Genomic DNA, 72,089 nt, shown 5'->3' on the forward strand with positions numbered 1-72,089 from the left:
CCTAATGGAGGCCTCAGAAATTTAGCCAAATTTGAGTTATTGGGCTCAACTACAGTTTTGCGTTGAAACAACTCAGATTTGAGTAGATCCGCGTTGCCGTGTGTGCTTGATTTGACATTGACATTTTGTTGTGTCTACAAACACTCAACGCAGGGGTGAGATTGAAAGTTGTGGAAAAATCTCCACTTTGTTTACCCACAGGGTTAAAACAACTGTGCCGCACTACTAAAAATGTGGTGAATTCTCTAGTTTTCAAAAATTTATAATAAAATCAGGAGTGCATATAGGGTAACTCGGTGTAATACGCCCCAACGGTGCAATACGCCCCTCTGAATTTTCACGGAATTGAAGCTTCTTATACACGCAAATATGATTACATTTCTTAACTATTCGCGAAAAAATGACGTTGCGCATATATGTTCTTTGAGAAATATAAACAATCAATAGAAATTCTAAAAATCTCGAAAATCAGGTTTTTCGCGTAAAATTACGCGTCCGATAAGCAAGCCTTGCCGTAAATGAAGCCATTCCTTTACTATTGTACTTATTACAAAAAACTTTCACCGGAAGACGACTGCTAATGGACCCCTTTAAGCTTAGCAAGTGCTGGAATTCTCCTTGGAAACATTTCTACAACGCTGTGGACCTTTTTTCTATGGGAGGGGCATATTGCCCGGGTTGTTTTGAAATGTAAACATTGGGATGGATTACAAAAAAACATCTTGTACACTTTTTAGGAGCAATCTGAAAAGAGAAAGTTGCATGCAGAGCATGACCTACTTAATAAGCAACACCTTGACATATAAAACTTTAGGAGTAATGCATTTGCTACTGCGATAGAGCAGTTTTTCCTTAAGGGGGGGCGTATTACACCTTTTTACCTTAAATTAGATCTGAAAGCGTAAAAAATCATTAAAATCAATCGTCTTTCGAATAAAAATATAAAAACAGGGGGTAAGGTCTGACGGAAATGGTCTATTATCATTGCGCCTATTATTGTTTTTCATTGATTGACTTATGAAATTTAGTCATGAAATTCTTCACCAAAATCATAAGTAAAACTTAAAAATTTCAACAATAATCGTTGTGGCGCCAAATCATAATTATTCCTTAAGAAATTATTAAGTATTTTTGCCTCAGTGTAGGGCAAATGTACCATTAGGGGTGCACCTTAGGGACAACCGCTAAAACATGGTGATAAAATCATAAAATATATAATTTTAACGTATCAGCCGATAGATTTCAAATCCTTCTATTATTCAAAAGTATAAAAATCAAGGTTAATTTAAAATTTCACTACAAAAAGCTTTGTCCAATAATAGGAACACTGTTCCTTTAGTGGGGGTATGTTTTAAGAATGGTTCCTTTAGTGGCGCAATCCATTGATACCATCCCTTTCTTATGGGATCCTCCACTATGGGTGCTGATGCACCACTATAGGTACAAAGGAGCCAAAATTTCAAGCAAAATAACTGTTTTAAATAGTTTTATGATTAAATTTCATGAATATTATTCGACTACTTATATCATTTTCGCATCGTACATCACAGAAAAATATCACATAATCATTTATTACTGCGTAACATGTTAAAACACACTACCTCCACTAAACTTGCGACGATCGACGCGCCACCATATTTCATATAACGGAGGTTATTAGAACTAACTTGGAGGTGATGATTTGGAGGTTATTTGGCAATTTGGAGGTTAAAATCAAATGGTCAAAACTAGAAATCCTTTATAAGAGAGATTCGCGGAAGCTGACATTTCTGTCAAAGTGTGAGCCAATTGAGCAGCGAGAACTGTCAAAGTGTGAGCCAAACGAAGTTGCGTTATGTTTGTTTTGAACTTTTCTTGAGGAGTAATGTAATCCGCTTGAAATTTTTTCGATTAAAGTAATTTTGCATGAAGCAAAAAAATGAAATGTTTTACTTTTTTGAATTTTTGTCAATGCGATTTTTAGTTTTTGATTTTTTCGGCTGTTTATTAGTTTTGATATGTAGCTCAAAGATCTATAACGAAACAAAATACACTTTATAGCAATGAGGAAGTCATGTCCGTGTTACAATATTATTCTCGACGCCGAGCAAAATCAGCACTGCTGGTCTGTTGCCAAATCATTCCATTTTACTTCCGCTTATCTCTCTATAAAGGATTACTAGTCAAAACGTCCTATCTGATGATTAATTTCCGAATAAATTGTCCAAATGTCATTTCTTACGTTGAACTCTATCACACTGCTTCCCTCTGCAAGCAACACAGCGTGGAAAAAATGTTCCAGTTTGATACAGTTTCGAAATATATTCTCACAACCTTCAAGCTCAATTTACTCGAAATGTGTGAATTGTTAGATAGGTCGTTTTGAAAAGTTACGCGAGAATTAAAAAACGTTACACTTGAGCGTAAATAACGTACAACATCCTCAGACAGAATCTTTATGATCCAATGATTATCTATGCAAGCAGGGAGGCTATTCTAGGGTTGATATATTCATTTATGGGATACTATGTTCATAGCCGGATCGGCGCAAGTCAGTTAATGGCATCTAAGCCTACTTCCGCCCTGTTGGAACAACCAGGCGACGGATTTGGAACATACTCTAAGGCTTGCCACGGTTTTACGGGACAGGGGCACCCTGCGCCATCCAGCTTTTTAAAAACGCTAATGGCTGCCGCAAGCAGGCTCGCTTTCTGGTAGGGATCGGGCGATTTGACGTTTGGCTTGGGTCATTTCTATTGAATGGACCCAAGCCAAATGTCATATCGTTTCATCCCTACCAGAAAGCGAGGCTATTTGTGGCAGCCATTGGCGCTCGTAAAAAGCTGGATTAACCCACTCGCCGTTTCGGGTCAGTGTCACTTGACCCTACTAGGGAGTAGAATGTCGCCGCTGTCAGCCTTAAAGCATATTATCCAGTACATACAGGCGGGCCCAGCCGCGATTGATTCCGCCTATCAGTATGCACATCGTGTTTTACGCATTGGCAATCAATCTAACTTTTGTCGCTTCACGTTTCAGCAGACTGTACAGATCTGCCACCGTTTCAAATGTTCTGTTGACAATATAGGGTACCGGTGCCACTAATGGACTACCTAAGCTATAAAAATCATAACAAAATAACGAAAAGCCTTAACAGAGATCTTTTGGAGTTAACAGAAAGATTTCAACCTCTACTATATGGAAAAAATATAAGAAGAGTGATACTACTATTTTTTTGACATAAAATCGCTTGAGCCACTATTGGTACGCGTGTTCCAGTAGTAGCGCTAGTGCTCCAGTAGTAGACGTTCGGGAATGATACAAGGAATTTTAAACAAAATGGTAAATTTTTACATAGGTTTAACATTTTTCTCTCGGAACAGCAACTAATATCTTTCGAATGAAGCATAAAGATCATCTCTAGGGCTTTTCTTCATTTTTATACACCCATTTTAAAAACTGCTTCCATCCGTTGATCCACTACTGGAACACGACGGCAACTACTGGTGCAAGGGAGCAAATTTTTTGCATAAACTTAATTATTTATATGACTTTTTGATAAAATATAAAGCTGAAATTCGGCAAATCGACTAAATTAGAGACGATCTATCCACCAAAAATAGCACATGTCGTTTTTATCGAAAAATGTTCGTTTTATTTCACAGTCCAATCTACTGGTACATTACAACCATTGGTACCGGCACCCTACATATCATCCGCGAAGCAAACAAATTGGCTAGATCTTGTGATAATCGTACCTCGGTTGTTAAACCCAGCTCTCCGCATGTCACGTTCTTGCACGATGTTGAACAGCAGGCAAGAAAGTCCATCACCCTGTCGAATTCCACAGCGGAATTCGAACGAACCCGAAATCTTCAAGCTATTCTGCACACCGTCCATCGTTGCTCTTATTAGTTTTGTGAGCTTCTCGGGAAAGCTGTACTCGCCCATAATTTTCCATAGCTCTTTCCGGCCGATGCTGTCGTATGCCACTTTAATATCGACGAACAGGTGATGCGTTGGGACCTGGCATTCACGGCATTTCGGAAGCATCTGACGTACAGTGAGGATTTGGTCTGTCGTTGAGCGGCCGTTGTGTCGATCATCACTTATATCGATATCAAAACTTATCATTAACAAAACCACGGTAAAGATATGAGTTCTATGGCTACATAGATGGTTACTTCATCTGCATTTGCTCTAGTTTCGTGTTCTCGGTGTCTCCAACTCCGAATAAGGGAATTTCGGATAGATTCAAGCATGAAAACCTTGTCTGCGGCTGTCATGATCCACACGATTTCCATTTATTTCTGCACAATCTGAGCGAGACACAGGTTACGAGTGGGTGGGTGACCATTTTCATCGTCCGCCTTAATTATTCGTAATAATAATTTCAATCCTATCTGGGCTTTGATGTTGCGATTTCTTACCTAGAGTCTAGAATTAATAATAAAACTTGTTGCGATTCATTTGCTATGGGAAAAGAAACATAAAGAGAATGTTCTAGTTGAGAGTTTTAAACTGTCTAACTTAGTCCTATGAACGTAAAAGTAAGACGAGATTGTCGTTAAATATTAATAGTAAGTAGCTTTGCTGTTGTAAATCGTTAACGCTACCGGGAGTTGGGTAGTTACGTTAAATGCGCTGATGAAAAATTGGCTAACTGAAAAATCGAAACAGAATTCGGCTAAAATCATCTTTAAATTCCTCTTCATGTTACTGCTAGATTTAAAAAAATAAAAATAAAAATCTGTCGTCTGGTGACTATTGCTATCGAGCTGATATTTAGTTCTGATTTTCCGTTTATACTTAAGTATCTGTTTATATGTAAAAAAATTGAACACAAAAAATCCTTCTAAAAGCTTAAATCTGCCTGTGTTTGCATGTTCATTAGGGTGTCCCGAAATTTCACTTTGTCAGACAACTTAAGAGGCTCAGCCTTCAAATGGTAGCTAAGGATACACATTTTTGTATGGAGGGAACTCTGAGAAACGACATTTAGAGGAAACACCTTTAAGACCATGAGCCATCTGATTCGAGCTTGAATAGATTTTGACCTTAGGACCTCATAAAGGATGCTTCAACTAGTTCTGAACTCACTAGTTCTGGAATCACACCGTAAAAACCGTGTAAAAATCTGTTTTTATATTTCATATAATCACGAGACTATGTACATTTGTTTTTACTACGAAATTCTTATGGATCGACAATCTGTTGGATGTAAAAATTAGCTTATAGATAAGTGTGTATAAGCAATAGTCTTATATTCATTCAGCGAAAGGTTTTCCGACAAAGCGAAATTTTGGAACACCCCAAATTGTTCATTAGTTGCTTGCTCTACCTTACAGCACACCCTTGCTTAACTCACTCACTCGTTCAGGAGATCACCGTAATAGGCGGTCAGTGCGATCAGCTTCCGATCGAGGAAGTTCTGCTCGATTTCGACCGCGTTGTTCGGTCCGGCCAGCATGGTCAGCTGCTGGGTGTTGGAATTCCGCGGCAAGTACATGGCCACATTCCGACTTACCATGCGGGCTTTGCGCATCAGTTCCGTCGCCGGGACCGGAATCAACGACGTTTCCAGATCGTACACTTCGTCCTTTAGGTAGCTGGGACCGCCCCATGGCGGCGACAGAAAAATAACATCCGCTCGTAACTTGTCCGCCAGCTGCAGGAAGTTTCCGGTGATGAACTCGATCCGATCGGCCACCCCATAAACCGCCGCGTTATGTTTGGCCATCTCGATCTTCTTCGGGTCGATGTCGATCGCGATCACCTTCTGGCAGGTGAAGGCAAACTGAATGGAATTGCCGCCGCAGCCACAGAAGGCGTCCACGATCAGATCCGAGCGGCAACGTTCGGCCGTGTGCGAGGCCACCTTTTCCGGCGTCACGGAGAACCAACTTTCCCGGTCCAGCTTGATGCCGGCGTCGAACAGCGAGAAGAGCGAGAAGCGCTTGTACCAGTACTTGAGGAGCGACTTGTCGTTGGCGATTTCTGCTGGGAGGCTGGCCACGAACTTCGGCTTGCGCTTCTTCTTTTTCTCCTTCTTGGCGGGAGGCTGAAATCGTACCATGATTATTAAGTTATATTGCGAATCCCTAAGTAAAAGCGGCCACCGCACAGGTTTATTCCAAAAATAGGAAATCAACTTACCGGTACAACCACATTCTCATCCAGTGGTTCTTCCGAAGGTGCATTTTCGTCCTGCCCTCCCTTCGGACCCTCGTCCTCTTCCTGCGATTCCGATTCCTTGTTCTGTAGCTGACTGTACTCCAAAATAGTACTGGAACGGACACTGGACGATACGCTCCTGGACGGCACAGCCGCCCCACTCGGATCGTCATCGTCGGAGGAAGTGTGCATCAGCGCCTCCGGAGCGGCTTCTTCCTTCTCCGACCCCGCAGGCGGCGCAATTTCGTTTCCATCGTCATCGAAGTACGTATGCTTCGGCTTGTGGTGCTTCATCTTCAGCACCCGATTGTGCAGTCGTATGTGCTTCTTCCGGTAGACCACCTCGCCGGTGATGTTGATGATCGAATCGGCCGAGTCGCTTTTGTTAGCCGGATCGGAAAAGGCGTAACCCATCAGTTCGAAGGCGGCCTTCAGCCGGTCGTTTGGTGTTTCCTCGGTGTCACTTTCGTGGCTTCGCTTCAGATTGACCGGCCGATCTTCCGGTGGGTCATCTTCGTCATCGCCGCGGCCGGTGGTCTTTTTGGTGGATTTACCGAACGATGTCGGTAGGCCGTATGCTTCCAGGGCGCTGGAAATGTCCTCGACTGTGTGCTCCGGTGGGGTCGCGTCCTTCTGGTCTTTGTTGGTGTTATTGGAGCTTTTCTGTTGATCGGATTCCCCGTCCAGTTGGGCCTGGGATGGACCTTGTTTCTTGGGGGAAGCCACATCCAGCTTCAGTTGTGCGACCATTTCTGGAAGATGTTCGTTGACTGCCGATCTAAAAGAAGGGAATGTACATTAGAAGTGATTAGCCAAACCATACATGGAAAAGATTGAAATTTTATCTAAACCTTGCACCTTTGAATAATAATTGGATAGTTTTTTTACTCGCTGAAGTTTTCAAACTCATTGAGATCATGACAAACTGGAATGTGAAAACTATCGTGCGATCACTATCCTGAATGCCCCCTACACAGAGTGCTATCCCAGATTATCTTCCGTCATCTATCACCAATAGCAAATGAGTTTGTGGGAAGTTATCAAGCTGGTTTCATCAACGGCCGCTTGACGACGGACCAAATCTTCACTGTACGGCAATTCCTTTTTTTTTCTTTATTAGTATCATTCCAAACATTACATTCGTTTCTTATATCTAGGTGTTCTGTGTTATTAGACAACACTATCATCCTAATTTGGTAAAACAAAATTTAAGATTATATTAACATTTTATTAACAACATATTACATTTTATTTGCCGTAGCAGTTCAGATTTTTTACAGGTGAGTTGATTTCAATTTACTTAACCTAACTTAACCTAAACATATAACGCATTAATCGTGGCAATAGAAGATTGCAACGATTTTTGCCTGAAAAGATTGCGTCTTCGGCAAAGTTGCTCAGTATCACAAGGGCTAAGGGGTCATGCACAAATTACGTCACGCTCCGAGGTGGGGGAGGGGGTCAAGCCAAGTGTGACAAGCCTTACAAAAATTTCGGAGGACTCATACAAAAATCGTGACAAAGGGGGGGGAGGGGGCCAAAAAAGTTGAAATTTAGCGTGACATAATTTGTGTACCATCCCTAACATTATTGGAGCCGAAAGTTTCGAAATTTTGCCACCAGGCGGCGCTAGTGAGCAAAGAATTTTTGTTTTGCGCATAGCTCAGTAGCCTGACCACTTAGAAAGATGGCGTCTTCGGCAAAGTTGCTCAGTATCACAGGTATCAGGTATCAGAAGGCCGGTTCCAAAGGCACGTTCCCCACCAGTTGGGAGATTTGTGCCATCGCCATATTTGAGCCTATTTCATCATCTACCCGATGGGAGAGGAAAGGGAAGGGAAAGATGGGAGGAAATAGGAGTGGGGTCCCTTGAAGAGGGAAGATCGCATAATCGAAATGAGAGCATGTAGCTCCATACCACAATGGGTTCGAACAGCGCCCTAAAAAGGGCACTGCGAAACGCATGAGCGTAAAGAGAGCCTATAGCTCATTACCACAGCGGGTTAAGAATAACAGGATGTCCTGAAGATTCAGGCTTCTGTATTCAGTTTCACTTAATAAGTGTTTACCAAGTAATTGGAATCGCATTTGCGCAAAAACTGGACAGTTACATATCAGGTGATACGAAGTTCCATAATCGGAGTCACAACTATCACACACAAATGAGTCAGCACGCTGAATATTTGCCATGTGATAGTTGAGTCGGCAGTGGCCTGTCAACGCTCTGACCAAGAGACTGCAATTCTGCTTTGACAGATTTGTTAAATACTTCGCCACCTTTGGAGATCGTTCAGTAATATACAATTTTGTTTGACGACACGACTCCAAACTATTCCAATATTGCTTGTGCTGAGTTGCCGCCCAAGAGTTTATTTGAAGCTTCACCCAGCACTTCGAAATTGGAATAGCCGGCTCAGGGCCAATGAAGTCATGCGATGCTCCATCGCGAGCTAGCTCATCAGCCAATTTATTACCAGCGATGGAAGAATGGCCAGGTACCCATACAAGGTTTACAGAGTTGACTGAATTCAGTTCCTCAATTTGAGTTCGACATGCGATAACAAGCTTCGACCTTGAGTTGGCCGAAGCGAGAGCTTTTATAGCAGCCTGACTATCTGAACAGAAGTATATGACTTTACCCATTACGCGCTGTTGAAGTGCTGATTGCACTCCACACATAAGAGCAAATATTTCCGCCTGAAAAACGGTGCAGTTTCTACCAAGTGAGTAAAACTGATTCAGCCTTAGCTCACGAGAATATACTCCTGCACCAGCTCTACCTTCAAGAAGGGAGCCATCAGTGTAACATACTATATTGTTTGATATACTTCTTTCCAAATAGCCAGACGTCCACTCTTCCCGTGAAGGGAATTGTGTGGTAAATGTCCTGTAAGGAAAGTTACAAGCAATTGTGAGATCACTTGGAGCAAGGACAATTTTGTCCCAATTCACCAAAAGTGGAAACAACGAAGTGTGTGTAGATCTACGATTCACTGGATTTTTCTCCAGTAGATCCATAAACGGTAAGAGCAAGAAAGTGCTTCTTGTTAAAGATATATGTGTAGTGGTGCAACGTCGAAAAGGGCCTCGAGCGCTGCTGTGGGAGTTGTAGAGAACGCACCAGACATCGCCATCAAGCACATCCTTTGGAGATGGCCCAATTTTGATTGGATTGTTCTCACTTCGCCCTTTTGCCACCACACAAGACATCCATATGCCAATATTGGTCGAACAACTGTTGTGTAAATCCATTTGATATATTTGGGTTTGAGGCCCCAAGTTTTACCAAAGGTTCGCCGGCATTGACCGAAGGCCATACAAGCTTTTTTGACTCTGAAATCAATGTGAGCTGTCCATAAAAGTTTGGAATCTAGAATGACTCCGACATACTTTACTTGATCAGTCACATTAATCTCAGTGCCAAAAAGACGTAAAGGTCGAATTCCATCGCGGTTTCGTCTTTCCGTAAAAAGAACAATAGATGTTTTATTCGGGTTAACCGAAAGGCCATATTTGCGACACCAACTCTCGACTACCTGAAGAGCACTTTGCATCAGGTCGAATAGGGTGCTTATGCACATACCAACTATCAGAGCTAGATAGTCGTCGGCAAATCCATAAGTTGGAAAACCGCAATTATTGAGTTGCCTCAATAGCGTATCTGCTACGAGATTCCACAAAAATGGTGACAAGACTCCCCCTTGGGGGCATCCGCAAACACTCAATTTTCGAATCGCTGCTTGACGCAATGTCGAGAAGAGATGTCGGTTTTTGAGCATTTGATGAATCCAATTGGTAATCATTGTAGGTAGCCCATGGTTTCGTGCGGCTTCCAATATGGCATCGAAAGACACGTTATCAAAGGCACCCTCAATATCCAAGAAAACACCCAAGCACGATTGCTTCTGAGCGAATGCTTTCTCGATATCGTATACAACTTTGTGTAAAAGAGTCACAGTGGACTTTCCAGATTGGTAAGCATGTTGATTCACATGAAGAGGCATGCCTGCCAAATAAACATCACGGATGTGATGATCGATAATGCGTTCCAGACATTTCAGAAGAAAATAGGTCAGACTGATTGGTCTAAAACTCTTCGCTTCTTCATACGACGCACGTCCTCCTTTCGGGATAAACTTTACAGTAATCTCACGCCAGGATCTGGGAATGTACCCGGTAGCAAAACTGCTTACAAGTAGCTTTTTCAAAACATGTTTGATAGACTCAAATATCTTTTGGAGCAGAACAGGATAAATCCCATCCGCTCCTGGAGATTTGAAAGGAGCAAAACTATTAAGTGCCCATTGAATCGATTCAGTAGTTACGATACTGCGAGCCGAGGCCAGAGACTCGTAACTACATGAAAAGACATTTGGTTCATCTGTAGATGCTATGTCCACACATCCGGGGAAGTGTGTATTGAATAAACATTCTAAAACTTCTTCATCGGAAGAAGTAAAGTCACCATTAGGTAAGCGAATTTCGTTCACTTGGAAATCCTTAGATTTTGCAAGAATTTTGTTCAGCCGACTGACTTCACTCAAACTGGAAAAATTTGTACAAAGGTTTTTCCAGCCGGATCGTTCAGCAGAACGAAGAGCCTTCTTGTAAGCCTTGCGAGCTGACTTGAACGACTCTGATCCAGCTGAACGGCGTCTGTTCCAACTCCTTCTACATTGTTTCCTGAGTCTAGTCAGATCGGAATTCCACCATGGGGTCCCTCTTGTATTCTTTACAGACCGCAGAGGACATGCTTCTTCAAAAGCTTCCATAATGTAGGATGTTGTAGTATCAACGGCATCATCCAGATCACTTGGATTTTCAATGGACGGAGAATATCCATGAAATTTGGTCGCAACCAATTCAATGTAGAGTTCCCAGTTTGTTGACCGGGGATTCCTAAAACGCAAAGTCTGCGCAGTTACATTTGAATGTTCAAAGAAGATGTAGCGATGATCAGATAATGATTCCTCATCGGATACATGCCAATTCGTCAACTCGTGACTGATTTTATTCGAGCAGAGCGTTATGTCTAACACTTCTTCTCTGTTAAGTAATCCAAGGTCTGTACTACATAAGTATTCCATCAGACTGGAGCCTCTCAAATTGATATCCGAGCTGCCCCAGATGATGTGATGAGCATTGGCATCACTGCCCACAATCAGCGGAAGGCCTTTTGTTACGCAGTGTACGACAACTCGTTTGAAGTCATCCGTTGGGGATGGTTCATCATGTGGTAAATATACCGAACAATAGACGTATTTCCTGTTGAGGGCACCAACAGAAACATCGATTGTGACAGACATACATCTCTGGTAGTTAACTCAGAAATGAGTGTAGCAACGATTGCTTTATTAACGAGCACGCATGCGCGGGGCATGGAGCGCGAGTTTGCCATTTCAAGCTTGCTAAAAGTAGCAAAAACTGGGTCCACAAGGTTACCTAGATAGAAGTTCCCTCTACGAAAGTAGGGTTCTTGAACTAGCGCCACTTGGGCTGCACCATTTTGCATGAGTCTGCAAAGATTGATCGTTGCTGTTCTTTTATGCTGAAGATTGATCTGAGCTAACCTAACCGTAGCCACTACCCAAACTAGGCAGGATTAAGCTTTTTGCAATCTCAGCACGAAAAAGACCAGCAACGAAAAAACCAGATCGGTATCTATTTAAAGTTGCCAAAGGCGAAAGAGCACAGAATACACTGTGTAAAACGCATAATGCGAATCCATATAGGTGATAATTTAAATTAAATGTCAACATATTCATAATCCCACCCTTATTAAGCCTCAAGATAGAGACTGAAGAAGGGCAGCCGATTATCTCGGAGAAACACAAGGTCACCTGCACCATTGCTCCGGGTAGCACAGGAAGGACTCAATACTGTGGAGGGCGCCCTGGTACCCCACAGGCTCCGTTAGCGGTTAGGTTTTATTTAGACCCCCCTAACCATTCATTCCTAGGCACGGTACGCATCACACCATGAATTAGGGGTCACCTGTGAGGTGGACTTTTACCACCGGAACAGGCAGTCCGTAGTGTTAATTCTTAGCCAGTTGAAACAACCGCTACCGACACTACGCGGCTATCTAAGCTGCTCGGGAAAAGGAGGTTAATATTGATGATTAACTCCTGACGTGCCCAAGCAGCCACCAAAGTTGCTCAGTATCCCTTGTGATACTGAGCAACTTTGCCGAAGACGCCATCTCTCTAAGTAGTCAGGCTACTTAGCTATCCGCGAAACAAAAATTCTTTGCTCACTAGCGCCCCCTAGTGGCAAAATTTGGAAACTTTCGGCTCAAATAATGTTAGCCCTTGTGATACTGAGCAACTTTGCCGAAGACGCCATCTTTCTAAGTGGTCAGGCTACTGAGCTATGCGCAAAACAAAAATTTCATGCCCACTAGCGCCGCCTGGTGGCGTAATTCCGTATCAGAAAAAACCACCGCATGTCAGCCCTTGAGCTACTGAACAACTCTTCCGAAGACACCAACCTTCCAAAACATCAGGGTCTAGAGATATCATATGTTACACAATTTTGCATTCTTATTCGTCATGGTTCATATAGTGCAAATCAGAAAAAGCGCCCCTACCGGCCAAGTTCTCAACTAAAAGGATGATCCTCAACACCCATAAGCCCTGGGTCTCCTATAACGTAGATTCCTATCACGCCCCCCAACCATGTGTCTAATAGGAGACCTGACTGTATAACACTCTACACTGAAGGTTAAATAGTAAAATCTTTGGGAATAAGGTACCGTGGGGCAAGGGGGTAATGGATTTCGCATAGTTGGGATTCTTCAAATTCTAGAGACCTTAAATTAAAACAAATGAGGTCGTGTATATTTTTTAGCTTGACTCCTACCAAATATAAGCAGTATGCTGAATTTGATTTTTTGTAAAATTGAAGAAAAAAGTACAGAAAAAGTTTTTGAAAAATGTCTCTTTACTTTTCACATGCCCCACAGGTGGGGCAAGTGAAAAGTTTATCGTTTTGACCAATAAATTCAAAAACTAACAGTTACATTCACGACTTCTATTACCTTTAACATTTGTTAGGGCGTCCCAATGAACAATAACATAAGTAACGATCCTATAACACTTCCCCGAATACCATTACCCCGAAAACCATCACCCCGAAAGTCAATACCCCGAATGGTCAAGTACCCCGAAAACCAATACCCCGAAATCCATTACCCCGAATAGTCCGTTACCCCGAATACCATTTCCCCGAATTTTCTTGCCCCGAAAAATTCAAAATGAAGATTCGATAAATCAACACCATACATTTTTTTAATAATTAGTTTAGGTTAAGCACGTCTTCTCTTGTTCGTTGGAGGTCATTGTCTATCAAATTGTCGCTAATGTATATGACAAAAAGAATCTAAAGATTCGGAAGTAGAAAACTCCTCCTCTATATGACGAAGTGTTCCCTACTTCAAAATATACTTTACTCAATGATATTAGATAACGGTACTAGCCTGGAAGCCGCTAAGGAAATACAATTTGTTATCAAAGATTTATTAATTTAATTTTGTGAGGATGGCTGTGTTCACAGATTCATTGTTACATTTTTCGAACTGCTGATAATGCTGGTACTGAATTTGTTTTCACTTGTTAATGTCAGAGACCTCTACCGCCCTCTTTCAAATGCGTTATATCAATTGATGATCAACTTATTCTGGAATGGCACTAGACTATTATACTGACAACTATTTATAAATGCATCGCTAAAGAACAGCCGATGATAAAAGAAGAAAAAATCATTGATGAAAACGTTAAAAATTATGATGCCGATAGTCACTATACAAGCGCAACTTTTGAAAGAATAGTCGATAATTAAAAGAAGGACAATTCTCTTGTTGGAAGTTGTAATACCTACAAGATGTAATACTGACAAGTAATGCAGGAGCTTATTTTCAAGGTCGCCCGTCTGAAGTCACTGTCAACTTTGAATTTCGCTCAAGACAATTGTGCCAGTCGACTTTTTTGGCGGCTATCGCTCAAAATTTAACTAAAACAGTACAACTCGGCTGTTCTATAACTCAAAGAAGGGAAAATCATTACGTACACTCTGGCATTATACAACCTCGAAAGAACAGCCGATGATTGAAAGAATAAAAAATTACAGATAGAAATATTAGTAGTTATTACGCCGACAATTATTTTAACACTGCCAGAAAAACCTCGCTTGTCGTACATAGAACGAGAGAGATGGAATTTTAGGCTCAAATTCGCGAGCGTCTTTGAAGAATTTCTTGATGTGCATAACTGACTTTCGGGGAAGTGTCGCATTCGGGGAACTGGTTTTCGGGGTAATGGTTTTCGGGGTAATGGTTTTCGGGGTAATGGTTTTCGGGGTAATGTGTCATTCGGGGTAACGTTGCATTCGGGGTAATGGTTTTCGGGGTACTGGTTTTCGGGGTGATGGTTTTCGGGGTAATGGTATTCGGGGAAGTGTTATAGGACCATAAGTAACATGTAAACAAAGTAAATTTTATTCTTGTTACTTGAATTTTCTTCTGTTCAGTTATGATTTTTGAAATGATTCGGCAACATTATAACTGCAACATTTCCAATGTTAGTTCTTACATCATGGGACAGCAATTGCATTTCTGCTCTGTAGAATTTCCATCGCTCATTATTTGGTTTTAAGAAAATCGGATATGACGTCAGATAACTCTTCGAGAGAAATCAAACGGAATCCTTCAATAAAGTACTTAGAAACTTTTTTATGTGGATACATCTACACCCCATTTTTATGTTTTGAACTAGCTTTACACAGACATTCCACATAATTTCCGTGCGTTCTCTTATATTGGAACTTTTCAATCAACGTCTTCCTTTTAATCGGCTGTCCGAAGTAAACATATTAATATCGTAATATTTGGCAACCTTTTTTAGAGAAGTTGCCATGATAATAGCTTTTAACGCTTCGAGTATAGTGTTTCTTAAATTATAAGCACGTTCTGTTGTTCTATGATAATTGCGAACCTTTTATATTTATATCTCTATTGAGAAACTTTTCACTTGCCCCACGTGATTAGAAAATTTACAGTGTTTCAATTTAGTTATTTTTAGGTCTATGTCAAATTATTTCTAAAACTTTTTTATTGCAGTTTAAAACTGTCAGAGGGGACAACTTAGAAGTGGTACAAAAAATTATTTTTCGCAATTTTTTTCAACTGAAAATATTAAAATAAGATTGCTCGCCGCCAACTTGTTACGGAGTACTATTTGACAGGTTAACAATATTTCTTTCTATTATGCAATAATGACTGAAAAATCTCAGAAATCTCTTGCCTATCGTAATGTTCTCAATGGCCTTAAAGCTTTACGCATGAGTTTAAAACGTTAATTCAAATATTCAGTGAAATATACCAATTATTTTCACTTACCACATTTACCCACTTACCCCGCGGTACCTTACCTAAATGTCATAATGAAACTGTCAGCGGTTTTTTTTCACAACTTTTAGCATAGATACTTTGAAAAATAACTGATAGAATTCCTAAAACAATTGTGGAGCAATTTTTATTGAATTTTTAAAGAAATCTTTGGATGAATCATACAGGGAATTTATTGGTAGCTGAGTGAGTCCAGATAAGTAGAAAATGAACTTCTGATCCGTTTTCAGAAGATTGACACCTTGATTGATACTCATTAGGGTGCCAATGAAAATCGATTTTTCGAATTTCAAAAAATGGTAGTGCTCAAAAGTTTTGTCTCCTCGAAAAAAGTCCCCATGCGAAATTTGAGGTCAATCGGACTTCATTAAGTGGAGCCCAAAGCGGTCAAAGTTTGGCTTTTTTGACCCATGAAAAATCTCCCAAGGGGGGGGGGGGTCACATGAAATTTCCAAAATCGATTTTTTTTTTGATGCCAGATGTCTTAGAAATGCATGAAACGTCGAGATCTGGTGTTATTTGGAAATTTTTTTTTTTGAAAAAATCGACCTTTTTGAACTTAGTAAATTTTTGAGTTGGGGGAGTGAATTGAATTTGAAATGAACGATTTGAATTCAATTGCAGAGAAATTGAAGGCAATAGTATTGAAACATATCCTATATCATTGTTGGCCACTGAAAGCATATTATATGTGATATTTCATTAGGGTGGTTCATTTACTTTCCATTAGGGTGGTCCTTTTTGTTGAAAAAAAATAGAATTTTAATTGAATATTGAAGACAATAGTATTGGAACATCTCTCACATTATCGTAAGCCAATTTCTACATTTAATATGTGGTATTTTATTAGGGTGGTTCTCTTATTTTCCATTAGGGTGGGCCTTTCTGTCGAAAAATCATAATTTGAATGGGATATCAAAAACAATAGTATTTTATCACCTCTTTCATCATCGTAAGGCATTTCCTTCATTAGATTCGTGATATTTTATTAGGATGGCTCACTTTTTTTTTTGTATTGTTTGCCGAAAATTAAAAAAAAAATCAAGAAATTTTGAATTTGATTCGTTTAGTATTTTAACACCTCTTTTATAATCGTAGGCCATTGTCTTCATTTTTGTTTAGAGAGACTTTAAATTCCTCTGAATTCATGCGCCTCTAGTTCCATTTGATATGCGACATCATCGTAGGACACTTTTAACATATTTCATTAGGGAGTTTCTCTCATTTACCATTAGGGTGCATCATTTTTCGTACAGTTTGAAACCATGATTTCTCGCAACAGTCTCGTCCACTTTCCTTAATTATGGTGTCATTGTAAAAATTTCAACCTTAATATCTACAGACCGAAAGATTATGGTGTGGACTACTACATAATATTTGCGTAATGTTCGACGAAAAATGTGAAGGTAACTTAGTTAACAACAAAAGAGTTTTCTAGAAAGCCTCTCATTGTTAGCAAGGTCCTTTGGAAAAGTTTTGCGTGATTTTCATTCGAATGCAACACTTCACTAAGCTGAACCAGTTCGGAGTCCTCGTCTCATACAAAATCCGCTTGCTATTTCGTGATTTCAGATGCACTCATCTCAGAGAGCAAGCATTGAGCCTCAGTGATCTTCCCAATTCAGTTTTGCAAATTCCGAAGGAAATCCAAGAGACAATTCTGAAGGAAATACCGAAGGAAATTCCAAAGGAAATTCCAACGGAAATTCCAGAGGGAATTACGAAGGAAATTCCAGTGGAAATTCTGAAGGAAATTTCAGTGGAAATTCCGAAAGAAATTCCAGAGAAAATTCCGAAGGAAATTTCAGCCGAAATTTCTCAGGAAATTCCAGAGGAAATTTCGCAGGAAATTCCAGAGGAAATTTCGCAGGAAATTCCGAAGAAAATTCTAGGGGAAATACGGAAGGAAATTCCGAATGAAATTCCTGAGGAAATTCCGAAGGAAATTCCAGAGGATATTCCGAAGGAAATTCCAGAGGATATTCCGAAGGAAATTCCAGAGAAAATTCCGAAGGAAATTCCAGAGAAAATTCCGAAGGAAATTCCAGAGAAAATTCCGAAGGAAATACCGAAGGAAATTCCAGAGGAAACGAAAATTATAGAGGTACTTCCGAAGAAAATTCCGAAATAATTTCAAAGCTTCAAATGAAATTCCGAATCAAATTTAGCATGAAGCTCCAAAAGGAATTCCGAAGAAAACTCCAGAAGAAATTCCGAAGCAAATTGCAAAGTAAATTCCGACGAAAATAACGTAGAAAATTCCAAATCAAATCCCGAAGGTAGCTCCAAAAGAAATTCCAAACGAAATTCCAAAGCAAATCCCGAAAGAAATTCCAAAGCAAATTCAAAAAGAAATTTCATAAAAATAAATCAGAATGGATTTTTGAAGGATATTCCGAAGCAAATTCCAAAGAAAACTCGGACGAAAATTGCGCAGAAAATTCCAAATGAAATTCCGAAGCCAGCTCTAAAAGAAATTGCAAAGGAAATTCCATAAGAAATTTCAAAGGAACTTCCGAAGCGAATTCTAAAGGAAATTCCGAAGGCAATTCCAGATGAAATTCCGAAAGAAATTCCAAAGGAAACCCCGAAGAAAATTTTGAAGAACTGAAGAAGATAATTCCGAAAGTAATTTCAAAGAAATCCAAAATAACTTCCTGAAGCAACTTACTGAAAGAAATTCATGAAGAAATTCCAAAGGAAATTCTGAAGTAAATGAGATATGAAGTTCTGAAGAATACAAAGGAATTTTAAAGGATACTCCTAAGAAAATTCCGAAAAAACAATTCGAAGAAAATTCCAAAGTGAATTCCGAGAAAATTCAACGGAAATTCTGATGAAAATTACGTAAAACAGTCCAAAGGAAAATTCCGTAAAAAATTCCAATCAAAAGTTCTAAATAAAATTCCGAAATCTCCATAAGAAATTCCAAAGGTTATTCCAAAGGAAATTCCGAGGAAACTCTATAACAAATTTGGAAGTAAGCTTCAAACGAAATTCCGAAAGAAATTTCAAAGAGAATTTTGAAGGAAGTAATAAAGGAATTCCAAAGGAAATTCTGAAGAAAATTTGATAAGTAGTTTCAAAGAAAACTGCAAAGGAATTTTAAAGGATACTCTTAAGGAAATTTCGACGGAAATTCCAAAGTTAATTCCGAAGGAAACTAAAAAAAATCCAACGGAATTTCCGAAGCAAATTTCAGAGGAAACTCTGACGAAAATTGCGTAAAAAATTCCAAAGGAAATTTCGAAGAAAATTCCGTGGAAAATTCCAAAGGAAATTCCATAAAAAAATTCAAAGCAAATTCCGAATGAAATTCAAAAAGGAATTTCTAAGGAAATTGCGAAGAAAAAATCACAGCTCCAAAAGAAATTCCAAAGGAAACTTCGATGGAAACTTTCAAAATATAAGGGAAATCCTGAAAAAAAAATTAAAAAAAACTGAATAAAATTCTAAAAGAAATTCTGAAGCACATTCCAAAGGACATTCCGACGACAATTCTGAAAAATATCCAAAGCATATTCAAAAGAGAATTTTTAAGGAAATTCCAAAGAAAATTCCAAAGCAAATCCCGAAGCAAATTGCAATGAAAAAAGGAAGTTAAAAGGAAATTTCGTAGAAAATTTCTAAGGAATTTTCTATGGAATATCTAAAGCAAATTTGTAAGGAAATTCTCAAGAAAACTCGGTAGAAATTCCAAAGAAAATTGTAAATGAAATTTCTGAGAATATTCCGCACTAAATTTCAAAGGTCCAAAAGAAATCCCAAATGAATTTCCGAAGAAAGCTCCAAGGAAAATTTCGAAGGAAATTCCAAAGTAAATACCAATGCTTCGAAAGAAATTCCAAATAATATTTCGAATACAATTCTGAAGGAAGCTCCAAAGATAATTACACAGGAAATTCCGAAACAAACTCTAGAAGAAATTCGGAAGGAAACTCCAAAGAAAATTCCAAAGCAAATTTCGAAAAGAAACTCCGAAGTAAATTTCGAAGAAAATTCCAATGAAAAGTTCAGAATGAAATTCCGAAGGACACTTCATAGTAAATTTCGAAGGAAATACCACAGAAAATTCAAAAGGGCACTTCTAAAGATACCGAAGAAAATTCCACAGGATATTCCGAAGCTAATTCAGGATGAATTTCCAATTTTGATGAAAATTCCGTAGAAAATTTCAAAGGAAATTTCGTAGAAAAGTCCAATAAAAAATTTTAAAAGGAATTTCGAAGGAAATTCCAAAGGAAACTCCAAAGAAAATTCCGTTCAAAACTCCAACGAAAAAATCCATATGAAATTCCGACGAAATTTCTATAAGGAACTTTGTTCCATCTTTGAAGAATAAACGAGAACTGATTGTTAAAACTGGAATTGCCTACGTTGTCACAACCGAATCGGGTGTACTATAGCAAGCAGAAGGCAACGTACTTTTGTTTCGGGAATGAAGGAGCCCAAGGCTGAGAATCTCTTTTGAAAATATAAACTTAACACTTTTGTTGCCCTTCATCGTCGCCCATCAAGCTATTGTCATAATTTGAATACGTCAAAAATTATTTCATTCCTTTTTTATCTGTATTTTGATTATGGCAGTTAGAGTTGTGCTTCACTGAATTCACTGATTATTGTTATTGGAACGTTTTATTTTAGCTATTCAAATGAAAACCTTAATGAAAATATCTTAACGAAGAGTTGCATGCCAATGAAGAATCATGATTCAAAAGTATACAAACAAAGTTGATTTGTTAGATCTGTTGAGAATATATTTTTTTTTATTTACAAATTAAATGATCACCCTTATGCAAAACTGAGGACAATAGCCCCAATGAAATATCACTTATTATATGTTAACAGTGGCCTGCGATGACATAGGAGATGTTTAATTACTCTTGTATTTATTATTCCATTCAAATTCTCATTTTTTTTCAAAGGACCACCGTAATGGAATATAAGTGAGCCTTCCCAATGAAATATCACGAATCTAATGAAGGAAATGGCCTACGATGATGGCCCATTCAAATTATGATTTTTCGACAGAAAGGCCCACTGTAATGGAAAATAAGTAAACCCTAATAAAATACCACATATTAAATGTAGAAAATGGCTTACGATAATGTGAGAGATGTTCCAATACTATTGTCTTCAATATTCGATTAAAATTCTATTTTTTATTTTTTAACAAAAAGGACCACCCTAATGGAAAGTAAATGCACCACCCTAATGAAATATTACATATAATATGCTTTCAGTGGCCAACAATGATATAGGATATGTTTCAATACAATTGCCTTGAATTTCTCAGCAATTGAATTCAAATCGTTCATTTCAAATTCAATTCACTCCCCCAACTCAAAAATTTACTAAGTCCCAAAAGGTCGATTTTAAAAAAAAAATTTTTTTTCCAAATAACATCAGATCTCGACGTTTCATGTATTTCTAAGACATCTGGCATCAAAAAAAAAATTTATGTACCCCCCTTTGGAAATTTTTCATGGGTCAAAAAAGCCAAACTTTGACCGCTTTGGGGGTCCACTTAATGAAGTCCGATTGAGCTCAAATTTTGCATGGGGACTTTTTTCGAGGAGACAAAACTTTTGAGCACTACCATTTTTTGAAATTTGATGGCAAAATTTTTCCCATACATTCCATTGGCACCCTAATACTCATTTATCGACAGTCCCAATTACCGTGACATGCTCTATTACCGTGAGGTTAAAAAAACTCAAGTTTCAATCGATCAGATAAAAATAACGTTTGATTATTTTCAAATCTTTCATGTTTCATATAGAAGACCGTTTTATATATTTTGCATAAAAAATATGATTTGAACCATTTTGAAAATGTTAACCATAGTTAAAGTTGATGTTGTTAAACATACCAGTGTTCCAAATACCGTGCATCTGACCCCGACTGCCGGGTCACATTTTGAAACTTTTCTCAATTGAACGAACGAAGCGCATAAAAAATAAAACTTTTGTATCAAACGAGGTATTGAGGTTTGCATGATTGATTCGGGAAATAAAATATATATTTCACTTCGCCATTTTGGAATTATAACTGAAACACGGTATTTGGAACACATAAGCAACCGTGCCCTAATACCGTGTGTTGGCACAAGGCGATTACATTCTAACATTATTTTTGTTTGTTTGTGTGTGCAACTTTAGTTCAAGTTTGTCATGACTTTCTAAATACTACTTATTGTGCTAACTTCTGTGACAATCATTTAGAAAAATAAATAATATAATATGCTAAAAATCCACATTATTCCTAAACACCTAGGACTACTAGTACTATGTCAGATCTTTGGCACTATTTTGAAACTACGCCAGTTTTTAAATTATTCATAACTTTCTGAAAAGTATATTAGATTCCCGATTTAACCGTGGTGGAGTCATAAAAATTGATAAAGTTAGACTGATACAAATATTAATTTTCTTTTATGACATCAGGTTTTTTAATTTTTAAAAGTAAAAAATAGCTAAAATAATGATCCACAGAACGATTGAAAAAAGTTTAACAACTATCGTCACAAATAAAAATTCGAAAAAAAAACTTTTTTTTTTATTTTTATTTTTTGTTCTTTATTTATTTTTATCCCCCCCCCCTCGTACCTTCCAAGTGGTATCGGACATAAAAGAAAATTAATATTTGCATCAGCCTTATTGCAAGTTGAAAAAAGATCGATCGTTTATGTTGGTACTGAGAAAGTTAATCCAATTCCATCGTTCGCCCACGGGGCGTGCAACAGAATCAAAAGACTACACACAACTTTCTATGAATCATATTTAAAACATCAAAACCGCATTATTTGATGCGGGAAGAAACTTACCATCTCTTACTTTTTTGCTCTAAATCTTGAAACTTTATGTTTAACAACTTTGTCAAAGAATATACGGTATAGACCCGATTTTTTCTGTCCATCAATCATCATCAATATTAACCTCCTTTTCCCGAGCAGCTTAGATAGCCGCGTAGTGTCGGTAGCGGTTGTTTCAACTGGCTAAGAATTAACACTACGGACTGCCTGTTCCGGTGGTAAAAGTCCACCTCACAGGTGACCCCTAATTCATGGTGTGATGCGTACCGTGCCTAGGAATGAATGGTTAGGGGGGTCTAAATAAAACCTAACCGCTAACGGAGCCTGTGGGGTACCAGGGCGCCCTCCACAGTATTGAGTCCTTCCTGTGCTACCCGGAGCAATGGTACAGGTGACCTTGTGTTTCTCCGAGATAATCGGCTTCCCTTCTTCAGTCTCTATCCTGAGGCTTAATAAGTGTGGGATTATGAATATGTTGACATTTAATTTAAATAATCACCTATATGGATTCGCATTATGCGTTTTACACAGTGAATTCTGTGCTCTTTCGCCTTTGGCGACTTTTAATAAATACCGATCTGGTTTTATCGTTGCTGGTCTTTTTCGTGCTGAGATTGCAAAAAGCCTAATCCTGCCTAGTTTGGGTAGTGGCTACGGTTAGGTTAGCTCAGATTAATCTTCAGCATAAAAGAACAGCAACGATCAATCTTTGCAGACTCATGCAAAATGGTGCAGCCCAAGTGGCGCTAGTTCAAGAACCCTACTTTCGTAGAGGAAACTTCTATCTAGGTAACCTTGTGGACCCAGTTTTTGCGACTTTCAGCAAACCTGAAATGGCAAACTCGCGCTCCATGCCCCGCGCATGCGGGCTCGTAAATAAAGCAATCGTTGCTACACTCATTTCTGAGTTGACGACCAGAGATGTATGTGCTGTCACAATTGATGTTTCTGTTGGTGACCTCAACAGGAAATACGTCTATTGTTCGGTATATTTACCACATGATGAACCATCCCCAACGGATGACTTCAAACGAGTTGTCGTACACTGCGTAACAAAAGGCCTTCCGCTGATTGTGGGCAGTGATGCCAATGCTCATCACATCATCTGGGGCAGCTCAGATATCAATTTGAGAGGCTCCAGTCTGATGGAATACTTAAGTAGTACAGACCTTGGATTACTTAACATAGGCAATCGCCCAACCTTCATGGTTTCTAATAGAGAAGAAGTGTTAGACATAACGCTCTGCTCGAATAGAATCAGTCACGAGTTGACGAATTGGCATGTATCAGATGAGAAATCATTATCTGATCATCGCTACATCTTCTTTGAACATTCAAATGTAACTGCGCAGACTTTGCGTTTTAGGAAACCCCGGTCAACAAACTGGGAACTTTATATTGAATTGGTTGCGACCAAATTTCATGGATATTCTCCGTCCATTGAAAATCCAAGTGATTTGGATGATGCCGTTGATACTACAACATCCTACATTATGGAAGCTTTTGAAGAAGCATGTCCTCTGCGGTCTGTGAAGACTACAAGAGGGACCCCATGGTGGAATTCAGATCTGACTAGGCTCAGGAAACAGTGTAGAAGGAGTTGGAACAGACGCCGTCCAGCTGGATCAGAGTCATTCAAGTCGGCTCGCAAGGCTTACAAGAAGGCTCTTCGTTCTGCTGAACGATCCGGCTGGAAAAACCTTTGTACAAATGTTTTCAGTTAGAGTGAAGTTAGTCGGCTGAACAAAATCCTTGCAAAATCTAAGGATTTCCAAGTGAACGAAATTCGCTTACCTAATGGTGACTTTACTTCTTCTGATGAAGAAGTTTTTGAATGTTTATTCAATACACACTTCCCCGGATGTGTGGACATAGCATCTACGGATGAACCAAATGTCTTTTCATGTAGTTACGAGTCTCTGGCCTCGGCTCGCAGTATCGTAACTACTGAATCGATTCAATGGGCACTTAACAGTTTTGCTCCTTTCAAATCTCCAGGAGCGGATGGGATTTATCTTGTTCTGCTCCAAAAGGGATTTGAGTTTATCAAACATGTTTTGAAAAAGCTACTTGTAAGCAGTTTTGCTACCGGGTACATTCCCAGATCCTGGCATGATACAGTGGGGATTCGCTCGTTGGGGGTCCGCTACATGGAATGACTCGATGGTTGGATGTTCGCTGGTTGGAAAATATTCCAACTAAAAAGCACTCGAATGTCAAGATAATATGTCAACTGACTTTGACGTCTGAGTACCGTCGCATTGAAGTCTCCATATATAGAACAAATGTGTATGTATATGTGCGTTTCGTGACGTTTTGCTCTTTAGATGCGTTAGTCTGGAGCATTTTCACCAGCCGTCAGTCGTTCCAACTAACGGGTCGGATTCGCTAGTTGGAAGGCAGTCGTGTTCCAACCAGCGAATTCCCGCTGTATTACTGTAAAGTTTATCCCGAAAGGAGGACGTGCGTCGTATGAAGAAGCGAAGAGTTTTAGACCAATCAGTCTGACCTATTTTCTTCTTAAATGTCTTGAACGCATTATCGATCATCACATCCGTGATGTTTATTTGGCAAACATGCCTCTTCATGTGAATCAACATGCTTACCAATCTGGAAAGCATTCGCTCAGAAGCAATCTTGCTTGGGTGTTTTCTTGGATATTGAGGGTGCCTTTGATAACGTGTCTTCCGATGCCATATTTGAAGCCGCACGAAACCATGGGCTACCTACAATGATTACCAATTGGATTCATCAAATGCTCAAAAATTGACATCTCTTCTCGACATTGCGTCAAGCAGCGATTCGAAAATTGAGTGTTTGCGGATGCCCCCAAGGGGGAGTCTTGTCACCACTTTTGTGGAATCTCGTAGCAGATACGCTATTGAGGCAACTCAATAATTGCGGTTTTCCAACTTATGGATTTGCCGACGACTATCTAGCTTTGATAGTTGGTATGTGCATAAGTACCCTATTCGACCTGATGCAAAGTGCTCTTCAGGTAGCCGAGAGTTGGTGTCGCCAATATGGCCTTTCGGTTAACCCGAATAAAACATCTATTGTTCTTTTTACGGAAAGACGAAACCGCGATGGAATTCGACCTTTACGTCTTTTTGGCACTGAGATTAATGTGACTGATCAAGTAAAGTATGTCGGAGTCATTCTAGATTCCAAACTTCCATGGACACCTCACATTGATTTCAGAGTCAAAAAAGCTTGCATGGCCTTCGGTCAATGCCGGCGAACCTTTGGTAAAACTTGGGGCCTCAAACCCAAATATATCAAATGGATTTACACAACAGTTGTTCGACCAATATTGGCATATGGATGTCTTGTGTGGTGGCAAAAGGGCGAGTGAGAACAATCCAATCAAAATTGGGCCATCTCCAAAGGATATGCTTGATGGCGATGTCTGGTACGTTCTCTACAACTCCCATAGCAGCGCTCGAGGCCCTTTTCAACGTTAACATATATCTTAAACAAGAAACATATATCTTAAACAAGAAGCACTTTCTTGCGCTTACCCTTTATGGGTACTGGATCTACTGGAGAAAAATCCAGTGAATCGTAGATCTACACACACTTCGTTGTTTCCACTTTTGGTGTATTGGGACAAAATTGTCCTTGCTCCAAGTGATCTCACAATTGCTTGTCGCTTTCCTTACAGGACATTTACCACACAATTCTCTTCACGGGAGGAGTGGACGTCTGGCTATTTGGAAAGAAGTATACCTAACAATATAGGGGGACATGGGGCAAGAAGGACACCTGGGGCAAAAGTGCCACCTCTAATTTCACGTAGTTCAAATCAATATTTTGATGTTTAACGCAGGATAAGTATAAATTGAGTACTAATTGAGGGTTGTGTAAATACTACAGTTAAAAATGTTTAGTACAAAAAATTAGAAAAATGTATTTCACTCACCAACGCAAAATATGCGAAATATTATAAGAATGTAAGACTGGAAAACAAGGTTTGACTCCCAATAAATACAAAACATATTGATTTTTCCGCACAGTATTGATGATTTTCAATTGTTTAATATAGCTGTGAGAAATTTTTTTAGAAAAAGTTCTTCTGACATTAAATTTTACATACATGAAAACAGTATGTCTTATGGGGCAAGAGGGACACCGCAATTTTCTCATATAAAATCAAATGAACTTTTATTTTTCTCGTTTAATATTGCATTAAATCAATGTTTCCTACTAAATAAAATCAAAATAAACCATCTTGGACATTCAAAATGGTTTCTGAAAATTTTTACTATTATTGTTACAGTCAAATAAGATGAAAACTAAATTAATTCCGTAAAATTACTTGTTAACTATAAGAAGAATTTTTAACCCTCAGTTTTTATCTTTACTTACTCTACAATTTGTCGTTTAGGCGGGGAAATAATATTATACAAAATTTGTGGCATTTTGCTCTGGTGGTCTTCTTGCCCCACACGAGTGGCACTCTTGCCCCGTGCCTCGTTTAAAACCCTCATAAGAAGGGACATTTTCAAAAATCTCAAATCATCATGTGTTTCTCATATTTTTGAAATCTATGGATAACATCATTTAGAACAAGAGGTGAGCTTGCCCCTGCACTGGAATAATCTTAAAAAATTGTGCTAATCAACCATGATTTGAACCTATATACCTTAAGGTGTCCTTCTTGCCCCCTGCCCCCCTATATCTCATCTTACTTTTTCAATTCGAGTGCTTCACCTTTGCTTTAGCCATAAACCACGTTTACCCATATGGTTAAACTAGGTTTAATACCTAAGCGGTGATAAAGAAACCGCTTCTAAGTTGATTAGATAACTAATGACACATTAAAAGCTCTTATGAATAAATGATTGCGTACAAGAATATCCCACTTTATTGATTTATTATTCAGTAAATGAAGAAAACTTTGAATCCAATATGTTAGAGTTCTTAAACCTTCTGTAAAAAGTTTTGAAACTCTGATTAAAAACTACGAGTCAAATAATTTATAGAAAAAGCCCTGGAGAGAAAACAAATCATAAAATATTTTTGAAACATAGCTAGCCAATGAGAAAAGTGAAATATTCAAAAGAAATATAGCGTTACAAAGACAATTTATTAAATCATTATCGTTTGAAAATTATTTTTCCAAAAATACAGGTAAGGTACCGCGGGGCAAGTGGGTAAATGGGGTAAGTGAAAACAATTGATATATTTTACTGAATATGTGAATTAACGTTTTAAACTCATGCGTAAATCTTTGAGGTCATTGAGAACATTACGATAGGTAAGAGATTTCTGAGATTTTTCAGCCATTACTGTATAATAGAATGAAAAATTGTTAACCTGTCAACTGTTACTCCGTAACAAGTTGGCGGCGTACAATCTTATTTTAATGTTTTCAGTGGAAAAAAGTTGCGGAAAATAATTTCCTGTACCACTTCTTAGTTGTCCTTTGTGACAGTTTCAAACTGCAATAAAAAAAGTTTTAGGATTAATTCGACGTAGACCAAAAAATAACTAAATTTAAACAACGTCAATTTTCTGATCAGGTGGGGCAAGTGAAAAGTTTATCATTAGAGATTGAATTTGTGTTTTCTCTTTAAGTAGCCATAAGTAAACATGGTTCGCAATTATCATAGAAAAACATAACGTGCTGATAATTCAAGAAACACTATACCCATGCGTTAAAAGCTATTAGAAATCATGGAAATTCTCTAAAAGATGTTGCCAAACATTACAATATCAATATGTCTACTTCGGGCAGCCAATTAAAAGGAAGACGTTGACTGAAAAGTTGCAATATTAGAGAACACACGGAAATCTCGTGGAATGTCTATGTAAAGCTAATTCAAAACATAAAAATGGGGTATAGGTCTATCCACATAAAAAAGACCCTAAATACGTTATTGAAGGATTTCGTTTGATTTCTCCCGAAGAGTTATCCGACGTCATATCCGACTTTCTCAAAAAATAACGAGCGGTGGAAATTCTACAGAGCAGAAATGCAATTGCTGTCCTATAATGTAAGAACTAACATTGGAAATTTTGCAGTTATAATGTTGTCGAATCATTTCAAACTAACATAACTAAACAGAAGAAAATTGAAGTCAAAAGAATAACATTTTCTTTGTTTACATGTTACTTATGTTATTGTTCATTGGGAAGCCTTAATAAGTGTTAAAGCTAATAGAAATCGTGAATATAACTGTTTGTTTTTGAATTTATTGTTCAAAACGGTAAACTTTTCACTTGCCTCACTTTTGGGGTAAGTGAAAAGTAAGGAGACATTTTTCAAAAACTTTTTCTGTATTTTTTTCTTCAATTTTTCATAAAAATCTATTTCAGCATGTTGCCTATATATGGTGGGAGTCAAGCTAAAAAATATACACAACCTCATTTGTTTCAATTTAAAGTCTCTAGAATTGGAAGAATCTCAACTATGCGAATTCCATTACCCACTTGCCCCACGGTACCTTACTTAATTAACAGGGTGGCCACCAAATTTTCATTTTAAAATTCCCGCTTTTTCCGGTTTTCCCGGTATAGTTTCCAGAATTTTACCGATTTTTAATATTGCAAATTGAAGGTATCTCAATTCAACTTTTAATATTTCGATTTTTTTTTTCTTCATGAAAACCCTGTGGAGCAAATAAATTTAAGGAGAAAATTAAACAAAGCCACGCATGTATAAGCTTATATTTTCAAGCTCTTAGTGGATTTGTTAAAAACTGACCAAATCGGGATTGTTTTCAAGAATAAATATCAGGATTATTTGCACTATACATGTTCAGTAACTGAAGAAAATTTTCAATACAATATGTTTTAAGGCTAAAATCTTCTAAAAGAATTCATTAAACTTTGATTCTAAATTTCGAGTAAATTAGTTAGAGAATAGTTTAAAAAATGTTTTCCCTGACAGTAGTGAAAAGACTCATAGTTATTGTTGCATAAATAAATTTGCAAAATGATGATTTTTTCAGCACGATTTGTACATTTATCCAACGAGGCACTCCAATTTGGATAAATACAACGGATGCTGATAAAATCTGTTTTAGCTGTTTTTTTTTCAAAAAGCAAGATGTAACAAAGTAGGAATTCAATCGTTGAAATTTTTAAAGCATTCCAATGAAAGTTATCTATTCAAATGCTGTATTACAATAATTATATTCAAACATAACGATTTTCTACGACCTATGAGCTCGAAAATATTCGTTCCAAACGATTTTCCCGGTGACCATCTCAAATTCCCGGTTTAAGAAGAAGAATATACGGTATAGACCCGATTTTTTCTGTCGATTTTTGAAACACATTTTTGGGATTCCTTCAAAATTTCAGAAACAAGAGAGGACGATATGAAACCGAAAGATTTCCTCAATAGGTACATTTGGTTTCACACAAACCATGTGCAGGCACTTCCCGTTGTTGAAATGAGTTGAAATTTTTATGTAGAAATAATAGGGACCTAAACTATCATTTAGAATTACATGTTCTAGATCAGTCTATTCTCAACTTACTTGTTCATCATCCCGGAACCGCTGCTACTGTTGCGCTTCCGTTTATGCAGCTTGTTTCGCCCATCTCCCCCGACGTGCTCGTCATCTTTCTCCGCCATGAACGTGCTGTAGTGCGTGGCGTACAGCTCCTGAAAGTGCTTCTGCCATAGGATCTGCCAGTACTGTTCCCCATCCATGGCAGCTTCGTCCTCGTGCATGGTCGACGATTCGCCACCATCCTCCCCAGGGGCGCTTCCGACAGGAACACCTCCTCGATGCCCAACCAGACACTCCGTTTCCAGCATGTCGGAACTGTTGGAACTTTCCGACTCCGAAGAGATCGGGTCGCTCAAGCTGGATCCTCCGCTCATATTGGACGATTCCGAGCTGACCTTCGAGCTGCAGAAGTCATAGCTGGAGATTGTCATGCGTGTCACGTTGGTCATCGAATCCGTTGTTCCGATGGTCAGTGGAATGCTGGAAGTAACCGAGTCGCAACGGGGACTGAGGAGGGCTTCATTCTCCGCCGATCCCGAGCGATGTGTCGTCCAGATGTCGTTCCACTCATCGCTCCGGGTGCAGGGGTGGGGCGAACTGGTCGTTACGATTATCTCCGTTGGTGCTTTCGGGTCCGGATCGGCCTCCATCGTGTCGAAGGAAAAGTGCTTGGAAGCATCGTAGGTCGTGTCCGGTGTGGTCTCACTCTTGGAATGTGGCGAATTACAGTTTGTCCCGTGGTGTGGCGGTTTCTGCGGAACTTGGTCCAAATACTCCGGATTAATGTAATCGCTGTATTTCTCGATCCACGAAGCCCAGATGATCGATTCTCCGTGCTTGTTCCAGTAGGACTGCCATGCCTCCTGCAAATCTTCCCTTCCGAATACCTCAGGAAGACTGTTATTTCGTTCTGCATGCACCATTGAAGTTATCTTCGATTCATCTACCAGCGCTTCCTTGACCCCATCGAAAAAATTGTCATTCCGGGCCTCCTTCCGTTCGAAATTCTTCTCCGAAATGTCCGCCCCGCTATCGCTGGAGTGCAATCCGTGGTAAGCCATCACAGCCCCGTGGAAGATATGCTCGTGCTCGTCGGTGCTACAGTAGTTGGTATCGGAATGTGAAGCACTTGCACTGAAGTAACAACTTGCATCACTAGCACCGCAATCTCGGTCCCATTTGACCACACTCCGCCCGAAGCTCAGCTGCTTCCTCAACGGTTCCTCACTGAACACATCGTCCTCGACTTCCTCCACAATCTCGATGGTGTTCTCCTTTACTTCTCCAGTCTTTAAATCGGTCTCATCCGTGCTTTGCTGTTCCCCTTCTTGCTGTTGCTGGTCCGTTACGGATGCTTCCAACATATCTGGAAAAACAAATCACCTATTAGAATCTAAGTCACCTTAATTCCAAGGCTGATAGCTTCTAAGTGTCTAAAAACATTGGAGACCTCATGCCTGGAAAAAGAGATCAGAAAGAAGACAAATGGTGACCAAGAAGTGTTCCTAATAGTTTTTAATAAGGATTTCTCAAATAATCCGACCAGACAAATTTCAGAAGATGTTTTTAAGAATTTCTTTAGGGAATCCTCGTAATATTCGCCAAGTGTTGCACTATGCAATCGTCATGTTTTTTCCCAGAAATTTCATCAGAATGTATGTACCTAATTGAGGGCTGTTACAAGAATCTTAAAATCGTATCCGCGAAAATCGCGACTTCAGAAATTTGATCCGCGCCTAGGAACTCCAATCCGCGCCTAAAAAAATCTGTTTCATTTGCATATTTACAACTCATTATTAAAAATGCGTAAACGTGCTTGATCAAAAACTAGTTTTTAATGGTACTAAGTGATTATTTTCGCCTTATCTGAAAGTATCTACAATTGAGCAAGACAAAAATACGGTAGGTATACGGATATCTGTCAACACTAAGGGTGGAGTTAACTTATGAAATATATTTAATTTACTCCAGTTGCGCCACTAGGTAGAAAAAAGGCAAAAGCGGAAAAATCCAATAATTCGAGTTTTTCTTGGAGAAAATCGTATTCAACAATATCACTCGAAGTTTATTTGTCATCAATACTTCAATATATTTTTATAAAAAATCGTGCAATTCAATAAATGGTAGTGCCTAGTTTGCAACTATACTTACATGGATAGGCGAACACCATCATATTGTTTTGAAAAATAATGTTGCTAAAAATATTGTTTTTTTTTTTTATAAGATGAGGATAGTTAAACAATAAGTTTTAAATACATGCTAGTCATTGTATAAAACTGTTTTCATATTTATAAAACTTCAAGTCTTAATACTCAATTAATTTGAAATAAAAATACAAGTTGTGATAATTTAATATTTTTAACAAATTTCTGTGTTTACGAAAATTGCTACATTTTTTTCAGTAATATTCATTAGTTATTGGCAGTACATTGGACTATACATTTAAAACTCTCTCGACAATTGACACAAAATGCCCAACTCTACAGGGCAGATCTGAGTCACCTATAAAACAATTTCGATGAAATTTTAACAAGACCTTATAAATATTAAAAAAAAATGAAATTCCAAATTTTAACCAAAAAAAATATAAAAACTGGTTTGTAAACTACTCAGTTTAATTACGCGGACCTAACAATTTTACACAAAAGTATTGAAAATGTAATGTAGATACAGTTGTGTTCAAAATAATAGTAGTGAAAGCCGATTTTCATACAAAATTCTCAACTTTGGCATGCTGTAACTTTGTTTTGCTATGAGCAAAACGCATGAAATTTTGACAGACAACTCTAAATATCTCTTCAAATTCATTATCACAAAATTCGTCATAGTACTGCACACTGATAAAAACTAATATTACGTACGTTGATAAATTTGATGGCAATGAAACTTAAATATACGTCATTCTTGTAAAAATACGTCCAATGTGATTGAAAATGTTTGTGATTCGAAATATATTCAGTCCATTGCACAGTGGTCCAGGAATCAGTTTTACGCGGAAAGATGCATTTTGAGCTTTAGAATGAAACATTAGACAAAAACGGTCTTCTACAAAGTTGTGTGTGTTAGTAAGGTCGTTTGTTTGGTGTTATTGAAAATTAGGGTGGACCACTTTTTCATAGAAATTGTGTAACTAACTTTCTTATTTGTAGAAATTATATTACACATGCTTCAGCAAAGTAGTAGACCATTCAATTTCAAGCAACTTTGCCAAAAAAAGTTTTTTTGTATCTCTTAAATTGACCGATTTAGAGCTATTTTCCTAAAGGTAACATAGGGTGGTCCGAACAAAACTGGTTTTCTGGCTCTAGAGTTTTCAATTCAAATTTCTCATCAAAGTAGTCTATGAAACACTTTTACAGCTCTAAAAAATGCGTAATTTGGTGAGTGAAGAAACTCGCTATCTCCTTCCGTTTGTGAGTTATTGTTGTTTTTCTCTCAAAAACATGCCTACTTTGATTGTGAATATCTCTGATTGGGGCAAACATAAAAAATATCTTTTGACGGCATTGAAAAGACAAAATAAAATTGTATATTATATCAAAAAATTACAGATGTGTTATTTTTGTAACTTTAATAAAATGCCCTGAAAAACGAAGGATTTTAAGCAGAAAAACTTTAATAACTTTTGAACTAAAATAGATATCATCAATATTTTTGCATGAAAATTTGCGTTTTGTTAAGTTCTTAAAGTCGTTCATAGACCGCTTTGACGAGAAATCTGAAATAAGAAAGGTAGGGCTCTAAAACTATTTTGAAGATTTTAATGGTATGTATTTCTTCATTATTTTGCATTTTGAGCATGAAAATAAAATTTTAGACAAAAATGATCTTCTACAAAATTGTTTCTTAAAATGTAAGCTTTCATACTGTGTCATTTAAAACTAGAGTGGCCCACAATATCACACAAATCATATATTCAACTTTTTTATTTGCAAAAATACTGGTATATACTCTTAGGCAAAGCGGTAGAACTTGAAATTTTGACCAACTTTGCCAAAAAAAGTTTTTCTGTAGCTCGAAATTTGTCCAATCTAGAGCATTTTTTCCTAATCATCGCAGGATGGTCCAACAAAAATAAGTTTTTCAACTCTAGTTTTTTTAATATTAGTTTCTCGTCAAAGTCGTCTATGAACGACTTTTGAAACTTAATAAAACGCAAAGTTTCATGCAAAAAGATTGATGATATCTATTTTAGTTCAAAAGTTATTAAAGTTTTTGTTATAAAAAATATTTGTTTTTAAAGACATTTTATAGGAGTTACAAAAATAACACATCTGTAATTTTTTGATATAATATACAATTTTATTTTGTCTTTTGAATGCTGTCAAAAGATATTATTTATGTTTGCCCCAATCAGAGATATTCTCAATCAAAGTAGGCATGTTTTTGAGAGAAAAACAACAATAACTCCCAAACGGAAGGAGATAGCGAGTTTCTTCACTCACCAAATTACGCATTTTTTAGAGCTCTAAAAGTGTTTCATAGACTACTTTGATGAGAAATTTGAATTGAAAACTCTAGAGCCAGAAAACCAGTTTTGTTCGGACCACCCTATGTTACCTTTAGGAAAATAGCTCTAAATCGGTCAATTTAAGAGATACAAAAAAACTTTTTTTGGCAAAGTTGCTTGAAATTGAATGGTCTACTACTTTGCTGAAGCATGTGTAATATAATTTCTACAAATAAGAAAGTTAGTTACACAATTTCTATGAAAAAGTGGTCCACCCTAATTTTCAATAACACCAAACAAACGACCTTACTAACACAAACAACTTTGTAGAAGACCGTTTTTGTCTAATGTTTCATTCTAAAGCTCAAAATGCATCTTTCCGCGTAAAACTGATTCCTGGACCATAGTGCATTGTGACGGAAATTACGTAATTTGTGACTTAGATTCACGTCATTTTACTTACTTCAATATGTCGGGAACATATAACGTATAGTTCAGAAGCGTCGCGTCCACATGTGCAACATGTGCACTGCACAGGTGACAATTCGTTCATCCTAACCACCTACAATATGTACTGCTTTTGAAGTTCAATTTAATATTTCTTTTAACAAAATTTAGCCCATTAAAATTATCCTTATTGCTGATAGCTTGCAACGCAATTTTCACCTATCAATTGTTAAATTTTTGCCTTGCAAAAGGTGTTTCGTGCGAAGCGCGAATCAGACTTAATTTTCCCTACGCGCTAAGCGCGATGCATGCTGCGCAACACTTTGTTCCACGCTAAACTTTGCTGCTGTGACGATGAAAACCAACGCGTGCACTCTACTCGAGAAACGTGTTGCCTTGCATCGTACACGCAATCCTGTGTATGTGGTAGAAAGATTTTTGAACTACAAATGCCAGTGTGTAAGTAGCCAAAGCGTCAACTTTGGCCGGTGCACAGTTTCGCTACATCAACCAATTCGAACAACGTGAGCGTGTGGATGGGGAGACAGGAGAGAAATCAGTCCACGAGAGAGATCCATTTTCTTGTTCTCTTTTGTTCTTCGCGCTTTCAGCATCACCAAGCTTGTGGTGTGATGTGCAGGCGTGATGTTTCAGGCGGCTGACAGTAGGGAGTTTTTTAAGGTGATTATAGAATGAAGCCACACCTCAAATTTTTAATAGCACAAGACTTGAGAACCAAAAAGCGCTCCACGTTGAAAAATTAATCCCATTGGTCACCACCAGCAAGCAAGTAATTTGATTGATTTTCAACGCGAACTGTTGTCATATTCACCAGTCTTGTGCACCTGAAAATTCGATGTTTGGCTTCGTTTTATAATCACCTTAAAGTTGGCACTCGGTAATAACGCTGTTGTTTTTTGTTATTTATTTATTAAAAACCTCGCTTTTAACATAAAGCATTAGCGCGATGGTATACTTACGATGGTCAATCAGAAGACAACCAGAAAATTATCTCAGGTGCGGTCGCGCCCTCCTTCATCGCCAGCATCTTCACGCTTGTGATGTGTTTTAAAATCGAGCATTTTTCATGATGCGTGCACTAAGTACCCGATGGAACCGATCGTGTACTTATTTTATGCAAAAGTATCGTAAAACGGGGCACGCTATGTCTGAACCAGACGATTATAAAAATCGAATGTACATCGGATTTTTTCTCGCTAGAGATCAGTATTTGATCCATATTTTCATAATCGGAAAGTTTTAAAATATTCTATCGGTGAAATTTTTATTTTTTACACTTTTCAGCTATTTTTCATACTAAAATCCATGAAAACCTCGTTTTTCGGCGCATTTCAGCCCATACAAAATGTATGGAAAAAAATTTCACCGATAGAATATTTTAAAACCTTCCGATTATGAAAATATGGATCAAATACTGATCTCTAGCGAGAAAAAATCCGATGTACATTCGATTTTTTTAATCGTCTGGTTCAGACATAGCGTGCGGGGTGAACAGAAAAAGTAGGGCAAATAGAAACAAAGCGACCTACAGTTAGAAATGCCACTAGTATGTAATGATAATCTTAAAAAAAAAACCACAAAAATATTTTTGTTTCTTTAGTTCAATAGCATATATTCATAGAATCTTTTCATATTCAATACATATTATTCATAACATGAGAATGAAATAATAAAATCTCAACAACTGATAGTATTGTTTTCCATCATACTCGCATAATAGTCTCATTTATATAGGAAATCCTATATAATATGGGACTGTTATGCGAGTATGGGCAGTAGAGTGGTTCAAAAAATCGTTTTTGCTCCACACCGCTCATTCGATTCTAGATCAAATTCTGAGTGTTCTCCCAAAATTTGAGCTCATTCGGATGAAAACTGAGACTGCACAAGCCCTTTAAAGTTTATATGGGAATTACTATGGGAAAAGCAAGCAATTCATTCAATCGGTCATAGTGTTTTCCCATGTGCTCTTGAGGATTAGTGCTACGTTGATACTGTGAGATACATTCATCAGCTACAACTTTGCCGAATACCATTTTTAAATCGGACGCCCCAGTAATTAGTTATTGATTTTTGTATGAGTTGTAAAACTTTGGCTATAATAATTGGGCAATTCTGCAGGCATCACTGGATATATGCAGTAAAACATAGTAGCCATGATTTGTGCGTGCTATCTTTCGCGCCAGATGCAGCAATGTTGCCTGTTCAGAAGTGAAATGAGCACTGTTGAAGAATTTGTGACTGGATATAAATCAATAACCAATTACTGAGACGTCCGATTTGAAAACGGTCTTCGGCAAAGTTGTAGCTGATGAATGTATCTCACAGTATCAACGTAGCACTAATCCTCAAGAGCACATGGGCAAACACTATGACCGATTGAATTAATTGCTTGCTTTTCCCATAGTAATTCCCATATAAACTTTAAAGGGCTTGTGCAGTCTCAGTTTTCATCCGAATGAGCTCAAATTTTGAGAGGACACTCAGAATTTGATCTAGAATCGGATGAGCGGTGTGGAGCAAAAACGATTTTTTGAACCACTCTAATGGGCAGTTAACACAATTTGATTTTTTTTGATGCACTTAAAATGAAAAAAAGTACTGATATTTAATAAACATTTTTCTATTCGCCCTATGTTACGGTATGTGGGCTATGATCACAGCCCTGCATTATAATATTAGTTAAAATTCAATGCAGACCCGCATAATTCGAACTATTTTCATATTCAAATTTATAATTTTCCCATAATGATGACAAATCCTGAAAATTGAAAAATTGTTGGTTGAATTGATAAATCAAACTAAACAACCCAATTAGCATCTGAAAACTTAAATGTTTTTAATCAACTGAAAGACTAGAAGAAAATTATATTTGAACAAGAAGGTTTGTAACCACTGGTTACACATTTTCATTAATTTAAAAAAAAAATTGTTTGAATAATAATGGCAAAAATATAGTGACACTAATTTAGAAGTGCACAGGTTGATAATTAGGCCACGCGACGCCTCTGTGATTAATACATTCATTCTTCAAGTGAGACCTCCAATCATTATTGTGAACTGAACGGGCCGTTCTTGAGCAACGGCAAGCTCTTGCTCGTAAGTTCATTGACTACTACGTTCAAGTGCAAGTTTGGCTCGGGCTCCGTTCATTTTTGGCTCGCGTTCAGTTCAAAATGCACCACTGACGTCAAGAAAGACTGTCGACTGCAATCCTATCAAAAGGTAGATGAATCCCGCCGGAAGTTCAAACCTAAAGCAAGAACTGTGAAAGAAGAAGAAAGTTCAATGTTCTGTTTCACGGTACGTAACAAGCCAACTACGATGAACTCCTGGGTCATTGATTCTGGTGCAAGTACACACATGTGCGCAGAAAAATGTTTTTTCAAGCAATATAAGACATGCTCAGGGATAACCGTCACATTAGCCGATGGCAGTGAAGTTAGTGTTGCTGGAAAGGGCTCTGGAACACTGCAATGTACTGTAGACAACCATGAAACGCAAGTAACAATCACCGATGTTCTCCACGTTCCGAAGTTGGACGCAAATCTGGTATCAGTCGGTAAGCTAGCTGAGAAGAATGCAGATGTGATTTTCACTGGAGAAACATGCAAAATTTTGAAACATGGACACGTTGCCGCCATTGCAGTGAAGAAGTCAGGCCTATATAAACATTGAACAACAGCAAATCGATAACCGCTATGTCAGTGAAGCATGCCGAAAATTGTATTCATAAATGGTATCGAATCCTAGAGCACCGAGACGAAGGAGCCATTCGTAAACTGGTACGTGATGATCTAGTAACTGGTATTCAGATTCAGAAATGTGAAGTTAACGCCGACTGCGAGTGTTGCCTGGAGGGTAAGATGACGCGATTGCCTTTCCCAAAACAAGCTGGCCCCCAATCATCGAAAATGTTGAAACTCCTGCATACCGATTTGTGTGCACCTATGAATACCGTCACACCAGGAGGCGCCCGATATTTTATGACGATTATAGACGATTTTACCCGATATTGCACTGTGTATTTTCTTCGAAAGAAATCGGAAGTGACAGAAAGGATGGAGGAATACATCCGGATGGTTGAAACACGTTTCGGAAAAACACCTGCGATCATTCGATCCGATTGCGGCGGAGAATATAAATCAAGCAGACAGATTGGACAGATTGTACCACCAAAAGGGAATCATTCCGCAATATACAACAGCCTATAGTCCTAGGCGAAATGCAGTTGCGGAACGTAAGAATCGAAGTCTAGTGGAAATGGCGCGATGTATGCTCATCGATGCTGGTATGGATTATAAATACTGGGCAGAAGCTATCAACACCGCCTCACACATCCAAATTTGTTGCCAACTAGATCTACTGCAAGAACACCATATGAAGCCTGGTATAAGAAGAAGCCAGATTTGAAACATTTGCATATATTCGGGAGCAGTGCGTTCGTCCATATTCCTGACCAGAAGAGGACTAAGCTGGAGCCAAAAGGAATCAAGCATACGTGTGTAGGATATTCTGATATTCAAAAAGCATACCGCTTCGTGGATCTGGCAACCAACAAAGTCTATCACAGTAGAGATGTACGATTTGTGAATGAAGGAAAACCGTTAGAAATTTCTTCGAAGCCTTCCATCTTAGTGGAGTACGAATCAATTCTAGAGCCAAGTATTTCAAACGATCTGAGTATTGATGAAGGTAATCAAGAATTCGAAACGGAAGATAATCAATCAACGTCAGATGAATCTTATCTGGACTGTAGTCAAGGAATCGATACGGAAGATGAACTAGTAACCCTGCAAACACCACCCGAGAATATAAGACGTTCGGAGAGAAGCACGAAGGGAATACCACCCACACGTTATTGTGAAGTTGCTGATATGATAATGAAGAACATCCCTGAACCACGCACAATCAAAGAAGCGCTAGCAGGTCCGGAAAGCGAACTTTGGAGAGCTGCGGTTGCGGAGGAGTTGCAGTCGCACAAAGAAAACTGCACTTGGAATATTGTACCCCTGCCACATGGACGTAAAACAATCGGCTGTAAATGGATTTTTAAAAGGAAGATAGATGAAACTGGCAAAGTTGTTCGTTATAAGGCAAGATTGGTGGCCTGAGGCTTTACGCAAAAATTTGGAACAGATTACGATGAAGTTTTTGCCCCCGTGGTGAAGCAAACTACGTTCAGAACTTTGCTGTCTGTGGCTCACCAAAGGAATATGCTAATCAAACACGTGGACGTCTATGCTAATCAAACACGTAAGCCGTCTTATCTAAACGGAGAACTCCAGGAAACTGTCTATATGAAACTACCTCCTGGTTGTGATTATGAAGATCCAAGTCTGGTGTGTCATCTTCAGAAAGGACTATATGGATTGAAGCAAGCCGCAAATATTTGGAACAAGAAGCTCGATTCAGTTTTACGAAAACTTGGATTCAAGCCCTCTGAAAGCGATCCGTGTTTGTATTCGAAGCACAACGATGATGGTACGCTTTCATTGCTGTATATGTGGACGACCTAATCATTGTTTGCAAGTCCGAGAAGGAGCATGAGGCCATTTTGAGGCCAGAATTTGAATAGTCACTTCAAAATAACATCACTGGGAGATATAACACATTTTCTTGGCATCCATGTAATACGTTCGCAAGATGGTGTGTCATTGAATCAGAAGGCGTACATCTAAAAACTTTTGACAAGATTTGGACTACAAGATGCAAAATCTTCGAAGATTCCACTTGATCCCGGCTATATACAGTCAAAGGAGGAGGAAACAGAAAGATAACCAAACAATCATCAGTTCGCCAGCCTGATCGGAGGATTGCTGTACATAGCCCTGAATACCAGACCAGATATAGCTGTGGCAGTGTCTATCCTTGGACGAAAAACTAGTAACCCAAGTCAAGATGACTGGAATGAAGCAAAACGAGTACTTCGCTATCTCAAAGGAACCATCGACCATAGGCTAACATTGGGCATCGATTCATCACAACTAGAAGTATTTGTTGATGCTGATTGGGCAGGCGATTCCAAGGATCGCAAGTCAACATCTGGTTTCCTATTTCGTTATGCTGGAGGAATGATTGGATGGAATGCAAGAAAGCAAGATAATGTGACACTCAGTAGTACGGAAGCCGAATACGTAGCCATGGCAGATTGCTGTAAAGAACTCACCTGGATACTTCGTTTGTTCAATGATTTGAAGATCGTAACAACATTGCCGGTGAAAATCAATGAGGATAATCAAAGCTGTATCAAGCAATTAAGGTGAAACATCTCGGAATCCAAAGATGGCCGACTTCTCCCCCTACTCACGTTTTCAAAGGCACAAAACTGGAGAAATAGTTGGCAAACGCTCCTGATCTTCTTATTTCAAGCTTTCTGCTAGTGCACAAAGCCAAAATAAAAAGTGCACTGTCGTGGGATGCTTTTTTCGCGAGATTTGTGCCTTTGAAGTTTTAGTGTAATCTTAGAAGTTGATTTCAAACTGTTTCACCTTAAGCGCACCGAACATCAACCGAAGATCCAAGCACATTGAGACAAAATATCATTTCATCCGACAACTCAAACAAGACGGAATCATCAATCCTCAATACTTGCCAACCGAAGACATGATAGCCGACATGATGACAAAACCATTATATGGAATTAAGCTCTCAAAATTTCGGGACCAAGCAAGAGTAATTTCGTCGAGGAGGAGTGTAGAAGGAGTTGAGTAGGCGACGAAAAATTTGTTCATAGCAACCAAGTCTTGTTGATCAAGTTAACACAGACAATGTCATGTATGAGTATGAATAGAGGAGAGCTCAATAAAGTTTTTCATTCGTTGTTTGACCATTGAACAGTTAACAAGTTCGATCTACGACATCTAAACCTACCAAGACTATATGACGTAACATTTGTATATGTATAGCCTTAACTAATTTGGCTAATTTAATAAGTAGTTCTTTCACTCATTGATTTTCTTCAAAACCTTGTCAAATATAGAAAATTGATGGTATCAGATTTATTACTGCAGTGAAGGTGCTTTGTGCTCATTAAGCATGATTATTTCATTCTATTTATTAAGTGAAAAATCAATTCTCAGAATTAAGTGTAGAACTAGCCCTCGTGTGTTAAAATACACTCAAATAAAGATTTTAAAAAAAAAAAATTCTCAGAATTCTCAGAGAGTGAAATACTTTATAGTACACTCCAACCTCTTTTTACGACCGTTTTTTTACCGACGGTTCTTTTTCCGACCATTTTTTTACGACCGAAATTCAGATTAACGACCGTTTTTATAAATGATCATTATCATAAAAAGTATTTAAAATAGAGGATCATGATGTTCAGCAAAATTGTTCAAGGGCTAACATACGGTGGTCATTCAATTGCGGAATTCTGCCACTAGGCGGTGCTAGTGAGCATGAAACTTTTGTTTTGCGGATAGCTCAAGATCCTGACCACTTAGAGAGATGGCGTCTTCGACAAAGTTGTTCAGTAGCTCAAGGACTGTCATTATAAACGCTATGAAGTTCAAAATTTTGCCACCAGGCGGCGCTAGTGAGCATGAAACTTTTCTTTTGCAGATATCTCAGGATCCTGGCCGCTTAGAAAGATGGCGCCTTCGGCAAAGTTGTTCAGTAGCTCAAGGATTATCATTATTCTAGCCAAGAGATTCGAGATTTTGCCACCAGGCGGCGCTAGTGAGCCTAGAATTTTTGTTTTGCGGATAGCTTAGGATCCTGGCCACTTAGAAAGATGGCGTCTTGGGCAAAGTTGTTCAGTAGCTCAAGGACTATCATTATTCTAAGCAAGAATTTGTTTTCCGGATAGCTCAGGATCCTGACCACTTAGAGAGATGGCGTCTTCGGCAAAGTTATTCAGTAGCTCAAGGACTATCATTATTCTAGCCAAAAGATTCGAGATTTTGCCAACAGGTGGCGCTAGTGAGCCTAGAATTTTTGTTTTCCCGATAGCTAGGGATCCTGACCACTTAGAGAGATGGCGTCTTCGGCAAAGTTGTTCAGTAGCTCAAGGACTATCATTATAAACGCTATGAAGTTCAAAATGTTGAGTAGCTTAAGGACTATCATTATTCTAAGCAAGAGATTCGCGATTTTGCCACCAGGCGGCGCTAGTGAGCATAGAATGTTTGTTTTGCGGATAGCTCAGGATCCTGACCACTTAGAAAGATGGCGTCTTCGGCAAAGTTATTCAGTAGCTCAAGCGCTATCATTATAAACGCTATGAGGTTCAAAATTTTGCCACCGGGCGGCTCTAGTAAGCATGAAACTTTTGTTTTGCGGATATTTCAGAATCCTGGTCACTAATAAATATGGCGTCTTGAGCAAAGTTGTTTAGTAGCTCAAGGGCTATCATTATAAAAGTTATGAGATTTGAAATTTTGCCACCAGACGGCGCTAGTGAGCATGAAGCTTTTGTTTTGCGGATATCTCAGGATCCTGGCCACTAAGAAAGATGGCGCCTTCGGCAAAGTTATTCAGTAGATCAAGCGCTATCATTATTAAATGTATGAGATTCGAAATTTTGCCACCAGGCGGCGCTAGTGAGCATAGAATAATTGTTTTGCGGATAGCTCAGGATCCTGGCCACTTAGAAAGATGGCGTCTTGGGCAAAGTTGTTCAGTAGCTCAAGCGCTATCATTATAAAAGTTATGAGATTCGAAATTTTGCCACCAGGCGGCGCTAGTGAGCATAGAACTTTTGTTTTGCGGATAGCTATGGATCCTAACCACTAAGAAAGTTAGCGTCTTCGGCAGAGTTGTTCAGTAGCTCAAGGAATATCATTATAAAAGCTATGAGATTTGAAATTCCGCCACCAGGCGGAGCTAGTAAGCACATAATTTTTGTTTTGCGGATAGCTCTGGATTATGACTATTCAGAAAGGTGGTGTCTTCGGCAAAGTTGTTCATCAGCTCAAGGACTATCATTATAAAAGCTATGAGATTCAAAATTATATATATCAGGATCCTGACTACATAGACATGGCGTCTTCGGTAAAGTTGAGCTACTCAACAAGTTTACCGAAGACGCCATATTTCTTAGTGGTTAGGATCCTGAGATATCCGCAAAACAAAAGTTTCATACTCATGAGCGCCATCTGGTGGCGAAATTTTGAATCTCATAGCTTTTATAATGATAGTCTTTGAGCTACTGAACAACTTTGCCCAAGACGCCATCTTTCTAAGTGGTCAGGATCCTGAGCTATCCGCAAAACAAAAGTTTCATGCTTTACTTTATTCTTCTTAAACAGTGTTGCCAGCCACATTAACATTTGTGATTCGGCCGACTGTATGGCACGTAACACTTGCTTCAACTTTGGCGATACATTCGGTATCGTTATCTTTAAAATTTTTTGGTGTTTGCATATCACACCCCCATAAAATTGGCTCTTTTGCTAACAATCGAGCAGTGTTGCCATCTATTACCAAAATATGTAATTTTGAACGGCCATTTTGAAAAGTTCTCAACCCATGCTTCAACTTTGCCGAATATGTCGAATCAGTATTTCCGCATCTAGACGTTGCATTTTTCAAAAACATAATTATAATTCTGATTTTTTTTACGATCGATTTTTTTACGACCCCCCGATAACGGTCGTTAAAAGAGGTTGGGGTGTACTACAACACCATAGGAGATCACATAACATCACCTAGTCAAAGAACGGCATTTTGTCTTATTATTTAACTTGATGCTACTGATCGCCCTTTGCTCTTATCCGCAACCCGATGCACGTGCCCTGTTGGATCTCGAAAACCTCGTAGAAGATTACAAACCGTCAGTGGCATTTCCCAAATACTAACCCACATTACACATTCAAGGGTCTGATTGTGCTCCTAACCCACCCTCAGTTTGTAATCTTGTCACCAGCTCGAAATTATATTTTCCTGGAGTATAAATAATGTCAATGAATGATAACCGTATTATGCAGTAGTTTGAATAGATCACTAAATCAGAATACCAAAAAAAATCTGATTGCTATAAAAACTTTGCCATTGTTTTGAAATTCATGCAGCCACTAATCAACACTACAAAATACAGCAAACAAATATATAAAATCATCGCTCCCTGGAAAATACAATTCCAAGCCCAGGAAAGTACTTGAAAGGATTCATGAAGAAATTATTAAAGAAATTCCTGTGGAAATAGTTGGATGAATTGGTGAAAAAATCAGCGTCAGAACTTCTGAAGCAATTCTTGTAGGATTGTCCGATAAATTCCTGAACAAGTTTCTTCCAAACCCCGCAATTAACTTTTGGATTTTCCTAGAAGAATTCTTTTACAAATCTTCCTTAGGAAGATTTCCTGGATCAACAACTGGAGAAATCAGAAAAAGAAAATAAGAGATTTTTTTTTCGAAAATATTCGAAGGAAATCCAAGAAGAATTTTCGAATTAAATTAACGGAGTACGGTAAATTGTTGAAGGTTGGAGAAATTCTTCTATACATCGTGAAAAATCTCTGGAGGCATTCCTCGGTAAATTGATGAGAAGTTTCGATAGGAGGAGTCTATAAAAGTATTCCAAATAAATCTCTGCAGAAGTCGCTTTAAAATTTCCAGAAGCTTTTCCTTCAGGAATCTGAGAAGCTCTTTCTGGAGATTACTTTTTGATATACCTCAGAAGCTTGCGCTAAAAATCACTTCGAAAAACAGAAAAATAATCGTGCCTATTCTGCGCGGCGTGTGAGGTGACACGAGTCGAATGAGGTGACAATTGTCGACTTGCTCCCATTTGATTAACATTAGTCGTCTCACGTCAATCGCGGTGAGAGCGACTCGTCTCGACTCACACGCCGCGCAGAATAAGCACGAATAACTTTGATGGCCGTGTTGGATTAAAAAAGAGCTTCCATTCAAAATAGAGACCTTCTTGAATTAAAATATAGACCAAGTCTTTGAAAAGAGACCTTCTACCAGGCTTGCTAGAGGCATTTTTGGAGGATCCCTGGAAGAGTTCCTGAAAGTATTCCAGAAGAATCATTTTGAGAAATCAATAAAAAATTTTGGAAGCAATTTCTCGATAAATCTAAGGAGAAATTCCTGAAAACCTGTGTAATAGTCACTTAAGAATCATTGGAGCCTTGCCCAAGAATTACTTCAGACGGAGAAATATGAAAAAGAGGCATCCAACGTAAAATAGAAAGTTTGTATTAAAATAGTGACCAAATCTCTAAAAACGAGTCCCACTGCCAGTCATGCCCCTGAGAAAATACTGTAGTGGAATTCCTGGAGGAATCACTAAATGAATTCCTGAATAATCGTATGGAGATTTCGTGAAGTATTTCCTCTAGGAACCTGTGAGGAAATTCCTGAAGACTTTAAAATAGACTTGTTAGAATATTTGAAGAATCAAAAGTTTAAGAACGGATTCACTAAAAAATGTGAGAGTTTTTAACAAAGTGACATTTAAGATCATTTTAATAAAAATGAGACTTTAAAGACCCTGCAATAAAAATGGGGACTTTTTAGAGATTTACATGAGAATAGTATTATAATAAGAGACACGCTACCAGCCCTGGCGGGCGTTCTCATACTTACTGGGTTCGCCCCGTTCCAGAGTGGACACATAAACATCGTAGTAGTTCCTAATGAAGACACGGCTGCACAAACAGTAAATGCACTTTTTCTTCTCCTTGCTGGAAGCTCCTGCCCCGACTAATGCAACTTCCGCTCCACTTGCTCCTCCCGTCGGATACGAAAGGTAAATCTCCGCCAATGGTTCCCAGTGGGCTTCATTAGAGCTCATCTTTCTTCTCGCACTCCCCTCCGGCAGTTGCCACTTTCTTCCTCCTTTCCTTGGCGGCTCGACTTGGTCCGAAATGGTTTTTCCTTTTGGTTCCCTTCCCTTGTTCCCTTGGCTCGCTGTTCCGAGATGCTTCCGGGATCTGGCTCAAAGCACCAGTCCGAGCGCTGTGAAACGAATCGGGAAAAAGGAAACACAATTACCCACCGTCGGTTGAGACGTTTTTTTCGCGGAAAATTTAGCTAGGAAAATTGATTTTTCACCAAAGAGAATTTACCTAACATGGGAGGAGACACCAAAACACAGTCGACATTTTCACTTGCCCTGCGAAGCGATCACGCTAAAACTGTTTTACATAATACGGACTGGAACCTTGCAAAGTCGGGGTACGAAATTAAAAATGATTTAGATTTTCAACATAATGAATCCAAGAATTTCGTATTAAACAAAACAAGAGTTAAGTAACATTATTAACGACGATGCAAACAATGATGCCAATCATTATTTTTTCAATTAACATTTAACATTGACAAACAAAATTGAGCCAGAAGTTTGAATATTGTTCATGGTGTGTGGAACGAATTTAGCGTGATGAATGCTGATTTTGACAGCTCTGAATTTACAACAAAATCAAAAAAGGGGTTCCGTCAATTACACCGATTACACCATTACACCGCGTTTCGTCAAGTTACGACACTCAGGCAAATGGACACTGATAAAAATCCACACACTCGATCTGTGTGTGTCCATATCGATTTGCTATGCTTTTCTTGCAAACTTCGTGTGTGTGTTATGTCGTTTTCGATTATTCCCGACGGTGCACCGCGCGAGAGTAACAATTGACACCGGAAAATAGAACGGTTTCGGTGCAATATTTTGACAGCCTACGATGGTGTTAGTGAAGGCGTCAATCAAAACAAAATGTCATTCTTCAACCAGATAAAACAGCTGTTTCTGTTATTCATGATTTGCTGTAAGGGATTCGAAAACATTAGATTTGTTTGTGTTTTTTTTTATATTTCGTTAACCATGTTTACAACACTGGCTGAACACATTACTATGCCGTGAACGTGGATGGAAATAAATACCATTAATACCATGACATGTTTTGTATTCCAATAAAATATATTTAATATTCATAAATTTAACACTTCAACAGTGTAAGGGCTTATCTGACTTCATCAATCCTTTCTTTTACCAAAAACTTCACCAAAAATCATATTTCCGCAATTCCGTGAATTATCTAATTGTAACAACGCAAAGCAAGCATCAATGAAATGAAATCGATCATTGCATCAAACCCGTAAAAAATATCAATGTCGATTTGTCGTCAGTTTTAGCAAAAATATAACACTAGAGATTTTGTAATCCTAGTTCAAAATGTGGGAACATACAGCTTGAGTCGTTGATGACTCAGGCACCCCCGTTTTTAAAGTCAAATTTTCATAAACTTGTTCATAAAATGTTTTGTAAAGTAGTATCTACTGTTATACATGTAATCCAAATATCTGAAAGAAGAGTTCAATTTTCTGTCATAAGCCGAAAAAGTTCCCCTTCCTACCTAAACGACCAAAACAAGAACGCCACTGACAGCTAAGAACCATACATATGTATTGGTAAAAAGAGTGCATTACCTGCTACACCCAGTTCGATCAGGGTGTAGGATTTTCTGCACCGGTGGCGATCGAGTGTAAAAACGGTGTGCTACCTGCGGAATAAAAGAACGGTTTGGGTGCAAGTTTTACTACACCGGTGGGAAAACGGTGCAAATAAAGAAAAACGACATTACACATCAAATTCCTTTGTTTTGCTTCATGGATTGATTCATCAACCGACAACAGGGATTCCATATATATAATAATTTAAATAATAAATATATTTTTTCCACATAAGTTCCTGAAGCTTCTCTTCAGATTCGTATTTATCCCAACTAACAATTTTGGCGCTATAAGCCAAGATTATTTGCTTTGTGCTGTAAAACAGTTGAATTAAAGCAGCGAACGCAGCAAAAATTGAAAGCCGTCAAAAATAGAACTATTAGCGTTGATACAGCTTTATCGTAAACGATTTGCAGCTATAAATATTAGCTGAATAAACTTCGTCAGTTATCGCTTTTGCTGCTTTCACTTAGCTGTAACTCAACACCGTAAAAAGTAGCAACCCAATTATGTGAAATAAAAGTCCCCACATTATTCTGGCTGCTTCTATACAATATGATTTGTTATGCTGCTCAATATACACCTAATTAAGAAGCACTTTATCGTTAGTTATACAGCGAATATACAGCTGTGAGCTGTAAAACAACAACTTGTGACGCATCTATTGCAATTTTATTAACCTCATACTTAATTTTCGAAGAATCAATTCAGGAGCAGTGACCATCATTTAACAGAAAACGAAATTTCCTAGATTTTCACATTTTATTTTTCGTTAATTATGTAATTTAGTCTCCGAACAAAATAAGCAGCTTTTCACTGTATGCCAGCATCCGTCTGCCAATCTATGCTTAATTGCTATCTTTCACAAGCCGGACCACCTTCCGGATCCTGCCCAAATTATTCTCCGCGGATCGCGCTTCTATAATGAACTGTAGATAGGTTCCGCTTCTCACTACCCTGCTACCAGGGTGCCTTCGTTTAATGGTACTTGTAGTTCCTGTGGTGCAGTTGATGGCACAGGGAAACACCATTCCGCCGACGATGACCTGGAAGAACGGGGCAATTCCCAGCCGCTTGGGTTTCCAGTATTTCTGTTGCCATCTCCAAAAGGCACGGCTCACGGCTCCAGCGGCAGCCTTGGGTCAGGTCCGTTCCACTCGGGCTCAGATTGGGTACCATTTCTAGTACTGCATTTGGTCCCTTGGTAGTGCAAAAGGTACCCAAGTTTGACAGATCGCAGTACACTTTTCACGGCATTCTACCTTATAAGCCATAAAATTTTGGGCAACTGCAAGGGACATGGAGGTCTTTAATTTGTCTTTGCTTGGGTTCTAGTCACGGTGGCCAAACCAAGCACTCAATTTGATCAACTTCACCTGGCGTATCCGGCTTGCCTCAGTAACGGACAGGATCGTAAGGTCCGTGGATTTTCGGGTTGTACTCCGCCGGATAATCATCACAAATCATCGCGCACTCTTTTCAGCACTTCAGTTTCACTCGATCGCAAATCTACACAGCCTGTTGGATGTAAACATTGCGTTTGACGTTTCACACCCTTTTACAGCCTGATGAAGTGGTGTAAGCGTGGCTATAACATCTTTTACCGTCATTATAGAATATTATATGGACCGTTTTCGATGTAAAGCAAAACGGTGTGTTTTCTTTGCCTTCGATATATACTGTGGTGGCAACAAGGACAACGTCAAGACCAATAGCTAAATAAAACCAATAGCTGAATAAAACAGCTCTCAGAAACTTTTTTCAAGGAAGAAATTGTTTTTTGGGAAGTTGAACAATACTGAATTTTATCCTTAATCGGTAATAATGATTATAACCGGACTTCTGCAATTTTTGAACAATGATTTACCTACAACTACCTACCTACAACGGTTAAGAGCTTTTATATTATGGGTGGTTGAAAAGTTGAATTCATAGCTTTTCAAAGCAAACATCTTCACTGCCGTGTTGACCAGTTTAAGTATTGTTGAAAAAGTGACGAGACAAATGTTGCTAAAAATAGTAAAAGCTTGTTATTCAATTGTATGTCGCATATGGAACAACAAAGTCTGGATCTAGAGAAACAGCTCATCTTCAATTATTAGAGAGACGCTCTTAGACAACCAAACTAAATTATCAACCAACGTTGCTCCAACTTTGGTTCTACTTGCTATTAAAATGCCATGAAAGTGAGGAGCAAAAGTGCTGCTAAGAATTTATGCAACATTTGATCATCACTTTATACAACTTATACTTTTGTTCAACTACCACGGCTGCTGTAAAGCTTTAGTTAAACAGGCAAGTTTATTAATCGCCTACAATTGTTTCTTGGGAATGGCTTTTAGGGCAAGATCACAAGTTGTGCGAGAAGTGTTAACTTTTACCTTGAGTGCATAATGTTCCCTTCGATTTAGCGATATGGAGAGTGCACTGTAATTACACCGTTCACTTGGGATAGAGATGTGAGCAGCAATCATATGTCCAGCCCCATCATCGATGATCCGTCTCCTGCTCGCGAATCAGTTTCAGTCGTGGTCTTCTTCATCTTCAGTTCGGAACAAAAACAAAAATACGTCTGAAATCAAGGCAAAATTTCAACTTCAAAAGAATTTCTGAAAGTTAATTCTATTATTTTATCATAATTTTATTCAAATTTTACTGAAACAGTAGCTAAAACTAACATACATACCAGAAATTAGTGTTTGAAGTTATCCGCAGTGCAGAGAACGACTACGACAGGTATTAATTATCCGAAAATGACTTGCATTTTCTGTTTTGCCTTGATGTGCAACTTCCTTTTTTCATCCATTCTAGAAAAAACAAATTCCTTGCTGTGCAGCACGCATTTGGCTTGGCCGAAGTTATTCCAGTGATGCCACAGGACATCAAACGGGAACGGAAAAGTACACAGGTAGGAAGTTTAAGCGCTCGAAAGCCATTTTCGACTAGCACCACTAAAAATGGCTTAAAATTGCCACTCTACCATTTAGTGCTTGTGCCCTTGAGGAAGACAAAGTGCCAGTCGATTCAAGAGAGAGAGAGAGATCTATGTGGTCTTTCATAATCGCTAGGGTGTCTCAGAAAAAAAAATCAGAGTCCGCGTGGTGCTCAACTCTAGAATGAAAGATATGACTACCGTCAAACGGGGCTACTTAAGACATTCTCGTTTTGGATATATTTGTACCTAGCATAAATATTTATTCGAGCAGTTTTGTGTCTTCAGCGCTTTTATTAACCAATATATGCTCTACAACTCGGCATAGATATTTTTTAATAGGCTAGGTGTTCCTAGCATTTGGCATAAAAGTGTACCAATTTATTATCGATTATTTGTACGAAATGCACTCAAATGCCTAGTGTAGAACTAGCCCTCGTGTGTTAAAATACACTCAAATAAAGATTTAAAAAAAAAAAAAAAAAAAAACTCAAATGCCTTCCAGAGAGAATTCTAATAAAGTTATTGCTTATAAGTTTTCCAAAAAATAATAGAAAAATCGATATTAAATCAATTTCTCGCAATGGGTTCATGGGAAAAAAGACTTTTTTTTTAGGAGTCAAAATGTGAAAATTCAAAACATGATACACAACCGCATGAATGATCTCACAATACCTTTTCGGAGAAAAAAGAGCAAAAATTCAAAAATCGAGTAGGGCACAAGCTACAATCATCGCTATAGTACCAATTTTGGCAATAGTGGGAACAAAAAGTGATTTATGCCATTGTTTCACTCGAATATAACAGCAATGATATTTGTTTGCTCAAGGACACCCGTATCGATGTTACGTGGATTCTTCAATCATGTATGATACGTATACGTATACGTTCGAAAACATCTGAAAGCTGTAGCTGCTCATTTCATGACAGCATTTTTTCCCTAAAATAAGGCCGTTTTCAAATGATTTGCAGCACCTTTAGATTATTTTTTTGACAAAGTTTTAAAATTTTGCGTTTTTAATCACAAAAAATATATTAAGCATAATATTAATATCTTTTTAAAAACAATTATTTTTTAGCACTGGATGACTTCAAAAAAACGTGCATCATTTCAAAAGAATATTGGCACCAATTTTATACAGTCAACTCTTCCTAACTCGATGTTGAAGGGACCATCGAGTTAAGGAGGAATGAAGATACAGAAGAAGACATATTTTTCAAATTTTGAAATTTCGTAAATTGTACAAAATACACTCATTGTTATTTCAACATGAAAAAATGTTAAATTTTGACACACTCTTCTACCTTGCACTATTTGAAAAGTCAACAAAAATTTAAATTTTTATCCTGAAACAAATTAAAACCATAAAATTTAAATTTATTTGAATCTGTTGAAAACATCGAGTTAGAGAGGTAAACTTGCATGGGAAACTCAAACAGATCGCATCGAGTTGGGGAACATTAGAGTTAGAGTTAGAGAGGTATCGACTTACAGAGGGATTAAAGTATGCTAAATTGAAGGGACCGCGCATTCCATCTAGTAAGGAGAAATATCGAGTAAGGCAGAGTTGTGTGTTTGTGTAACACCCACTGTCCGGCAGTGATATTATGCAAGGTTTTTTGATGCTCTTGCAGGAAGATTTAGTCCAGGAGTTAGAAGGTGATAGCTCTGTTTCAGATCCAGTGACCCATTTCAGAATAGGTGGATAGACACGGTCAGCATGGCCTGTGTGGCCTCTGATGTACGTAGGAAACGTCTCCATTCGACTCGGTCCATGGCTGCCCGTCGCCAGTCACGCATTCTGCGAAGGGTCCGCTACGCACGTCTTGTGCCGGTCGGATTGTTTTCCATTTTCACCGGGTTGTTATCCGACATTCTGGTGATATGCCCGGTCCACCGCAACCGCCCAATTTTTGCGAGGTGGACGATGGTTGGTTCTCCCAGCAGCTGATGTAATTCATGGTTCATTCGCCTTGTCCACGTTCCGTCTTCCATCTGCACTCCGCTATAGATGGCCCGCAACACCTTCCGTTCAAAAATACCAAGGGCACGTTGATCCATCCTCTGCACGTAGGGTCTATGTCTCGTGCCCATAGAAGAGTACCGGTCTAATCAGCGTCAGATGGTTAACTTCGTGCGATGGCGAACTTTGCTCGATCGGAGCGTTCTGCGGAGTCATCACCGTCAATATGAACTCGAGGTGTGGGGCGTGCCGTGTCTTCTCTTAAGCCCCTCGCTATCATGTACTTCGTCTTCGACACATTGATGTTCAGTCCGACTCGCCTAGCTTCAGCCCTTAGTCGGATGTACGTATCCGCCATCGTCTCAATGTTGAACAGTAAACACGAAAGGCCATCACCTTGCCGTAATACTCTGCGAGATTCGAAGGGACTCGAGAGTGTCCCTGATACTCGGACTACGCACATCACTCGCTCCATCGTCGCCTTGATCAATCTTATCAGTTTGTCCGGGAAACCGTATTCGTGCATAATCTGCCATAGCTGTTCTCGTTCGATTCTATCATAGGCCGATTTAAAATCGATGAATAAATGATGTGTGGGTACATTGTATTCACGGCATTTCTGCAACACCTGGCGGATGGCGAATATCTAGTCCGTTGTTGCTCGTTCGCCCATAAATCCTGCCTGATATTGCCCAATAAATTATCTAGCAATTTGTGATAGACGGCGGCATAAAATTTGGGAAAATTCAATCCAACTTCTATCTACTCCTCCGGCAATACTTCCTCCTCCCAAATCTTGGAAATAACCCAGTGCAGCGCTCTTGCCAGTGCATCACCACCGTATTTTAGCAACTCGCTCGGAAGTTGGTCCACTCCAGCGGCTTTGTTGTTTTTCAACCGTCTAATCTCCGTTTCTACCTCTTGGAGATCTGGAGGCGGAAGTCTTTCGTCGTCCGCGCGTGCTCCCAAAGTTATTTCCGTGCCACCTCCGCTACTGGCCACATCACCTTTAAGGTGCTCGTCGTAGTGTTGCCGCCACCTTTCGACCACCTCACGTTCGTTCGTGAGAAAATTTCCGTCACAGTCTCTGCACATATTGGCTTGTGGCATAAAACCTTTGCGTGAACTGTTAATCTTCTCGTAAAACTTCCGTGAGTCTTTAGCGCGGAACAGCTCTTCCATAGCTTCGCGATCTCGTTCTTCCTGATGGCGCTTCTTTCTCCGAAAGATCGAGTTTTGTCTGTTCCGTGTCTGTTTATACCGAGCCTCGTTCGCTCTCGTGCGGTATTACAGCATTCTTCTCATTCTTCAACTGCTCGCATTCGCCGTCGTACCAGTCGTTTCTCTGATTTGGACCTAGTGCTGCTGTTGCCATCATCAAGAGTGGCGCCAAGCTGTTCTTCCGTTGGTAGGCCCACTTCCAACTGCTGCGCGTATTCTTGGGCTACCTCTGAGTCCCGTAGCCGCTCGATGTTGAGCCGCGGCGTTCGGCATCGACACGAGTTGGCCACCGTCGAAAGTTTTGAGCGCATACATACAGCAACTAGGTAGTGGTCCGAATCTACATTCGCACAGCGGTATGTGCGAACTTTGTGATGTCAGAGAAGAATTTTCCATCGATTAGAACGTGGTCGATTTGGTTTTCGGTTTGATTATAGAGTGATCTCCAGGTGGCCTTATGGATATCTTTGCGGGAGAAGAAGGTGCTTCAGACCAGAGTCTATGAATGGAGAGTTGCGCAAAGAGTGAAACCAAATCTACCTATCGAACTGTCAAACCGTCTACCTATCGAGCAGCCCAGAAAAACAGATAGGGGCTGTTTTCGAAGACGAAGAAGAACAAGCATTCAAAGAAGTCTCTCCGCGTATATAAACTCTGCTTCAGACTACCATACCACGAGAGGCTGCAAAGTTGACGCATAGTTGGCCGTAGTCATACGGTGTGCAGTCTGTTCCGCCCGATCACCGGTCTCTCGTCCTACCTGTGCGTTCATGTCACGCGGCGAGCATCCGTCATATATCTGCTCCATCTGCGCGTAAAACGTCTCCTTCTCGTTGTCGGGTTTCCCTTCGTGTGGACAGTGTACGTTGATGATACTGAAGAAACGGCCTTTTATCCTCATCTTGCACATCCTTGCGTTGATCGGCTGCCACCTGATAACGCGTTGCCGCATCTTGCCCAACACTATGAAGCTAGTTACAGCTCATTTGTGGTGCCACAGCTTTGATAGAAGTTTTCCACACCTTCTGTCCAGTCCAACAAAGTTCTTGCTGCGCTACGATATCGAAGCTACGGGGATGTAATTCGTCATAGATTAACCTGCGAAACCAAGACTTGCAGTTCCATGTTCCAAGTTTCCACCATCTTAATTTTAGATGTGGGCGATTCAGCATTTCTTGCTCAGCCGCTTGATACCAGAACACACTCTGGTTGAGCCGCACCTCTTGGTGAACAGATGCCCGGCGCTGTCTACCCAACAATTCGAAGCACTTTCTTCACCTTTCCACATATTACACAGACACGCGGTCATCTCTATACCAAACGCCCAAACGGTATTACCAGGTCCGTCACACTCGGGCCCAGATTGGGTACCACTTCTAGTACTGCATTTGGTCCCTCGGTAGTACAAAAGGTACCCAAGTTTGACAGATCGCAGTACACTTTTCACGGCGTCCTAGATTACCTTATGAGCCATAAAATTTTGGGCAACTGCATGGGACATCGAGGTCTTTAATTTGTCTTTGGTATTACTGTGCAACTATTTCTCGGAAAACAACGAGACAAACATACATAATACACAATTTAGCTCAAAGCGTTAAACACTGTGAAGCGTGCATCGGATCCGGGTGGCATAGTACCATCCAAACCACCTACCGCAATTGCAAAATAATAGCTTGAAAATCATTCTTACACCAACACTTGACACTACCGATCACTAAATACCTAACTGATTGAACATCTTCACACTGATCACGTTGTTATCACTTCACGAAGCAGCACTTTTCTTCTAAATGTGTGTCGAGTGGCATATATATCACTATCAGCCATTTTTCTCTTTTATCGGCTGAATCGAAAACAACGCGGAACCGAAATAGACGTGACAGCGAATTCAAAAAAGCAGCCGCCCGCGCGCACAGCCTGCTGTGATCTTCTCAAGGTAAAGATAAATCGAAGCCATGCTTCAAATTTTCGAGAGCACAGATCTGGAGAACCGAACATCCATTTGAGCTGAAAACTTAATCGATTGGTCACTAGCTGGTGGTGACCAATCGTTTAAGTTTTCAGCTCAAATGGGTGTTCGGTTTTCTAGATTGAAACTTCGAGGTTTGGCTTCGATTCATCTTCACCTTAAACAACATGTGAGGATATGCACTACACGGTGGCTTGCGAATACCCTTTAATGGGTAAAAATTTACCCATTTCCGCTAGAAGTGCCTCTCCACATTTAATGAGTAAACACGGTTTACTCATTAAAGAGTAAAGCCAGTTTATGTCATAGGATGGGTAAATTTTTACCTTTTATGCAAAACGCTCCCGCATTGAAAAATGGGTGAAAATTGAGAGGACAATCACAAATTAGAAGATTATTCACGTTATCGTTAAGTAAAACAATTGAGAAATTATAGTTTTGGTTTATTTTATCATATGGAACATATGGAAAATATATTTAAGCACTTTTTATTGCTGAAATATCGATGTAACATTGTGCCGGAATGAAAGGTGATGCCAAACCGGAGCAACCCTTCAACTAATCTGAAATTTCCTGAAAAAAAAACAACAACATTAGTTATTTGAATAAATATTCGAAACGAGCATCACTTACCACTTTTATGGAATATCCGAGTACTTAATAAAAGAGAAAATATGGAAAATTCAATAAGAATCAAGAAGCACGATAATTTTCTCTGCAAATTGATGTACGCTTTTCATAACTATTTTTCACCCATTTATAAGATCAACAATGGTTTTAACAAATGGGTATTTTTTTACTCTTTTTGAGTTTTCAAATTCACCCATGTTTTGACAGATCGGTACGCTATTCGATAATGGGTATTTTTTCACCCATTAAAGGGTAATCGCAAACCACCATGTATATAAATAATACTTTATTTTTCTAATTCACATATCTGCTACATTATATGAAAATTATTATAGGTTTAATAAGATGCTTGATTAGAATTTGATTCTTTGTTCCATTAGATAAACCAATTAGCAGTATAATACAGTAACATTTTCCATGACAAAATCACGATTACGGAAAATGAATGTGTCTGTTATGTTTATGTGAGCTGGTTGGTCTAACGAACTCTCAGCAGTAACACAAAATTTCGGAATATATGGTAATGAGCGTTTATAAATGGACACGATTCATATGGGAAATGAGTTAAAATTTAACTATAATGATCGATTTCTTTATGTTTCCAAATCGCTTACAATCAACCCATTGAAGAAAACATCCCATTGAACAAGAAACTAACGCTCCATAAGAAAGCTTATATATCATTTTCCAAATAAGTGTCCAAGTGATCCACGATTACTGGCGCAGTTTTTTATGTTCTGATGAGTCAAAAAGATTTTCTAATATGAGTAAAGATTCAAACAATATCAGTTCAAAATAGCTCAAAGATGCATTTTATGTTAGAAATGCAGATTATGTCAGGCATTCTACCAGAACCTTCTAAAAATATAACCACGACTGTTTTTATGAATGCCCTCAAAATCGTAACTCCAATGCAATATTTTCTTGGCACAATCTCTCCTTCATGATGCTTCTCACATATTAAAGTAATGACATGATTTCTAATTACAAACCATTTATGTTATTTAGCCTTATCTATGAAATTTTCTAAATTACTGCAGATCATGGCATTCTAAATTCTATACAATATGTACATTTGTACGTACATATCATGTATGGTTATAAGAAACGTATTGCGGCGCTCATTTTAAATCTACATCCAGCGGCGGCGCTAACGGCGCAGATAACATGCGCCCATTTCAAACGCAACGTCAAATTTCAAGTAGGCTTGGATTGTTCCGTTCTGCAAGGACGCAAATGTTCCAAATTTGCCAAATCTGAAACATTTGATGATTTTTATTATGCCTGCGACGGTATATCAAGATTTTCAGATTAACGCATTCCGTGGTTTTCCCTTGCAGATCACAATATTTTAATTTTTAGACATTTTTTGACTTCCTAATATTTGTAGTTTTGAAGTAACTTTTTAGTCGGCATTTGGTCACTATATTGATAATTTTAGTCACTAAAGTCATTATTATTTTCAATCGACATGCTTCTTTTCGGAATTCTTTGAGGAACTCTTGCATCCTTGTAACATACCACCAGAATCCATCCTGGAAGGATTATGGAAGCTTTTCTAAAGCATTTTGGGTGCAAGCAGGTCAAATTATGAGGGCAAATTGGAATTATTCTGAAAGCATTTATAAATGATTCTAAAACAATGCCGAAAGGATTCTGGAAGCATCCAGAAAGGATTCTTTAAGCAACCTGTTTGAAAGAATCCCAGAGAGATTTCCGAAAGTATCCAATTTTTCGATAGAGTCCCAGATTGATTTGTGGGATAATATCGGATGGAATTCTTTTGTAAGAATTCCAGAGACGTTTCCGAAAGAACCTCATGGAGATTTCCGTATAATCCCAAAAAGATTCCCAGAAGCATTTTTAGAATTCCAGAAAGATATTCGGAAGGATCCCAGATTTATTTTGCGAAAAATCTCAACGATATTTCCGGAAGAATACCAGAACGATTTACGGTATAATCCCAGGAATGTTTCCGAAAGAATCCTCGAAAGATGTTTTGAAGCTTTCCAACAGGATTTACAGGACAAATCCAGGTTTATTCCAGAAGAATTTCCAACAAAAATCCTACCGAAAACAAAAAAAAATATCTTGAAAAATCCAGGAGGAATGTCCAGGAGAATCGTAAAGCATTTCCATCTAGCAGGAAGGATTGAGAAGATCTTCAAAACGATGTCTGAAAGAGTTCCAGAAGGTTCTCTGAAATAATCATACAGAGATATTTGGAAAAATTCCGATAGGATTTTCGGAAGAGTTCCCGAGCTAGTCCCGTAAGTATTCGAAGGATATTGACGCAAAAGCAATTCAGATGATTTTCGGAAGAATTATAGATGCATTCTCGTAAAAATCCCAGGAGCATTTCCGGAAGAATCTTAGAATCATATTTCTGGAAGAATCCCAGAGTTATTTCAGGAGGAATTCCAGAAGAATTTCTAGTGAAATCTTACGAGAATTTTTGGAAGAGTCCTCTAAAAATATCCGGAAGAATTGCATCAGAAAAATACTTTCGGAAATACAACAGAAGATTGTACGGAAACGATCTTCCGTAATATTTCTGAAAGAATTTTCACAAGAAACGAATTTGATTGCTTTACTTAATTTCTAAAACAAATATCACTCAAATGCTCAATAACACTCATAGAAAAATAAGAAATACATTTGCACAAAACATAAAAATATGTCAATTTTTGATAAATTGATCTGCAGGAATATCTAAATGATATTTTATGTTACAAATAAGTATATCTTCCATTCTAAAGTAGCGCACCTCGATTTTTCTGACTTCGATTTTTGCTAGAACACATTAATGATCGCACAATTACACAGCCAGCATACAATAAAGTTTCCCCCTTTTTATCCCCTGTAGTCGACGATGCACTCGAAAAGAAGTCACTGGAACGAAGTAATTATCGAAACCAACGCCAAACCAAGCGGAAGTGGAACGTGACCTCTAATCCAGTTCTTGAACTTGCTTCACTTTTGCAGGCACCCCTGTCGCCATGTCCCATCCCGGATATCAGCGACGATGAGCTGGTGTCGATCTCGGTCCGTGACCTGAACCGTACCCTGAAGCTCCGGGGGCTGACCCGGGATGAGATCGTCCGGATGAAGCAACGTCGGCGCACTCTGAAGAACCGGGGATATGCGGCCAGCTGTCGGATCAAGCGGATCGAACAGAAGGATGAACTGGAGACGGAGAAATCGCAGGAATGGCGCGACATGGAGAAGATGCACGAGCAGACGAACCGGATGCGGGACGAGGTCGATGCCTTGAGGAATAAGTACGAAGCGCTGAGGAAGTTTGCCATCGGGGAGAAGATTCCATTGCCACCTGAGTTAGACATTTTGGGTTAGAGCACATTTCCATTAGCATAAGGGTAATGATATACGTATGTAGTAGCTTAAGAGGGGATCTTTCCGTAGGTTTACGTTAGTATTAATTGTGTTACCTCTACCTGAAAATATAGTTAACCGCTGATTTCCGTATACGAATGCCCCGTTCATATTTATTGATTATCTTCGAAACTGATTCGCAGCTTTAGGAAACATTGTTTTATTGTTACGGAAAGTTCTTATTCCGCTACCAACGCTAATGTTCTACGGCCTTCATTGTTCCTGAATGGAATAAAAAATGAACTAAAGGGGATGTCCATAAACCACGTGGTCATTATTTATGTACCGTTCAAGCACCTTATTATAGGCAGCGCCTTATTCTGAACAGCTTGTTCTATATCCTGACCATTTATTGTTTTTATGTACGGTTTTTTTACAAGGCGAAATCTGCAAACAGACGCCAGAGAAGGGAGTGTGGGGATGCCGCACCAACGACGACCCACTGAAACCAGCCCATGCATACATACATGAGCAATTCTCGCTGAATTGATCAAGTGGTGTACAGAGTTCACCGGCCTCAGACCCTCATCTCCCCGGAACCACCTTACGGTATTTCTTCGGGGAGGGGCCAGTGCATATAGCACAACACATGTAGCAGAATTAGCCTAGGCAGAAGTGGACGGCACTTCTCCGACATTATCGATGTCAGGACCTATCGTGGCGCCTAACATCGATTCTAACCACTATCTAGTGATGGTTAAACTACGCCCAAAACTCTCCGTCGTTCATACCGTACGGTACCGACGGCTGCCCCGGCATGACTTAGGGCGGCTTAAGCAACCGGATGTCGCAACTGCATACGCGCAGCACTTCGAGGCTGCATTACCAGAAGAGGATGAGCTGGATGAAGTCCCTCTTGAGAACTGCTGCAGCGGCCATCAACAATGCAGCTGAGAGCAACGTCGGAAACGTGGGACGGAGTCGACGAAACGATTGGTCCGACGAGGAATGTAGACAAATACTGGAGGAGAAGAACGCAGCGCGGGCGGTCATGCTGCAGCAAGGGACCCGACAGAACGTGGAACGTTATAGACGAAAACGGCAACAGCAGACTCGGAACTTTCGGGAGAAAAAACGCCGCATGGATGAGACGGTGTGCGAGGAGATGGAACATCTGTGCCGTTCTCAAGAAACACGTAAGGTCTATCAGAAGCTCAACGTATCAAGCAACGGCTTCGTGCCGCGAGCCGAGATGTACAGGGATAAGGATGGGAGCATTTTGACGAGCGTGAGGTGATCGAAAGATGGAAGCAACACTTCGACGTGCACCTGAATGGCGCTGAAAGCACAGGCTATTAAGGACGAGTCAACGGAGGAAATGCCTTCCTCAGTACTGCGGGCGATTGAAATCAACTAGCACCCACTTTTTAGGGAGGTTAACCTTCCGTCAGTCGCTCAAAAAAAAGTTACACCAGCGGTCGCATCGTGTACTGAGTACACGCGGAGCAATTTTGCTTGTCAACCTAAAGCTAGGCAAGATAGAGTATTGATGTCTTCGGCAAATTTCTTCAGTTCAACGGTACCAATTGGTCAGTGGACAAATGAAACTTTGAAAACATCCTCAACTTCCAGTGGCCATCGGATTGTTCCCCGGGGGAACCGATGAAAGGGACATTTTGTAATACAACTTCTCGAACACAAATATCTCAGGATCTAGATTGTTTAGCACGATGGTGTCTTCGGCAAAGTTGTTCAGTAGGTCAAGGACTAACATGTGATAGGCCGCTTGTTTCGGAATTCTGCCACCAGTTGGCGCTAGTGAGCATGTAATTTTTCAAACACAGATATCTCAGGATCCCGACTACCTAGAAAGATGCGGTCTTCGACAAAGTTGTTTAGTAGGTCAAGCACTAAAATATTATAGGTCATCTAACTTGAAATTCTGCTATCAGATGGCGCTAGTGAGTACACAATATTTCAATCACGAATATCTCAGGATCCCGATTTTTTAGAAAGATGGTGTTTTCGGCAAAGTTGTTCAGTAGTTCAAGAACTAATATGTGATGATCTATTCAATTCGGAATTCATTCACCAGATGGCGCTAGTGAGCATGACATTTTTCGAACACATATATCTCAGGATCCCGATTACCTAGAAAGTTGACGTCTTCGACAAAAGTGTTGAGTAGGTCAAGGTCTAGCATGTGATAGGCCACCCAACTAGAAATTCTACCACCAGATGGCGCTAGTGAGCATGCTGTATATTGATCGCGGCTATCTCAATAGCGATGTTATAGCAATATGGTGTCTTCGGCATAGCTGTTAAGTAGATCAAGGGCTGAACATATGATGTGCCGTTTGATTAGGAATTCTTCCACAAAACAGTGCTAGTGATCATGGAATTTTTCAAACGCAGATATCTTTGGATCCTGATTCCTAAATAAATGTCCTGAGATATCCTCATTACTAATAAATATAACATCTGCAGCAAAGTTGTTCATTAGATGAAAGCCTAAAATTTAGGCCCTAAATGCGAAGGACCTCAAGTTTCAAAATTCATCCAAAAGGTGGCGCTAGTGAGCATGCAGATTTATGATTGCTAATATCTGAGGATCCCGATTAAATCGAAAGATGAAGTTTTCAGCTAAAAGTTTTCAGCTAATCAAGTAAAAACTTGTGATGGGCACCATTTGGGACGGAATTCTTCCACTAGATGGTGCTACTGAGTATGCTATATTTACAACCCAAATGTCTAGGATCGTGATTACATAATCATGAAAATGATATCTTCAGTTGTTTATTTCTAAGACAAGACTCGCGGAGACGGTATTCTTTTTCTGCAATTGCTGAGTTTTTTTCTTATTCCACTTAGTGTTTACATTAATCTTGCGCAAGCCGTTCAAGCTCTCACATGACCATCTCAGCCATAAATTATTGCGTTTGGATCACACCGAAGCAGAAACGGGATTTTGAGTGAAATTTCATGTCAGCAAACGTAGCAGACATTAGTCTTGTATTTAGATTTATCAGCATCTTTGGAAAAACTGCTCCGTTGACTGAGGTTTTTCATAATAGTTTATTTTGAATACTTTTCTCTTTTTCAGCCATGAAAACAACGGGCTGATTGAAGGGAGCATCATAGTAACCATGATTTTTGTTTTTGTTTCAAGTATGGTTTCATGAGTCGATATCGAGCTATGGAACATCGACTCATGGAGGTTGGACTGTAAATATGGCGTCTACTATTCTCTTTACAAACTGTGTTGGATTTTTCTCGAAACTAACAGCTTCCTGGCTCCTATTACAAAAACTCTAAGAAATCTTGGCTGAACTGTTTTTGGTTAGGAATTATATTAGTTTTCTTTTCTTTATCAGCTGCACCAGCAAATTTTATAAAAATCGTTCTCATATTCATTTTTGACATCGTTTTTTCAATAGAATTGCTTTCCGAGTACACGACACTGAAGACGGTCTTACAATTGAGCTCAAAAGACGCGTATCTGTCAAATCTGTCATCTTTCATTCATCTTAAGGTATTTTACTACACAACTTGAAGTTCAAGATTATCCAGAAAGTAGGGTTATCCACAGAATTTGTTTATATAGAGATGCGTGAATATTGGAATCAAAGAACTGTCAAACGTTGTTCCAATCGAGCAATAGGCCTTTTTACGAGATGTTTCAAATCAACTGATTCGGGAGGTCTTTGAAGTCTTGAATAGAAATGACAGTCCCTTGAATGCACCGGTCCTCCAATGATAGAAACGAATGGAAACACGGACCTGACTCATGAAAAGGCCTGTCCAATGGGCGGCAAAAAGCTGTTACACAAAAATGAAGATGAGTGTGTGTTAGTGCAAAGCGATATGAAAGTGACGTCTCCGGTTATCTCGGTCTATTATGGCGACTCACGGGATGACACGCACACTACAACATTTTTCGAATCACCTCGAATGTGATAGAAGAGTGCATGGTGAGGTCACAAAAAATTCCCCATCTCTGTCATCCACTGCTGGAATTGTTGACATTTTTTAATATGGAGTTTCGAGGTTACGTCAGGCGTGCAACGATCTATTGTCACTGCCTGTGTTGTTTATAAATAAATTCAAAACACTCTCAGTGCATCTCTAGTATAATCATTTTTTTCTGGGTTTATCATTATAGTCAACGCTCCATGATTGCTCTGATAATTGAAGGGATCATCGACTCATTGTAATATCGCGTTATGTACACTACCTTGGAAAGCTGTTGTTGGGGGTAATAATAGTAAACATGAAATTTGAATTTTAGTATGATTCCATGAGTCGATATCGAGTAGAGAAAAATTGACTCATGGAGGTTTCACAATTGGGTTTATTCTACGACTGGCGTGAGGTGACAATAGGGTCCTAAAGCCCTGTCTCAATTTTATTACCAATCGCTTAAATTTAGGGCAGAAACACAAGTTTACTCAATTTTTCAATGATTTTCGTTAGTTTAAGTACAAAAAACATTTTTTTTATGATTTTTGAGATTTTGTCACACCCCTTGGTTTAAACTCGAATTTCGGGTATATTTTGTTTTCCGTGTCCCTTCCGAAATGTCAGATAGGAACAACCCCAGTGTTAAAACTATATGCCCTGTGGCATTTTTGTCGAAAAAGTGAATGTCAAACAAGATCACAAGTGTCAAGGTTGATATTTGGAACCATTTTTAAAATTGAAGTTAAAAAATGATATAGCCGTTATTTGAGCGGGAAAGCTTGCTAAAGTAGTTGCAAGAACATGCTCTTTCGTATTATTGAATAAAAACGAGAATTCATTAAACATTTTAGGACCCAATTGTCGATGTCGTATAGCGAGGTGACAATTCTCGACTCGAGTGACGTGACTCGCCGTGCAAATCAAATGAAGACACACTTCACTCGAGTCGAGAATTGTCACCTTTCTATACGACACCGACAATTGTCACCTCACGCCACTCGTAGAATTAACGCAAATATACCAGTGCAGCAAAATTCAATATTATTTATGTTGATATAAACGAAGCATGCCAAAATTAAACGATCTTTTTGTGACTCAGTTTTGTAGTCAAACTATTTAGATATTGAAATAATAAATCATCCTATAGCATTGATTTTGTTATACACATTGTTCATAATTAATGCTATATCATAACATATTTAGGAAACCCATTGCATTAGGGTCGAAAACAAATGTTACCAAAACCGAACAGTAATTATGTTGTGAACATTTCGGTTTGCCGATATCTCGGAAGAATATATTCCGAGATTCTATTTTAAAAACTACCGAATTCTCAGCTCTTGGGTTCTTGGCGAAATGTTTCGCTGAGGTCGGAGACATAATGTAAGTGTGTACGGATCTCCATTCATCCGGTTAACCGTATCATGAGAATTTCCGAGATGATTCTACCTGTAAACCGCGTAGATATAGTGCGTTTTATGTGAAAACTTCTGTGCGTTTTACGAAGTCTTTTCACACAAACATAATCAATGTATTCATCAGAAGTTCGTTCAATGGGCTAAATGTAAAAAAGAAATTCAATTTTAATCTAGAACCATAGAATGAACCTTATATCTTTCATTTTATGTTGTGCTTGCCTATTAATTCATTGGTAGCGAAATATTTAAACATTTGGCAAAACGTGCACTGATAGCCCAAATATCACCATAAGATGTTTAAAAAATAAAATGCTCACTGGCACCGAATTACATAATTCCAAATATAATTGCCCATAACATGTCAGCACTTTGCTTACTTAATAACTTTGCCGAAGACGTCAAGTTTTAAAATAATCGGGAACTCAAGATTCTGTATTAGAAAAAATTGAATCAGAACCTCTAGTGTAGCCTGATGTAAGTATTTAAAATCTAGCCGCCCACTGCATTTTTAATTGAATGTAGAAGAATTTCAAGTATATTTTACCCCTCACACATTGGCCCGTGATCAACAACTTCATCAAATACATCATCTTTCTAATCTTTTATTTTCCTAATCAGGATCCTGAAATATATGGTTTCGAAAAAAAAAAATACATAAACCGTGTTCTGTAAGAATTTCTAATCAAACGGCACATCACATGTTTAGTCCTTGATCTACTAAACAGCTTTGCTAAAGACACCATCATGCTATAATATCGCTATCCTGAGATTGCCGTGATCAAAATACAGCATACTCACTAGCGCTATCTGGTAGTAGAATTTCAAGTTAGGTGGCCTATCACATGACCTATCCCACTCAACACTGCCAAGAGATCGTGTAATCAGAGCGACCAGAAACCCGATTCTTAGTGGAAGGTGCACTATACACGATCGAAAAAAAGATGTTCTTAATTTGTAAGACGCTGTTGATATGTGAAATGAACAAATACAATTTACGACACGAATGCACTCTTTGAGTGTAAAGTGTCTTTAACAAACAAAAAACACTTTTGTCGAAGACGTCAACTTTCTAGGTAATCGGGATCCTGAGATATATGTGTTCGAAAAATGTCATGCTCACTAGCGCCGTCTGGTGAATGAATTCCGAATTGAATAGATCATCACATATTAGTCCTTGAACTACTGAACAACTTTGCCAAAAACACCATCTTTCTAAAAAATCGGAATCCTGAGATATTCGTGATTGAAATATTGCATACTCACTTGCGCCATCTGATAGCAGAATTTCAAGTTAGATGGCCTATAATATATTAGTACATGACCTACTAAACAACATTGTCGAAGACCGCATCTTTCTAGGTAGTCTGGATCCTGAGATATCTGTGTTTGAAAAATTACATGCTCACTAGCGCCAACTGGTGGCAGCATTCCGAAACAAGCAGCCTATCACATGTTAGTCCTTGACCTACTGAACAACTTTGCCGAAGACACCATCGTGCTAAACAATCTAGATCCTGAGATATTTGTGTTCGAGAAGCAAAATGTTCCCTTCATCGATTCCCCCGGGGAACAATCCGATGGCCACTGAAAGTTGTGGATGTTTCCAAAGTTTCATTTGTCCACTGACCAATTGGTACCGTTGAACTGAAGAAATTTGCCGAATACATCAATACTCTATCTTGCCTAGTTTTAGATTTATAATCAAAATGCTCCGCGTGTACTCAGTACACGATGCGACCGCTCGTGTGACGGGCACGGTAAAAAAAAAGTTACACGAGCGGTCGCACTGGTGTACTGAGTACACGCGTAAAAACTTAGGTTAAAAACACGATGTTTTCGAATACTTTTCGTTGATTTTTTCGGAAAATTTCTTCTGTACAAGCAAAAAGAAGAGTAGATCTTGGAATAGGACCAACACCCGGATCAATTTGAAGAGATTTTCAACGTGTTTTTCGGCTTTTCGCAAAGTGCGTGTACTCAGTACACTAGGGCGACCGACGGTGGGTTAAGCATGCCATTCACCAGCTTAACCCTCTAATACCCAACCCCGCCTTTAGACGGGGTACACTTTGGAATTTTGTGTATTTTTTTCATAGCTCGGAAATTAAAATGATTTTATTTTTGGCTTAAACCTTAACTCATAACACGCATATAAGAAAAGTTTTTTATGATTTTTGAAACTTATTTGTATTATTAAAAATTGTTTGAAAAATTGTATTCTTATATAACCTACAAATGCCTGAGATTCATTTAACGTGTATTATAAAAAATCGTACCTTTTATGTTTTTCTACGATCAACCTATCACAGAAGAAAAGCCTGATGGTATTGAAATGATTTCAAATCTGTTTTTCCGTTAGTTACACGGAAAATAAAAAATGTTCCAGAAAAAAATTAAAATAATCATATTTTCAAAAGTATAGTAAAAACTAAATTTTTTATTATTGTCAAAAATCAGTATCCAGAAGAGGCTTCAAGAAAAAAATTAAAAGGATAGGGATGTTCAAAAATAAAAATAATAAAAATCAAAAACCAAAATTCATAAATTTGCGAAGAAAAATAAATCATTGCCCAAACCGTGTTTAGAATGATTTTAGATAACGAAAAATGATATTTAGATCGAAAACAAAAATTTGGGTATTAGAGGGTTAAGAACAATAAAGCTGCCGGTAAGGATGGTATCGGAGCTGAACTCATGAAGATGGGTTCGGAGAGGCTGGTCATTTGTCTGCACCGGCTGATAGGAACAATCTGGGAAACAGAACAGCTACCGGAGGAGTGGAAGGAAGGGGTGATATGCCCCATCTACAAGAAAGACGACAAGTTAGATTGTGAGAACTTTCAAGTGTTCACCATTCTAAATGTGGCCTAAAAAGTTTTATCCCAGATTATCTTCCGTCGTCTGTCAACTGTAGTAAACGATTTATTTGGAAATTACCAAGCCGGCTTCGTTGACGGCCAATCGACGACGGACCAGCTCTTTACTGTGCGGCAAATCCTGCAAAAATGTCGTGAATACCAGGTCCCAACGCATCATCTCTTCATCGATTTCGAGGCGGCATAAGATAGTATCGACCGCGGAGAGCTATGGAAAATCATGTACGAGAACAGCTTTCCCGGGAAGCTCACGGGACTGGTGTGAGCAACGATGGAAGGTTTCAGGTTCCCAGTTCGTTTGAATCCCGCCGGGGACTACGACAAGGTGATGGACTTCCGTGCCTGATGTTCAATATTGCGCTAATAGTTGTTATGCGGAGAGCCGGGCTTAACAGCTGGGATACGATTTTAACGAAATCCAGTCAATTTGTTTGCTTCGCGAATGATATAGACATTGTCGGCCGAACATTTGAAAAGGTGGCAGACCTGTACACCCGCCTGTAACGCGAGGCAACAAAAGTTGGACTGGTGGTGAATGCCTCCAAGACAAAGTACATGCTTGCTGGTGGGGCCGAGCGCGACAGGTTTCGCCTAGGTAGCAGTGTTACGATAGATGGGGATACCTTCGAGGTGGTCGACGAGTTCGTCTACCTTGGATCCTTTCTGACGGCTGACAATAACGTTAGCCGTGAAATACGGAGGCGCATCATCTGTGCAAGTCGGGCCTACTATGGCCTTCTAAAGAAGCTGCGGTCAAAGGATTCACACCCGCACCAAATGTACCATATACAAAACGTTCATAAGACCGGTAGTCCTCTACGGGCGTGAAACGTGGACGATCCTCGAGAAGGACCTGCGAGTACTTGGGAGTCTTCGAACGCCAGGTGCTTAGGACGATCTTTGGCGGTGTGCAGGAAAACGGTGTGTGGCGGCGAAGGATAAACCACGAGCTCGCCCAACTCTATGGCGAACCCAGTATCCAGAAGATGGCTAAAGCTGGAAAAATACGATGGGCAGGGCATGTTCCAAGAGTGCCGAACAGCAATCCTGTAAATTTGGTATTCGCTTCGGATCCGGTTGGTACAAGGAGCGCAGCGAGCTAGGTGGGCGGATCAAGTGCGCATCGATTAGGCGAGCGTGAGGCAAAACCAAGGATGGAGAGATGCGGCCATGAAACGAGTATTGTGGCGTGTAATTTTTGAATCAGTGTTATTTTTTTAGATGTTAACTGAATAAAAATGAAATCCTAGCAAGCCAATGTGGATTTTGAGACTCCAGTGTGGATGTTGGGGTTCCAGTGTAGTGTAAATGTTACAGTATGGATCCTGATGTTCCAGTGCGGATTTTTAGATAATAGCGTAGATCATCTAATTCCTATATGAATCCTGAGATTCCAGTGTAGATCATGTGATTCTGCTATGTGTTCTGGGATACCAGTGTAGAACCTAGGTTGTTTGTGTGGATTTTGGTATTTTAGTGTGGTTTCGGGGTTTGCTGTATGGTAATTGGGATTTCAATGTGAATCCTGGGATTCGAGTGTTATTTCTGGGATTCCAGCGTCGATCCTGAGTATCCATGATGGATTCTGGTATTTCAGTGCGGTCCTGGGACTCTAGTGTGAATGCTGGGATTCCAATCTGGATTATGGGATTGCAATCGATATCTTGGAAGTCTCGGGTATCAGTGAGGACACTGGGATTCTAGGTGGATTGCGTTACTTCATCGTGGATCCCAGGCTTTAGGAAATTGGGATTTCAATGTTATTCCTGGGATTCCAGTGTGGATTCTGGTATTTCGGTGCGGTCCTAGGATTCCAGTGTGGATACTGGAATTCTAATGTGGATCCTGAGATTCCAATGTGGATATTGGGATTCCAGTGTGAGATTGTAACGTTCTTTTTTATTCTTTTTTTCTGAAACTATTTAGGCTCCCCTCGTCTTTTGCGGTCTTTTCTTCAATTATTATAGATCGTGTTCGTGGTCTCACGAAATGTAACAAGATTGAGAGACAATGGGTGATATGAATAAAAAACTTTGAACTTTACTACATGTAGCATCTACTCAAAAACAAAATCCACAAAGTTTACTACACTTTTGGTATGAATAAAAAACTTTTCGAACATGTAGTACTTACTACTTTCGAACATGAGCAGTGACTGAAGCTGCACGTTAAGAAATTTCCATTCAGAGTGCAGAGTGATTCTGCACGTAAAGAACAATCTATTCAGAGTGACGCCTAAAATTAATACAATCTTGCATATGAAGAAAATGCATGGAATCTAATCGATTACGCGACAATTTGCACAAATCATAAAGGTGCTGTTATTTGACAAAATTTGTAGTGTAATTTTGCGATTAGTCTGGTATTCTCTTTATGTCTATGATTTTATGATGATGGTACATCAAAGAATTTTCTGGGTGGTTTTCGGCCTTCGCCAACGCCAGTGATTGATGATTTTTTAAATACTAGCTTAACATCTATGAAGAGATCTTGAGATTACAGCTATCAAATTTGGAACCACATATTTTCTAGCACCAGTACTGAGATTCTGGTGAAATTGCGGTAGAATTTTGATGCTCCCCGTGTGTTTTCTTAACAGCATGTTGAATTCCGGAAGTTCTAAGTGTTTCTTCGATATTCTCGTTATTTTGGTGGGGTTTCTGATAGTATCCTTGGAATGTCTAGAACTTAGAATGTCGAGATTTTTATGGGAATTGTAGTGATTCCATTGGTAGTCGTTAGAATTCAACACCAGGGTTCCCTTTGAAATTATCAAAATTCTTGTCGATTTCCCAAAAAATTCCATTGAAATCTATAAAATATTTACCGACATTCAAATCGTTTATATTAAAGCTTTGCTTTGAAATTCCAACGGAACTGGAGATCATTGGAATCTTAAAGGTTTTTACAATAATTACGAAGATTGATTTTCAGAATTACAAATATTCACACAATAATTTGCAGGAATCCCACCGCAATCTCATAGATTCTTACAGAAATACCGTCTCAAAGATACCCACAGAGTTCCAAGAGATTAATATTCGGAATCCCATTCCCACCCCAATTCTAGAGTTTTTACCAGATTCCTAATATTTCCGCAATATTCCTAGAATGGTATTTAAACTTCCAGAATTATCATAAAAAATCCGACATCCATATCGGAATCCCAAAGTTCCTACAGGAATTCCGGAATTCAAAAGGAAATCTGAGATGTCAGAGTTTACAAGTAAAATTCCAAATTACATTATAAATATCTGAATTCCTACCGACATCCTAAAATTCCTAGAAAATAACATAATTATCGTAATGCCAGAATTCACACGGATATTACAAATTGCTACTGCCGGTAATCTTACCGGAATCTCAGCATTGGCGGGGCGAATGTTTTCGTAACCTCAGAATTCCTAAGCAAAACTCAAAATTTCCGAAATATCAAAACTCATATCGTTTTCCCATGATTTTTACTCAAAAGTAAATTATTCCATTCAATTCCGCAATCTCAAAGCATGTGTAGCAACCTCTGAAGCTAACTACCAGTAGCTTTGTAGTAAATGCTACCTTTATTCATAGCAATGCGTTGTTTGTAGTATGTTCGAAAGGTGTAGAAAGGAAAATGACACAAACATGTT

At 39.0% G+C, this 72,089-nt stretch overlaps 2 protein-coding genes across 3 annotated transcripts; one reads left to right on the top strand and one right to left on the bottom strand.

Moving 5' to 3' along the window:
* Window positions 1-4,253: 4,253 nt before the first annotated feature.
* On the bottom strand, window positions 4,254-46,928 carry LOC5575277 (trimethylguanosine synthase). Its single transcript, XM_021853298.1, has 5 exons — window positions 46,777-46,928; window positions 46,295-46,666; window positions 29,861-31,202; window positions 6,136-6,931; window positions 4,254-6,040 (listed from the first exon to the last, which is right to left on the bottom strand). Exons 2-5 carry the CDS (start codon window positions 46,500-46,502, stop codon window positions 5,348-5,350), a joined length of 3,039 nt encoding a protein of 1,012 aa, XP_021708990.1. The 5' UTR covers window positions 46,503-46,666; window positions 46,777-46,928; the 3' UTR covers window positions 4,254-5,347.
* A 3,727-nt stretch (window positions 46,929-50,655) lies between these two features.
* On the top strand, window positions 50,656-60,365 carry LOC5575269 (transcription factor MafK). 2 transcript variants are annotated; one of them, XM_001661822.2, is made up of 4 exons: window positions 50,658-50,893; window positions 50,969-51,065; window positions 59,740-59,775; window positions 59,859-60,365. In XM_001661822.2, the coding sequence occupies exons 2-4, from the start codon at window positions 51,027-51,029 to the stop codon at window positions 60,225-60,227; spliced, it is 444 nt and encodes a 147-aa protein (XP_001661872.2). In that variant the 5' UTR covers window positions 50,658-50,893; window positions 50,969-51,026; the 3' UTR covers window positions 60,228-60,365. The 2 variants fall into 2 exon arrangements, with proteins under 2 accessions (XP_001661873.2, XP_001661872.2); XM_001661823.2 differs by lacking the exon at window positions 59,740-59,775 and having other exon boundaries at window positions 50,656-50,893.
* The last annotated feature ends 11,724 nt before the right edge of the window (window positions 60,366-72,089 follow it).

This window comes from Aedes aegypti, chromosome 3, assembly GCF_002204515.2.
Source record: "Aedes aegypti strain LVP_AGWG chromosome 3, AaegL5.0 Primary Assembly, whole genome shotgun sequence".
NCBI lineage: Eukaryota > Metazoa > Arthropoda > Insecta > Diptera > Culicidae > Aedes > Aedes aegypti.

Excerpts from the sequence above, each read along its gene's own strand:
- LOC5575269 (XM_001661822.2), top strand. The coding sequence starts at position 51,027 with ATGCCACAGGACATCAAACGGGAACGGAAAAGTACACAG. Across the intron at positions 51,066-59,739 it reads GGGAACGGAAAAGTACACAG|TCGACGATGCACTCGAAAAG; the intron begins GTAGGAAGTTTA and ends TATCCCCTGTAG. Across the intron at positions 59,776-59,858 it reads AAAGAAGTCACTGGAACGAA|GCACCCCTGTCGCCATGTCC; the intron begins GTAATTATCGAA and ends TCACTTTTGCAG.
- LOC5575277 (XM_021853298.1), bottom strand. The coding sequence starts at position 46,502 with ATGAGCTCTAATGAAGCCCACTGGGAACCATTGGCGGAGATTTACCTT. Across the intron at positions 6,932-29,860 it reads GGTTCCGGGATGATGAACAA|ATCGGCAGTCAACGAACATC; the intron begins GTAAGTTGAGAA and ends CCCTTCTTTTAG. Across the intron at positions 6,041-6,135 it reads ATGAGAATGTGGTTGTACCG|CCTCCCGCCAAGAAGGAGAA; the intron begins GTAAGTTGATTT and ends GTACGATTTCAG.